This window comes from Lethenteron reissneri, chromosome 37 (genome assembly GCF_015708825.2).
Source record: "Lethenteron reissneri isolate LAM-NWPU_2019-01 chromosome 37, ASM1570882v1, whole genome shotgun sequence".
NCBI lineage: Eukaryota > Metazoa > Chordata > Hyperoartia > Petromyzontiformes > Petromyzontidae > Lethenteron > Lethenteron reissneri.
In genome coordinates this window covers 1,198,166-1,269,024 of record NC_083815.1, presented here as the reverse complement: position 1 = coordinate 1,269,024, position 70,859 = coordinate 1,198,166, and the positions used below count along the sequence as shown (strand labels likewise).

At 52.4% G+C, this 70,859-nt stretch overlaps 3 protein-coding genes and 1 long non-coding RNA gene across 12 annotated transcripts; 1 reads left to right on the top strand and 3 right to left on the bottom strand.

The window, feature by feature from the left end:
- The first annotated feature begins 27,539 nt into the window (after positions 1-27,539).
- Positions 27,540-30,083, top strand: TMEM213 (transmembrane protein 213). The gene is made up of 3 exons (XM_061566488.1): positions 27,540-27,783; positions 28,367-28,441; positions 28,889-30,083. The coding sequence occupies exons 1-3, from the start codon at positions 27,711-27,713 to the stop codon at positions 29,092-29,094; spliced, it is 354 nt and encodes a 117-aa protein (XP_061422472.1). The 5' UTR covers positions 27,540-27,710; the 3' UTR covers positions 29,095-30,083.
- Positions 30,084-33,197: 3,114 nt separating this feature from the next.
- Positions 33,198-40,705, bottom strand: LOC133351393 (protein RIC-3-like). Of its 6 annotated transcripts, none has more exons than XM_061566552.1 (7): positions 38,865-38,967; positions 38,457-38,625; positions 37,537-37,612; positions 36,724-36,817; positions 36,297-36,332; positions 35,458-35,591; positions 33,198-35,002 (listed from the first exon to the last, which is right to left on the bottom strand). In XM_061566552.1, exons 1-7 carry the CDS (start codon positions 38,954-38,956, stop codon positions 34,254-34,256), a joined length of 1,350 nt encoding a protein of 449 aa, XP_061422536.1. In that variant the 5' UTR covers positions 38,957-38,967; the 3' UTR covers positions 33,198-34,253. The 6 variants fall into 6 exon arrangements, with proteins under 6 accessions (XP_061422536.1, XP_061422540.1, XP_061422539.1 ...); XM_061566556.1 differs by lacking the exon at positions 38,865-38,967 and adding an exon at positions 39,257-39,507 and having other exon boundaries at positions 33,201-35,002; positions 38,411-38,625; XM_061566555.1 differs by having other exon boundaries at positions 33,201-35,002; positions 38,411-38,625; positions 38,936-38,958.
- A 1,513-nt stretch (positions 40,706-42,218) lies between these two features.
- Positions 42,219-62,909, bottom strand: INSC (INSC spindle orientation adaptor protein). 3 transcript variants are annotated; one of them, XM_061566550.1, is made up of 12 exons: positions 62,741-62,909; positions 60,257-60,615; positions 59,552-59,604; positions 58,867-58,981; positions 50,793-50,906; positions 50,083-50,211; positions 48,916-49,099; positions 48,153-48,472; positions 47,431-47,497; positions 46,763-46,921; positions 46,041-46,117; positions 42,219-44,963 (listed from the first exon to the last, which is right to left on the bottom strand). In XM_061566550.1, the coding sequence occupies exons 1-12, from the start codon at positions 62,907-62,909 to the stop codon at positions 44,835-44,837; spliced, it is 1,875 nt and encodes a 624-aa protein (XP_061422534.1). In that variant the 3' UTR covers positions 42,219-44,834. The 3 variants fall into 3 exon arrangements, with proteins under 3 accessions (XP_061422534.1, XP_061422532.1, XP_061422533.1); XM_061566548.1 differs by lacking the exon at positions 62,741-62,909 and adding an exon at positions 53,350-53,379 and having other exon boundaries at positions 60,257-60,942; XM_061566549.1 differs by lacking the exon at positions 62,741-62,909 and having other exon boundaries at positions 58,921-58,981; positions 60,257-60,942.
- Positions 62,910-65,743: 2,834 nt separating this feature from the next.
- Positions 65,744-70,532, bottom strand: LOC133351512 (uncharacterized). 2 transcript variants are annotated; one of them, XR_009756188.1, is made up of 4 exons: positions 70,442-70,532; positions 67,013-67,190; positions 66,714-66,772; positions 65,744-65,830 (listed from the first exon to the last, which is right to left on the bottom strand). It is a non-coding gene; the product is annotated as an uncharacterized LOC133351512 (long non-coding RNA). The 2 variants fall into 2 exon arrangements; XR_009756187.1 differs by having other exon boundaries at positions 67,013-67,777; positions 70,442-70,504.
- Positions 70,533-70,859: the final 327 nt, after the last annotated feature.

The window sequence follows — 70,859 nt, the reverse complement described above, 5'->3', positions numbered from 1 at the left end:
GTGGGTGAGTAGGTAAGAGAGGGGCTGGGTAGGTGAGTGGGTGAGTAGGTAAGAGAGGGGGTGGGTAGGTGAGCGCGTGAGTAGGTAAGAGAGGGGGTGGGTAGGTGAGCGGGTGAGTAGGTTAGAGAGGGGGTGGGTAGGTGAGTGGGTGAGTAGGTAAGAGAGGGGGTGGGTAGGTGAGTGGGTGAGTAGGTAAAAGGGGGGTGGGTAGGTGAGTGGGTGAGTAGGTAAGAGAGGGGGTGGGTAGGTGAGTGGGTGAGTAGGTAAGAGAGGGGATGGGTAGGTGAGCGGGTGAGTAGGTAAGAGAGGGGGTGGGTAGGTGAGTGGGTGAGTAGGTAAGAGAGGGGGTGGGTAGATGAGTGGATAAGTGAGAGGGGGTTGGTAGGTGAGTGGCTGAGTGGGTAGGCGAGTGGATGAGAGGGGGGTGGGTAGGTGAGTGGGCGCGCGGCTGAGTGGGTAGGTGAGGGGGTGGGTAGGTGAGTGGATGAGAGGGGGTGGGTAGGTGAGAGGGTGAGTGGATGAGAGGGGGGTGGGTAGGTGAGTGGGTGAGTGGATGAGAGAAGGGGTGGGTGGATAGGTGAGTGGGTGAGTGGATGAGAGGGGAGGGTGGGTAGGTGAGTGGGTGAGTGTGTTGTTGTTGTGACCCGCAGTATGGTGCAAGTTGAACGCATCGTGGTTGAGACAAATCGGTCAGTCTGCTAGACCGTGTCCTCAACGCGCGCTGAGCCACATGGCATACTAACGGTATTTTAATTGTTCAAGCTACGATTCAAAACGATTAAGTGCAGAAGCAATTTTAACTTGACGCGTGTGGTGTTTGTTTTCATTTCGTGTGCAGTCATTGGTGAGCGAGCTGAGACCACGAACGCAGGCCACTCCACCGCCTGGCTCGGCCACGCCGGGGACGACTGAAACTTGGAATCGAACCCAGGGCCCTCCGGCGGTGCAGGCTCGGAACGCCTCTAACCTCTGATCCATTCGACGAGATCCCCTCCCCCTCCCCTCCTCCTCCTCTTAATTCCGCACGTGTGCTCGGATGTGTTTATATAATGAAATAAAACCCCAAGCGGAAGGCGTGGGAGCAATTACGATTCGAATTCCTCCGCTCCACTCGTTGTTTCCAGCCGCCGCCGCCGCTGCGAGAACGCGCGCCGGGAGAGCGAATATTGATGCGACGTGTGACCAGGCGAAGTTCGGCCTGCGGCTGTCGCGATATTAAACAGATAAATCCTCTCCGCCTCAGCCCCTGGCTCGCTCCGTCTCCACGCAGCCTGCGCGCGTGCTCCTGCATCAACCGTGTGTCCACAAAGGCAAAGATCCCCCGTGTAGCCTGAACAGACGTTTTCGGGCAAGTGCTATTAGCGAGTAAGCACCAATGAAGGCCGGCACGGCACACGAGGGGGCCGGTGGGTGGCTGGCACCACGCCCGGCCACCTTTGTCTCCCCATTGATGATGTTTACACATCGCACCAGGTACTCATTTGACGTTGAGTCGACATAGAGGAGTGCCAGGATCGGTTCCGATAATATCATTGTCACTGGTGTTGGCCGCGAGAGGGAATCCAACTCGCTTAGCCGAGTTCAAAGCACAATGACCTACCAAAGACAAATATCCCCCTATAGCTTCTAACATACTGTTTGGGGCAAGCGCCGTCATCAATTAGAACGCCAACGCTGCCCGGAAGGGTGTAGTTGTCACTGATGTTGGCCCTGAGCCCGAATCGATCTGGGGTAACTGGGTTCGTAGCGCAGTGCGCTAACCACAGCCCCACCGCTCCCCCACACAAGTACGAAATCAGTTACGTACGCACTCACTTTCACATACACACATTTACATGCACACTCAAATTAAACATTAAATAAACCCGAGCACACTATATATGGACTGTTGGGGAAAGTGCCGTCACCTATTGCGCCCCGAACAGACGTTTACACACCGCGCCAGGTACTCACTTAAGGCAGAGTGGACCAGTTCGATATTCGCCGTTGACGTGAATCGATCTCAAGTCGCCGGATTCGTCGAGCAGTGCGCTAACTACTGCGCCACCACTCCCATCAATGCTGCATATAAGACGAATAAATACCCCTCTGTGTCGCCTTCACAGACTGTTGGGGCCAAGTGGTGTTAGCGAGCACCTATTAAGGCCGGCAACGGACACAAGGGGGTGGCGATGTTTACACACCGCACCAGGTGCTCATTTGAGGCTGCGTCGACCTAGGGGAGGGACCAGGATCGGTTCAGATAATCGTCACCGGTGTTGGCGGCCGTGAGCGGGCATCGAACTCGAGTCGCCGGGTTCGTAGCGCCGCGCGTTCACGCGCCGACACACGCTGCACACAAGGATTAATTCTTTTTACTCGAAACATGTCATCCAAGTCAAGTTTAAATAACAACCGGTGTGCATGGTGGAAGAGGGCCGGTGACCGAGATGGACATCGGAGTGGCACTCAGAGGAGCCGGTGACCACGGGGAAGATCTGAAGCGACGTGGTGGTGGTGGGGGTGTCAATACTACAAGAGCTGTTATCGAATTACATGTGGTTTGCCAATCATCTGGCACGTGGAGCGTGTGCCATCCGTCACTGTCGACACGCGGGAAGTGAAGCCAGGACATCGTGGCCCCGGGCGTGATTTGCTCGCCCCTCTCGTGGGATTATTCCACGATCCCGCGCCTCTGCCTTGCCAACCAATCACGGCGCTGACGTCTAAAGTCTGCGTCTCAACCACCCTCACCTCTCCCTCCACCTCCCTCCACCTCGTTCCTTATTCCTCCCCCCACCAACCTCCTCCTCCTCCCTCCATCGCCCTCCTCCTCCATTTCCCTCATTCCACCCCCCTCCTCCTCCCTCCACACCCCAACCCCTCACTTCCACCCCTCAACCTCCTCCTCCCTCAACCTCCCTCCCCTCCTGCCCACGGAGTGGCCGTCTGCCTCTCTTCTGGAGCCCCCCAGTGGCCCCGCGTGGTCGCCAAGGGCCCGCGTGGCGCAGTGAACGGAATGGGGCGCCCGGCCGCGTCATGCGCCCTGCGGGCGGCGCAGTTGCACCGCCTGCGCACTTGATAGCTACGCCACAGACTCCCCCACCACCAGGGCCCGAGGAAGATAGGTTGGCGCCCCGGACAAGGTGCCACCCTTCGCTGGTGCAGCGGTGACAACAACAACAACAACAATGGTCTGGGTTCGATTCCCGACTATAAAGCCACTCTCTGCGGACGTTGTAGTGTGAGTGTACTCCTGAGTGTGAATGTGAGTCTGAGTGTGAGTGTGTGTCTGAGTGCGAGTGTGTTCCTGAGTGTGAGTCTGAGTGTCTGTCTGAGTGCGAGTGTGTACCTGAGTGTGAGTATGAGTGGGTTACTGAGTGTGTTCCTGAGTGTGAGTGTGTGTCTGAGTGTGAGTGTGTTCCTGAGTGTGAGTGTGTGTCTGAGTGTGAGTGTGTTCCTGAGTGTGTGTCTGAGTGTGTTCCTGAGTGTGTGTGTCTGAGTGTGAGTGTGTACCTGAGTGTGCTCCTGAGTGTGAGTGTGTGCCTGAGTGTGAGTGTGTTCCTGAGTGTGAGTGTGTTCCTGAGTGTGTGTGTGTGTGTCTGAGTGTGAGTGTGTTCCTGAGTGTGAGTGTGTTCCTGAGTGTGTGTCTGAGTGTGAGTGTGTTCCTGAGTGTGAGTGTGTGTCTGAGTGTGAGTGTGTTCCTGAGTGTGTGTGTGTGTCTGAGTGTGTTCCTGAGTGTGTGTGTCTGAGTCTGAGTGTGTACCTGAGTGTGCTCCTGAGTGTGAGTGTGTGCCTGAGTGTGAGTGTGTTCCTGAGTGTGTGTGTGTGTCTGAGTGTGAGTGTGTTCCTGAGTGTGAGTGTGTTCCTGAGTGTGAGTGTGTTCCTGAGTGTGAGTGTGTTCCTGAGTGTGAGTGTGTGTCTGAGTGTGAGTGTGTTCCTGAGTGTGTGTGTGTGTGTGTCTGAGTGTGTTCCTGAGTGTGTGTGTCTGAGTGTGAGTGTGTACCTGAGTGTGCTCCTGAGTGTGAGTGTGTGTCTGAGTGTGAGTGTGTGTCTGAGTGTGAGTGTGTTCCTGAGTGTGAGTGTGAGTCTGAGTGTGAGTGTGTACCTGAGTGTCAGTATGAGTGGGTTACTGAGTGTGAGTGTGTTCCTGAGTGTGTGTGTCTGAGTGTGAGTGTGTACCTGAGTGTGAGTGTGTACCTGAGTGTGCTCCTGAGTGTGAGTGTGTACCTGAGTGTGAGTATGAGTGGGTTACTGAGTGTGAGTGTGTTCCTGAGTGTGTGTGTCTGAGTGTGAGTGTGTACCTGAGTGTGCTCCTGAGTGTGAGTGTGTGCCTGAGTGTGAGTGTGTGTCTGAGTGTGAGTGTGAGTCTGAGTGTGAGTGTGTACCTGAGTGTGAGTATGAGTGGGTTACTGAGTGTGAGTGTGTTCCTGAGTGTGTGTGTCTGAGTGTGAGTGTGTACCTGAGTGTGAGTGTGTACCTGAGTGTGCTCCTGAGTGTGAGTGTGTGTCTGAGTGTGAGTGTGTGTCTGAGTGTGAGTGTGTACCTGAGTGTGCTCCTGAGTGTGAGTGTGCTCCTGAGTGTGAGTGTGTTCCTGAGTGTGAGTGTGTGTCTGAGTGTGAGTGTGTACCTGAGTGTACTCCTGAGTGTGAGTGTGTTCCTGAGTGTGAGTGTGTTCCTGAGTGTGAGTGTGCTCCTGAGTGTGAGTGTGTGCTTGAGTGTGAGTGTGCTCCTGAGTGTGAGTGTGTGTTTGAGTGTGAGTGTGTTCCTGAGTGTGAGTGTGAGTCTGAGTGTGAGTGTGTGCCTGAGTGTGAGTGTGTTCCTGAGTGTGAGTGTGAGTCTGAGTGTGAGTGTGTGCCTGAGTGTGAGTGTGTGTCTGAGTGTGAGTGTGAGTCTGAGTGTGAGTGTGTGCCTGAGTGTGAGTGTGTTCCTGAGTGTGAGTGTGAGTCTGAGTGTGAGTGTGCTCCTGAGTGTGGGTGTGTTCCTGAGTGTGAGTGTGTGCCTGAGTGTGAGTGTGCTCCTGAGTGTGAGTGTGTTCCTGAGTGTGAGTGTGTGTCTGAGTGTCAGTGTGTGCCTGAGTGTGAGTGTGCTCCTGAGTGTGAGTGTGTGTCTGAGTGTGAGTGTGTTCCTGAGTGTGAGTGTGTGCCTGAGTGTGAGTGTGAGTCTGAGTGTGAGTGTGTGCCTGAGTGTGAGTGTGTGTCTGAGTGCGAGTGTGTTCCTGAGTGTGAGTGTGAGTCTGAGTGTGAGTGTGCTCCTGAGTGTGAGTGTGCAGACATTTGTATGTTCTCCCCATGTTATGGAATTGGTTTCCTCCGGATTCCCTGGTTTTACCTCACATACCTGACACACACACAAAATGTCCCTAGTATTGGCCAAACATCCCAAAGTTAAAAATAAATTACTGTGGCTGAAAGTTACTGAACTGGAAATGCACACTGTATTAACCTCGCCCCAACTGCAACACATTTCCAGCACGCTTCTTGTGTGTTGAACTTCCTCTGCACCGTACATAGCCAACTGTGCTAATCAGTCGAGGGTTATCTAGGCATATATGTGTAATAATAGTAAAAGGTTAAAGTTTTGGGTTGCTTTTAGGATTCAGGACTTTAGGTCCAGGGGTTAGAGAAATTATAGAATGTCGGGTTATGGTTCATGGGTTATGGTATGGGATTGAGGTGAGGATGTAGAAGTCGGCGTTCAGGATTGAGTTTAGTTTTAGGAGTTCGGGAGAGGTCAGGGGTTGGGGTCAGGGGTTGGGGTCAGGGGTTGGGGTTCATGATTTAGGGTTAGAGTTCAGAATTACGGTGTTGAGGTTAGTGCAGAGTTCCCACACTTCAGTTATCATGGCCCCACCACCAACACGCTCCGTCTTTCCCAGTTACTCATCCCTCTTCTACCAAACACATCCACTCGTTCCACGCTGCACGCGCCCGATGGTTGATACACACGTTCCACGTGTCGCGCTAAGCAATGAACGCAGTCTGTGTCACGTGTTCCAAGTGTACACACTCGTGCGCGCAAGTGTTCCACCTGTACACACTGGTGTGCACGTGGAAAACGTGTATGCACACGCACACTGAGATCACAAGCTTAATTTCAATCCGCTCTAATCATTGCTTAGCGCGTCATATAGAGATTCATAAACTCACACCGGGACCCATGTGCTCCCAAAGGCCCTAATTGAGGCCCATAGACTCATGAAAAAGATCCATAGACCCACACCGAGGCCCACAGAATCACACCGAGGCCCACAGACCCACACCGAGACCTATAGACTCAAACAGAGATCTATAGACTCACACAGAGACCCATAGACTCACACCGAGGCCCACAGACTCACACCGAGGCCCACAGACCCACACCGAGACCTATAGACTCACACAGAGACCCACAGACTCACGCCGAGACCTATAGACTCACGCAGAGGGCCATGGGCTCAGGAAGCTCCCAGCACGTGGAGCGAAACATCGGACAACACACAACGGGCTAAACACCGTGGGGAGTGCCGCCCAAATCCCGTGCTCTTCAGACCGTGCGTGTCTTCTGTCGAGAACGCCCATACGGTGGCGGTGGCTGTTTTAAGAGGGTTTTTTTTTAACCCATGGGAGTAAATAAATAAATAAATACGTAAGTAGAATGCATCACGAGAGACGTGTGTGTGTGTGTTTTATGTGGACCCTTGGCAACGGGTTCCAAGCGTTCGGGTTGCCACGGTAACACGTTCCTGCTGAGGTGTGTGCGGCTGCAAAACCCCCTGGTCTCATCCATCCCAGATCAGAGAGTAACGATGTACGGTGGGGGGCAGGGGGGGCAGGGGTTGGGTTTGTAATGGCCATGTCAGAGACTCAGAGTCGTCCGTCACCGCTGAGATGCTGGGCTCAAAATGCGTGTTATCAGCCCCCGCGCCGCCTGAGATTGAACTCGATTCTCAAGTGTCGAGAGCTGATGGTCTCTGCTTGTTGAGCAATGCTTTATCGTAGAGACCAATAGAGCTGCTACATAGAGGCGGGCCCATCAACTTACGTAGGGACCCCATGCACTTACAGAGACTCACTTCTAGATCAATAGATTTCCATAGAAACCCACGGACACGTGCATAGACCCGTAGTTGAACGGGGTTGTCTGGCCCTCGGGGTAATGCCACGGCCATCCCGTGTCGGTGTCGTAATGTGGTAATGCAGCCCAAATCACGCACTCCTTGTCAGCTTGTGCCCAACATCGGTTGTACTCGCAGAACGGTTTGTCGGAGAGAGCTGGGAAAGAGGGTTCTGGTGCAAAGCCAGATTGGAGGGTTGGTCATGAAACCTTCCTTGCCCGAATCCTAATTCGACGCGGCATCTCTATGTTACCCAACACGGAACACTAACACGCGTGGCCGTGGGTAGTTTAAGTACACACGAAACGCCATGTACATAATACAACGTTGATGCATTTGCAACATTCCTCCGGTATTGCTGATACACCGAGTGAATAGGGGCGTATTTGAGCACGTGACAACTGTATTTGATTGGCTCTGTCGGGTGGTGGAGGGTTATGGCGAAACCATTGATATTATACCGAGACGATCTAAGAATACACTAATCCATAAAGAAGGTTTTTGGGTTAGATCGCGTAAATATATAAATGTGTCGTTAAAACCCGCCACCACCCGACACAGCCAATTAGTGAGGTTCGTCTGCGGGTAAAGTTGTTGTCGTCACTGGCGTTCCTCAACAGATGCAGAGATTCAAGGCTGCGTGGTCACCACATCGACGCCTCTAGATAAGCAACGAACCAGGTGGACTTCTCTACAAATCTGGCTGTTGCCTGATGAAGCTAGTTGTAATTTCTGGCGAAACGTCGTACTCAGATTGTAAATGTTGTGGCTTGGCTCTCCAACACACCGGCGTGCTGTACTAGTGACGAATTGGCACGTTCTGTTCACGTGACAACCCTTACTCGTTGGCTGTGTCGGGTGGTGGCGGGTTTTAACGACACACTTATATATTTACGCGATCTAACTCAAAAAACCTTTATGATGAATTATATTGTTAGCGAAAGCCTACGTGTTAAATAGACGAATCGTTAATCATAATATTGGTCGCGAAAGCCTGCGTATGAAGAAACACACATCAAGTGTTTTTTTTTTTTACATCCCATCAACTCGATTGTCGAAACCGGTCCCAAGGTTGTGCTTGTGTTGAACCCAACGTTGTCGCTTGCGACAGTCCCCACCACGACGCTCACGATGGTGTTGCGGCAGTGGTGGTGATGGTGGTGATGATGGTGCCGAGCGCGATGAGCCACTCGCCATCTGCTGGCCGGGACGCGGCACCGCGCCCCTTCATGCTGCCTCTTCTCCCCCCGAATGAAGCCACCCCCACCCCCTCGCCAGACACGAGAGGCATTACATTTCTCGCTCCATATTGCAGAATCAGAATCTTTATTTAGACTGGATGGACACCATGAGCTATTAAGATCTTTCTCACTAATACGCAGTGCTGAACTATGAACCTTACCAGCTCAGGCACGCCGAGCTCGGTAGATCTTTATCGGAAGCGACGTTGCCACAAATGATGGCTCAACGGAGCGGCTTATCACGTGAACAATTATAGCAGCCGAATACTCAGGACGTTTCGCACATGTCCAGTAATATATTTCGCCGATATTCTCCGGAACGCTGCCGAGGCTGGCTTGAAGCAGGGAATATCGGCGTAAGGCACTACCACTAATTAATTTCAGGTAAGACCCAGTGATCTTAGAAGCTCTGTATTAATCCAGCCAAACGGCTGATATTGTAGCATTATACAAGTCTAAGGGTATGTTCGTATTTTGGTGCATCTCTCTATAAACCGATTGGTCCGTATGCAGGTCTGATAGCCTTGTAAGTCTACTGGTCTGCTATGCTAGTCTCTGGATCGCCGTGTAATTCTGAGTCGGTCAACATTTCCGCGCGTGCGTTCCAGTCTCGACGCGGTCTAATTGACGAACAACGCGGAGGCTCCCTTAACAGACTGCCTTTAGCAGCTTGCTGTTTGTTCATATCAATAGCTAATTAAAGTTGTAATCGCCGATATAGAAGCCAGCTAATTGGGGGGAGACGGTTCCCGTGGGCACCGCTGACATCGCGTCTTTGCCCCGACGCTCCTAATTACAGATTAACGCGTGATTGTGTAATCATTATTTAATTAACGATTTAGTATCCGCGCGTGTCCAAAACGTTACTCACAGCCAGGTGGCGAGGCGAGGTGGGTCGAGCGCTCGGTCAGCAAATGACCGCATTCTGCTGATCATATATTTACTTAAAACCCCTCTCTCTTATTCCTCAATGACACCGTGACCTTAACAATGGCTATAATCGGCGACATTTCGGGCAATGATCCTTCTTCACGGCACTTAGAGACCTTTCCGTGCCTCCGAGTGCTCCCTAAAAGTTCAGCGGTGAGCCGAGCTGATCCAATTTGAATGATATAGCGCGTTGGTCGTGAAAGACTAGGTCCATAAACACAAGTATTTGTGTCACACGTCTCATCAACTTGGATGTCGAAACCGGTGTGCAGTGTTGCTTTGTGTTGAGCCGATGCGGTTGAAATTGTGCACTCCCAGAAGACCTTGTGGCTGATGGGATGTGTCAAAAAATACTTTTAAAATTACTTGGACGGTCAGACATGGCAAGGAGCCATATCGTACAACGTGATTGACACCGGGCATACCTTTGGGGTGAGTCTTAATTTTCAGTGCGTCTTTTAATCCGGATAATCTCTGATTGTGATTATTTATGCAGCGGTTTCTATCTCGAGTGTCGCGTCCTGGAGCAGCAGTGAAAGGGCCTGAATTCACCCCCCCCCCTCTTCCGCCCTCCGCCCCCGGCATTTCACCCCCCATGGACTCGCTACGACACGCGGGGACCCACGTGTCAAGAGTGTTGATGGCGAGGGCTCGAGGTGACGTTTCCCGCAGGCCACGTTTGACGTCTGTCAAAGTCACAGTTCGACTGCAGAGACCGGTGAACGTGCATGGGGGGGGGGGGGGGGAGGGTTACAATGCTCTGTGATTGTTTACCGCAGCCTCTAAACGAGTCGTTGGTATGTTTCTCCGCGAGTCTGAGTCTCTATGAGTCTATGGATTCGTGTGCGAGTATAGTGTATTGTTCTTTATGTCAGTCTATGGGTCTCGATGTAAGTATTTAGTTCGCTATGTAAGTCTGCGGGTATCTGTGAGCGTCTGCGTGTCTCTGTGAGAGTCTCTGGATCTCTGTATGTACAAGGTGTATGGCCAAACACAGCCCATTGACTGACAATACGTGGAGTTGATTATAACACAAACATATGCAGCAGGTAACATATACATCAATGCAGATAGACTTAAACATCCATAGCTGTAATCCTCTGGCCATATTCCTGCCCGATCCTACAACAACCGCTCTTCCCAGACAGTCAAATTTCTCATCCATGTGCAGTGGGTTTACTGGGAGACACACACTAACTCATGAGGGCAACACGTTTATTCTATGGACCACAACGGGATAACGACACAAACTGGGCCAGGACAGTCAGCACACTGCCTGGCCCACTATGCCGAGCATAGGGGAAGGCGCAGCACGGAGGACTCCATTCCAGCAGACAGCCCCGACCCAGCCTCGGGTCCTACCTTTTATGCCCCCAGCGTGGCCTGGCTCCGCCCTCGGCCACGCCCCCTTCTGGAACCTACCAGAAGGTTCTGGGCCATACCCTACGTGTCGCTTATGTCACCGTTGGCCCACATCCTTACCCTGGCCTACCACGTGCCCTTGCCAGCCAACCAGGCTGCTACGTCCTCAGATGCCCCCTCTCTGCCAGCCACCAGAACTACGCCCCCTAGGGACCCGCTCCGTGACATTCCATGCCCTGCTGGCAGAGAGGGCTACTTAAACACCCAGTGCCCCTCTCATCAGTAGCTGGCGCGAGGCGCCGTCGTGACCCATTCTATGTCACTACACATGTATCAACCAACCAGGTTCAACCTCTGCTTAGCGTGCGCGATATGACCAGGTCGGGCGCATTATGTGTGATAGGTAAAAGGTACAGCCCTGCAATGCCTGCTCACGCTACTGCTGGCGGAACAAAGGCGTTGGTCCACACTCCCCACGCTGGCCGCTCCGTCTTCCACGAGGTAAGGAGTACCCACACTTTACCCCACCACGTGTCGCGAACTTCTGTGAGCCCGTTACGAGACTGCTGCTTGGACACCACCGAGCCGGCGAGGGGTGCGGGGCTGGGATGTGGAAGGAAATTTCGCATTGTATAATAAAGCGCCGCACCCGGAGACTGAATCGTCACCGGTGACCTCGACAATGCAAGTCCAGTGTTGCCGACTGACCATTACCGCACGGCAGGGGTTCGCATGGAAATGAGGCTCACAAGACGCGTCACTCTGCTCTACGGGTACGACAAAGAGAATGATTTAACACCGTGGGGGATTGTGTGTGGAGGGGGTTAGGGGTAGCAGGCGAGAAGGGAATTGGGTGTGGGGGGGGGTGAAGAGGTGGTGGGGTGAAGAGGTGGGGGTGGAAGGGGGGGACGAGGTCTGGATTGACCGGGGGGGGCAGTGGGGGAGGGGAGTTGATGAATCCACTGAGCCGAATCGATGTCCGCTTTTTTATTTCATTTCCGGCCTGACAAATTGAAAGCGGCGAATGCATTCAGAATTTAACGAAGCCGAGGAAGAAAAACCGCGCGCACGCACGGACCCTCCCTCCCTCCCCGTCAGGCGCTCCAGCTGCTGCACGCGTCCTCGGCGCTATGGAAGCCGATGGGGCCACCCGCCAGAACGATTCGCACGGATGCCGACGCACGGCGCGAAATAAGTTCGACACGTGCACACACCCGTACGGACAACAAAAACGCGTTTGCAAATTCTCAGCACCTCCGTCATCGGGATGTACCTTCCACGGTTTTGGGCGGCCCTTTGATGAACGTGACCGGTTTTGAATCGGGTAAAATTCCTCAAACTCCGAGTCAACTTTGGTTCGTACTGAAATCAGATGCACACGAGTCACTGTGCCCGGACAGAAGCCGGTAACTTAAACACCTTCAACCTAATTCGGATGGCGTCTCGTCGAGTTGAATGCATTGTCTCTGGTGAGCGACTCGCCACACTCGTCATGAACATCGCATTACAATTACGGAAACATATATTGCAGACCGACGTTTCGGGCAATGATCCTTCAGAGAAAAGCGAGCACTGCTCCGCAATGGTCGAGGGTGATGGATGTCTAGATGCTGTGTGTAAATATCGGCACTGGGAAGACAAAGGTGGACGGGTACGGTGCTGGCGGCCACCCACCCATTCATGTGGCGTGCCGCACTACGTAGGTGCTCGACAACAGCACTTGCCACGCGTCTGATAGAGCTATACGGGGGCTCTTTGTCTTTGAAGAAATGAATGCTTGGAATTGTACATACGAAGTGAAACGCATGGAACGGAGAACTGACGTAACTTAGAGACGAAAAATGTACTTTTAATTGAATACAAAAATATAATTGGCCTTTGGGCAGAACACACCACGGCTAGAAGGCGTGGGATGATCGGCGGTCGAGACGAAGGAGGGAGTGGGGGGAGCCAATGGGAGCGAGCAAGTCCTGGAGCACGCCCTGCGCGGAGAGAGATGGAGCGATGGATTCAGCTCGTGTGTGGCAGCTGCGGGTCGGATCGCATCTCGCAGCTGTTGCATCATCGCAATACGGCTGGGAGATGGCTTTATGCAGCATGGCTGGCGGTGGTGATGCTGGTTTTGATGTTGATCATGGCTGGCGGTGATGATGATGATGATGATCATGGCTGGCGGTGATGATGATGATGATCATGGCTGGCGGTGATGATGATGATGATCATGGCTGGCGGTGATGATGATGATGATGATCATGGCTGGCGGTGATGATGATGATCATGGCTGGCGGTGATGATGATGATGATCATGGCTGGCGGTGATGATGATGATGATCATGGCTGGCGGTGATGATGATGATGATCATGGCTGGCGGTGATGATGATGATCATGCCTGGCGGTGATGATGATTTTGATGAGGGGTGAAGTGCACATGCACTGCGTGTCCATGAGTACGCGTGCGCGGCAACGAGCAATCAAGGCGCATGGATAATTCACGACTCTATTACGACCACAATCTGCTGCTCCGAGCTAATTGTCAGGTCCGGTCCATTCCGTGTCAATGTGTAAATCCTGACGGCGTGGGGACTGGGGGGCGGTGGTGTTGTGGGGGGAGAGAGGGGGAGTAGGGGTGGGTAGGGCTGTCAGGGGATGATGTAAATTCATAAAAAATAATCTGGCAGCTCTTTCTGTTGGACATCAAAGGATTCATGTTCGTACCGATTGCCAATTAAGATAATCTTACAAGTAGAATATATATACACTTACACTGCATCTCATTGCCGGTAGGAGCAAAGGCTGAATGTATGAATACCCGTGTTTAATGTGAGATGAATGATGGAGATAACGCGCCCGAGAGGCCATCCACCGGGGAGATGGAACGATGAAATCGGCTCGTGTGCTACAGCTGCTGCTAGGGGTGGATTTGATGATTTTCATCGCCGGACCGCAAGACACGTCGATGTCTCGGGGAGGCCTTTATCCAGCAGTGGATTGAGACCAAGGGCAGGGACGTGAACTCTTGGATGAGTATTACAGCCCCATCACCCCCTAGGAAGTCTGCTAAGTTGAGGGCGAGGGTTGTGCAGTGCTGATGAAGATGATGCTCCCGTTTAGATGATGATCATGATGATGGTCCTGTGTTGATGTTGATGGTCCCGTTTAAATGTTGATGTTGGTCCCGTTTTGATGATGTTGATGATGATGATGTTGATGATGATGTTGATGTTGATGCCGGTGTCGTGTCGCTCGATGTAAATGCGCGTTTGAGGTCAGCGGCGTTCTCTTGAAAGCCGCGTTGTCATGGACACCCCCCCCCCCAGAGCCCCCACCCCCTACCCCCCCCCGCCCCTCCCTCCTCTTACATCCGCGTCCATCCCAGGTGGGGGGCGGGGGGAGGAGTGGAATGAGCGCAGGGAGGGGGGGTGAAGGGTAGGGGGGTGAAGGGTGGGGGCTGGGGGGAGGTAATTGGGGGTGGGGGGGGTGAGCGGCTGTACAGAAGACCAGATTTAGAATCTGTTTTTATTACTGGGTGAATCCGATGAGCTATGAAGCGCTTTTTCACAAATGTCCCCCGTAGGGCCAGGTGAGAATGTTACGAGAAACAATACAAAAACACAACAGGAGTGCAAAGTATAGGCAAGGTAAACACATCACTGAATAAAATATACAAATAAAAACTAAACTTTAAAAAAATATATTTAATTGCCAAAACAATACGTTTTTGGCACCCACATTCACCGTGCGTTTGGTTAGAGCTCCCTCTCCTCGCTCTGACAAATGGAGGGAACGACGCGCCCGAGAGACGAGAGGACGTCTAGCGCAGAGATGGAGCGACAGAGACAGCGCGCGCGTGCAGGCGCTGCAATGCTCGATGGATCGTTGCGCCGACGACCGTGCGAGGTGACGATGACTCGAGGGAGGGTGAAGGCTTGCGTCCAGCTGTAGATAGATCATAGCTGCCGCCGCCGCTGCTGATGATGATGATTTTGAACTCAGGCCACCTCCTCCAGCATCCTCGACTCGTGGCTCCAAGAGCGCAATGCGGGACCGTAACGAGTCTTAGGAGACCCCCCTCCCCTCCATCTCTCTCACCTCTCTCTCGTCACTCTCCCTGGCCTCACTTCAGTCTCCATCTCCCACGAGCCCATCCGACTTCTCCTGCGGACAGATGCAGTCTGTGGCTCAACCATTGGGGAGCACCGAGCCGAAATCGCCATTTTTCTTTTCTTTTTTTAACAAATATCGACCAGAAAGAGACATTGTCTATGAAGTTGCAACTCAGCTGGGATTGTACATGATGATGATGATGATGATTTGCCTTCTGTTACTGAAACCCTTAGCAGGATCCTCCTGAAAAGAAGCCACGAGACTCGGTGAGGCTCTCCGGGGTTAACACGCGTAATAATACATTAACAAATGTGAATACATGTCTCGAAGGTGACAAGCATTGCTTCAAGTAAACGTGACTGCTGAGGAGACACTGCATGTCGAAACCGGCCTAGAGTGTTTGCTCGTGTTGAACTATCGTGGTTGAAATTATGCATTCCCAGAAGTGCGTCTAGCGGACTTGATGTGTAAATCATAATCACGTGGATGTACAGACATGTGAAAGTGACGTATTGTCTGCTTATTTAGTTTGTTCCACAAATGGTGCAAGCTTCATAAATCCCCCCGCGTGACCCTGTCTACCCAGCAGTGATAAAAAGGGCACACCACAGGCAGAGACTCCTTGGCAGGGAGCATGTGGTGGGGTAAAGTGTGGGAAATCTTCCAAGACGTCTCTGGCCATTGCGGAAGCGCAGCCCATAATACATTACAGCAGAGGTTCTTCTCTTGAATGTATCGCCATCGCTGGCTCTTCTCCCAGCAATGGTAATTGCAGGGCTAAGCTTCTAATTGTTTTTTTAATATGTTACTCGTGAGCAAGACCGAGCTGCTCCACACACATTCCCGCACTCTGAGCCTGAATCCACGTCCTAACCGCCTCGCGAAAAAACAAATTGCAATGCACTATAATGACACGTTGAGAAGAGGCGTAGGGGGGAAGAGGGGGGGGTAGGAGGGAGGTGCGTTTTTTGACATCTCTATAATCACTGACCATCATCCCGAGATGCGGCAGCAGCAGTTGCAGCAGTCTGCACCGCGGAGTTATCGTCTCAATTATCCGAGCAGAGAAATTACTGTGCAGGTTAAAAAGTCGAAGAGCCATTGAGCGCAAAACGTTCGTTGCGAATAAGTGGCCTGGCGGCTCCGAGGTCACGAAGGTCACCGCCCAGAGTTCGGGGAGTGACTCCAGGTGTCAGCCGTCGATGACACAACCGGATTTCATTCTTCTTGAATTTTTCTCTAAAAAAAATCCCCCCCGATGTTACCCCGATTGTGCTACCGGCGCCACGTCGCACCACCAGACGAAACCTTGAATCGGATCTCTCGCAGAGGACTGCAACCAACAACTCCTTCGTGTTGGAGAACGGCCCACGGAAGCAGATGCCACAGAGCCACATCTCAGATCCCTTCACGTGACACTTTGGTGCATACACAGGAGGGGGCAGCGTCTCTCCCACCCGCTCTGCGTGAGAGCAACGTCCCTGCCGTGACGGTCACGCCGACGCGGGTGCATTGTCTGAGTGCTGCCATTACGAGATCATCAAGGTGGCTCGGAGGTCAGAGTGCAGAGTCAGCATCGCTGAGATGCTGGGTTCGTATCCAGACACGCATAGAGACCCATAGACCCACATAGACTGAGTTTTGATTTAACAGCGTTCTCAAGTGTAGCAAATTGGTGGTCTACACTCGGACACCAATGACTACGCGATAAAACCCATCACATTAACTTAAGTTATACATTCATTTAATTGAATTCCAGGTCTGAGATTTGTTTCAATCGGTTTGGCTGTTCTGCGACGAGCATTACTCTCTTATGACAGAGCGGATGTTGAGAAAGTGCTGCCCGCTGCTCTGCGTGTGGCCCAGAGGTATCACTTGAAGAAGAAGGGATCTCAGTGCGCTATGGTAGCGAGATGTTAAATACCGCGGCTGGTACGCAGAAGGTCGTGGGTTCGATCCAGACCCTGACGCCTGTATATTTGGAGCTTGCATGTTCTCCCCGTGATCGCGTGGATTAATGCCCGGGTCCCCTACTCGTTTGGCTGCAATACATTTCCACATGATAAGCCACTTTATTGAGCTATTATGTGTGGTCAGGTCGCTTATATATATATATAAAAGCTGCATAGCTCAGTGGGGCTTACCTGATAAAATACAAATAATGTTGAGTTTAGTCTAGCTCTGTCATGTCTGCTTCCGCGGGCCGTTCTCTGACACGAAGGGGGTCGCACTTCACCGTCAACCGCCGAGTAAGACCGCGCGTGTCGCCGGCCATAAGGTTCACGCGGGGCGCATTAACTCGGCTCCGCGGGTGACCGCACGGAGCGAGCGATCATCGCCTCTGGGCCCACGAATGTCAGAGACAGCTCGGAGCTGTTAAGGAAGAAATTCCCGCCGCCGCCTCCTCATCAGCATTCCTGCGGCGCTCGCGTGAATTCATTACGGACCGCCACGCGCAGAGGAAAGGGGAAGTGCCAATTTTGTGATTTATTTTTGGTCGGTCTGTGGAATTTTTTGTTTTTTACGGAAAACAACTTTGTTTTCCCAATCACCTGATTGCTTCTGCTGCTGGTAGTGGTCGTTGTCCTAATATGTGCGGGGCAGGGGGAGCGTGGTATTTGTATTGGGTAGAGCGGTGGCACAATGGTTGGCGCACTGAACCCTGAACGCGGATACCCACGTGCGGTCACCGGTATTTGACCAAAACCAGTGGACTGCATCCACTTCACCAAACACGGCGGTGCGCCCACTCACCACCACACTGCAGCTCACGACAACAACAACCGCCATTCGCTACTAAGTGGCGGTGGCGTCAGCACGACGCTTGTGCCAGGCCATGTGCACCTTGAGGCCACGTGAAGTGTCGAACGCCCGCTGGCAGGAGGTCACGGGGCAGACCCAGGTAGCCACGGGTCGACTGACTGAGATGACCGAGATGACTGGCTGATGCACCACCTGTGCCTCCTACTGTGCCAACACTCACCCACTCACCACCACACTGCAGCTCACATCAACACACTCACCCACTCACCACCACACTGCAGCTCACATCAACACACTCACCCACTCACCACCACACTGCAGCTCACATCAACACACTCACCCACTCACCACCACACTGCAGCTCACATCAACACACTCACCCACTCACCACCACACTGCAGCTCCACTATGGAATTCCTTCCTCCTCATCATCATCTCGTTCTCCCAATATTTCACAATAACAACCTTAATTGTTCAATTCTACAAACGCGTTACACCCTCATCTAGTCACACCTGTAACAGTGCCGTTTGTTCCTGGCCGCTAGGAGTTTGAGGGCCTTCGAGACCCTGTGCCCAGCAACCCCGATACAAAATATATAATATCAAATCCCCCCCCAAGCCCCGCCACGTGGCATTTGAGACAAATATAAAGACAAAGTCGCCCTTCGCGTCAAGCGGACCCATCCCGCTTCATAAACGATCCGTCGATCAGCGCATCTCACTGATGATGACCCTTCACGCGGGCATCAAAGCCGGTAAAGGTCAGCGCTAAAAGGACACTCTGCCCCGGGGGGGGCTCCACTGGTTGGCGTCGTTTTGTTTCTGTGAGGTTATTTAGACGTGACCTATATATTAAAACACACACATTAGGCCGCAATCACTTGCAGGCCTTCTGTCAATCCACCGCTGAGTGAAGGGCCTCCCAAACCTCCCGAGCCCGCCGCCACCTGTCACGATCCCGCGATGTGATACAAAGAACAATTTTCATAACACGCAACCATTTGTTTTTTACAATCCACTGGGCTCCTGGGCGCGAGCCGGTTTCGCCGCTCCATCTCCCGCCGTTAGGGCGTTCTGCTCTCGGACAGCATTCCATTCATTGGCTGCCGCTCCGTTATTAGTCTTGTATGCTATGTTGAACCTCTTTCGCACCGTACGTAACTAACCGTGCTCATCGGAGATTCCCGACCAGAGGCCATCACCACAGGACCTGCTGGCCGTGACGCGTCCTGCCCAAGCCCCCCACTCCCCACTCGCCCCCCGCCCCCCACTCGCCCCCCACGTCTTTATTTACCTCGACAGTTTGGCTCTGTAATCCACGCGTCCCTCCTGGCTCTCAATGTAATTCCAAGCGTGCACCTTTCCCTATGACCTACGCGTCACATTGATAATTCTCACTCGCCGTCCTTCTACATTCCACTGCTGGATGGATGAAGGCCTCCCTCCCCACACCCTGTTGGTCACGTGATTGTTGAAGTGGGGGGGGAGGGGTGCAACATTGGATAAGTTCGTCACTGATGTTAGCCTTTGCCGAGAATCTAACCATGAGTGTGTACGAGCCGCTGTATGTGCGCGCATGTCTCTGTCTATGTGTGTATGTGTATGTCGATCTACGTGTAGTGGGGAGCGGTGGTGTAGTGGCTAGCGCACTGCGCTAAGAACCCGGCGACTCCGGTTCGATTTCCGCTCACTGGTAAACACCAGCGACAATTATCTGAACCGGTCCCGGACCTCCCCTAGATCGACTCAGCCTCAAATGAGTACTTGATGCCATTGGGGAGACAAAGGCGGTCGCGCGTGATGCTGGCCACCCACCCCCTCGTGTACCGTGCCGGCCTTCATAGGTGCTCGCTAACAGCACTTGCCCCAACAGTCTGTTCAGGCTGCACGGAGGATCTTTGTGCGTGCGATGATGTGTGCACGTTCGTCTATCTCTCTCTGTGCCCGTGTGAGCGAAATTGCCATCGCTCTGTTTGTGAAATCACATCACCAGCCCGCGCTCGAATTAATGGTAAAGGGTAAAACAAGGGAAAGCGCAATAACACGGGGGGCTGCACGGCCAAGATGGCAACAGGCTGCAGGGACGAGGAGGGGCGTCGCTCTGGCGAGGTGGCGAGTATCACTCACCATGTCACTCACCATGTCACTCACCATGTCACTCACCATGTCACTCACCATGTCACTCACCATGTCACTCACCCACACTCACCCTGTCACTCACCCACACTCACCCACCATATTACTCACCATATCACTCACATGTCACTCACCATATCACTCGCCATGTCACTCACCATGTCACTCACCATAGCACTCACCATGTCACTCACCATAGCACTCACCATAGCACTCACCATGTCACTCACCATAGCACTCACCATGTCACTCACCATGTCACTCACCATAGCACTCTCTCTCTCCACGCAAAACGTTAAAAGGCTCACACGGCCTTCTAGGATCGCATCTTTGTTGCGATTTTTTGGTTGTATTACGTTAATGAAATATGACCAGGAATAATAATAATCATGGCTTGGCTTCGCGAACGAAGATCTAGGAAGGACATCCACGTCTTCTGCAGGCACGCTGGTGGCTGACGAGGCCTATGAGGGACAGGCAGGTCCTGCCACAACAGCTGCAAGTATAGGTCTGATCTGGGATGGGTGCTGAGGGATCATGGTTCTTCCTCCTCCTTTTGTCCTCCATACGGGCCCTGCGGGTATCTTTGAAGGAGGTGGCCTGGTGGACTGTGTGCCGCCAGGAGTTGCGATCAGCTGTTTGTGTTGCCCACTGACGGTGATCGATGCAGCAAGCAGTGAGGGACTTCTTCAGGGAGTCTTTGTATCGCTTCCGTGGTGCCCCTATGTCGCGATGGCCTGAGGACAGTTCCCCATACAGCACAATCTTAGGTAGGCGGTGGTTCTCCATCCTGGCGATGTGCCCTGCCCAACGAAGCTGTATCCTCACCATGATCGTCCAGCTTCATGAAGACCAGCTTGGACAAGTCAGACATAGCAACGATCTCTCGCAGCCCTTCCCTATTGCAAACGGCGTGAAACAAGGCTGTGTTCTTGCTCCCACGCTGTTCACCATTTTGTTCAGCACGATGCTCCAGCAGGCCACAGAGGACCTCGACGACGCTGATGGCGTATACATCCGTTTTCGTCTCGACGGGAGCGTGTTCAACCTGAGGCGTTTGCAGGCCCACACAAATACCATGGAGCAACTGATCAGGGAGCTGCTGTTTGCTGACGGTGCCGCCCTCCTTGCTCACACAGAGGCAGCTATGCAGCGAATTACGTCCTGTTTCGCAAACACAGCTCCGATCTTCGGTCTTGAAGTCAGCCTGAGGAAGACTGAAGTTCTTCATCAGCCCGCACCCCATGAGGAGAGCACCATCCACCAAGCATCTTCATTGAACAAACATAACTGAAAGCTGTCCACCAGTTCAGCTACTTGGGATGCGTGATTTCGTCTGACGCCAAGATCAACAACGAAGTCGACAACAGGCTGGCCAAGGCAAACAGTGCATTCGGTAGACTATACAAACGTGTCTGGAACAACAGCAACCTTAAAAGAGACGCGAAGGTCAACGTCTACAAAGCTGTTGTGCTGACCACTCTCCTGTATGGCGCCGAGTCCTGGGTCACGTACCGTCGTCACCCTCCTCGAGCGTTTCCATCAGCGCTGCCTCCGCACAATCTTCAATCTTCACTGGAGTGACTTCGTCGCCAACACTGAAGTCATCGAGTCAGCGGAGGTCATCAGCATCGAGGCCATGGTCCTCAAGATACAGCTTCCTCAAGAATAATATTAATATTGATAACGGATGGGCAGATACGTGTGTGTGTGTGTGTCTTTACGCCACGTGATACAGGCCGCGAATATCAAGTCGGCTGATACTCACGACCCCTCCGAGCCCCTCCCCTCATCCCCTTATTACCTCAACCCCCCTTAGCCCCCCCCCCCTCATCCCCACGCCCCTCCCTCCCCTGGGTGAATTACCGCTCGGAGCCGTCACAAGTCAGTAATTATGGTGGCGTCGGGAGATCGCCTCTGGGAGAGGAGTAATTAGCGGCTGGTAATTAGACAAGATTTGGGTGACTCCGGCAGAGACAGCGATACGCGTGTGTGTGTGTACACAGGCGAAGGCGCACACCAACTACAAAGGTCCCCTGTATAGCCTACGCAGGCGGGTGGGGAAAGTGCTGTTAGCGAGCACCTGTGGAACCAGCCGCGGTGGCACGAGCAGATTGGGTTTGGTCAGAACCACTCCCGACCGCCTTTGTCTCCCCCCATTGCTGGTGTTTGCACACCGCGACAGGTGCTGATTAAAGGCCGAGTAGACCTAGGGGAGCCCCGGGGCCTGTTCGGATATTCGTTTGCTGTGCCACGGATGTTGGCTGTGATCGCAGCTCGCTGACCGCTGCACTACCAAAAACAAAGATTCCCCGTATAGCCTCAGCAGACTGCTGGGGCAAGTGTTGTTAGCGAGCACCTACGAAGGTCGGCACAGCACACGAGGGGATTGGGTGACCATCACCGCGCCCGGCCGCATTTGTCTCCCTCGTCGCGATGTTCACACATTCACACGTGCATTCACTGCTTCTGATGGAGGCTGTTACTCCTGCTGCCGCTGCGCTAAACAAACCGCGTATACGCAGAAGCCACCACAGCAAACCTGTTCTTACAGGGGAGGGGAGGGAGGGGAGGGAGACGCAGTCGGGCACATTTTTGGGGGGCTCGGTGGGTGCAGAGCGCTTTGAGGGAGGGAGATAGCGGGGGGAGGTAGGGGGAGGGGTGAGAGGTTGTAAAGAGGGAGAGAAAGAGAGGAGAGGAAGGTTGGTAACAAGCGAAGCGAGCGAATGCGGAGCCAGTGATGACAATTCCACTCGCGCTCAATGCACGTGTGAGTTACGGAACGAATGAAATTGAAGGAGTTAATGAAGGAGTGAACGAATACACGAGTGAATGAGCCAACGATTGTGCTTGCGTGTCGGTATGTGCACGTGCTGATGTTGTGCCTGGGTGTGCGTGGTGGGGGTGGGAGCGGTGGAGCAGCGATTAGGGCGCTGCGCTCCAAAGTCGGCGATCCGGGTTCGATTCCCACTCACGGCCAATATCAGTGTTGATGATCTACACCGGACCTGAGCCTCGCGTAGGTCGACTCAGCCTTAAAGCGAGTACCTGGGGCAGTGTGCGTGGAGCTGGCCACCCAATCCCCCCCCCCTCGTGAGCCGTGCCAGCCTTCATCGGTGCCACTTGCTAACAGCACTTGCCCCAACACGCAGTGAAGGTTATACGGGGGTCTTTGTTTGCGAACGTATATTATAATTAGGAGAGTGAAGTGATGATGATGGTGGCGATGATGATGATGAAGCATAACTAGTTATTACTATTCCCATGAATATTCATGAATCGAAAATTTACTGTCAGGGTAGTTTTCATTATTAATATACCACCAGAGTGTTAATTATTTACGCACACACAATAGAAAGATTCCCCATATAGCCTTCGCCTTGATTGGGGGAAAGTGCTGCTAGCGAGCACCCATGATGACCGGAACGATACACGAGAGGCTGGGTGGCCAGCGCCATGCCCGACCGCCTTTGTCTCTCTAGTGGCTATGTTTACACACAAAACCAGGTACTCATTTGAGGCTGAGTCGACCTAGGATGACTCAGCACCGGTTTATATATTCGTCCCTCGTGTTGGCAATGAGCGGGAATCGAACTCGGGACGCCGGGTTCGTAGCGAAGCGTGCCGGCCGCTACACTACCGCTCCCCCTACACACGCGCGCGCACACACACACGCGCGCGCACACACACACACGCGCGCGCACACACACACACACACACGCGCGCACACACACACACACACGCGCGCACACACACACACACACGCGCGCACACACGCACACGCGCACGCACGCACGCACAACAGTAGCGAGGAGGAGAGCAGCTCCGACGGGCACACCTTACACAGTTTCGTTCCAGGCTGAACCCTGAATTAAAATAAATGCGTGTTTATTAGGCGATAATTGACCGCGAAAAACGGCATCGCGGGAGCGGTGGCGCAGTGGTTGTCGCACGCTGCTGCTGCTGCTTCGCCCGCGGACCGCCGCGTTTGATTAAAGGAACCCGGCGAACCTGAGTTCGATTACGGACGCCGACCAGCGGTTGGGTAATGGAACCAGTTGCGGCATGACTCCACGCTCGCCCCCTCGCCCAAGCCGCTCACATTCACCAACCCGCATCATTGACCAGCGCGTGGGTGATGTATGGCGCAGACGACCGCCCCCCCCCCTCGACCACAACCGACGAAAACGGCGTTGGGGGGGGGGCTTCACGGCACCGACGATGTTCGGCCGTCCACCCCTTCCGAATCTTCAAGAAGCCCACCACCTGGCCTTGAACTCCCCGGCATTCAATAGCAGCATGGACCCCGCGTCTCTCCTCCGCGCCGTTCAGTGGCCGATCCAGCCATTCGTCGTCATCATCATCATCGTCGATTCATCCTTAAAACGAGCACCCCTGGAAGACAAAGGCCGTCGGGCGTGGTGCTGGCCACAATCACCGCCTCTCGTGTGTGTCGTCCCGGCCTTCATCGGGGCTACTCGCTAACAGTACTTGCCCCAACAGTCGATGTTGTTTCTCCGATGCATCTCTTTAGCTACACAATGCGTGCGCACACCGATGGCATGCCCTGCAAAGAGTGTTCATCGCACGTCCATCGTACTTACGAATCACTATTGGCGTGATGTTGTTCTTCTTTGTGTGTATTTACGGAATGTGCGCTTGTTTGATGCACATTAGACAAGCCATGTCTATTATTAGAAGTAGTAGTAGTATTATAACAGGCAGAGCTATCAATTATTTAACGCACAGCCAGTACGCTCTGGGATTACGCACAGTAATAGTAATTAGTGTTATTAATCATACATGTGTGATGCAAAACAACATTTGTTGGCCGCAGTCGATAACGCGACCGACTCCCTGAAGCTTTGCGAACAACAACTTACATGGGTCTCACTCACATCGAGGGTTCGTTACACCTCCCCACTCCCATCACGGACGCGTTGTATCCAATTCCGGATTTCACAAATCTCAAGTCCTCGCGATCCCTGCACCACGACGATCTGCCTTTCCTCGTTAAAATGTCTCTGTTGTGCGCACGCTACACGTGCCCGATTGTTGCTATACTCCACAACGACGCTCAACATTAGTTCGTGCCGTTTGCGATAGAGTTTATCGTCGAACTTGGGATCCGTTTGTAATAGACGGCGTTTGCCTCAAAGCACCTGCAAGCTCACCAGCATCACATGGTTCAAACAAGGATCCCTCTGCTGATGAGACACTGAGTTTTTGTTGCGTTGAACCAATGCTGCTGAATTTCTACCCTCCCCAGAAATCCGTGTGCGGCTGATGGGGTGTTCAGGAAACACTTGCATATTTGACGAACTATTGCGTTGTGGTTCCATCGTAGGCGCTCTCACGAAGCGTCACGAAGTGTCACGATGTGCACGCCTAGGGAGCGGTGGTGCAGTGGTTAGCGCAATGCGCTGCGAAACTGACAACCCGAGTTCCACTCCTGCTCAGGACCAATACGAAATAGCGAAGATCTGAACTGGTCCCGGGCCTCTCCTAGATGGGGAGGTCTTAAGCGGTACCTGGTGCGGTTTCGAAACATCAACACTGGGGAGACAAAGGCGGACGGGCGTGGTGTTGGTCTCCCATCGCCTCTTGTGCCGTGCCGGCCTTAATTAGGTGTTCGCTAACAGCACTTGCTCCAAACGTGTGTGAAGGCTATACGGGCGATATTTGTCTTTTTTGTCTCTGTTCGTGACTGCACTCAAAAAAACCCATCACGCTCAATTTGATTTTGCACTTTGGTTGAATTCCAGCTCTGAGACTTCAAAACGCACGTTTACTCAAGACAATGAAAGGAAATAAATGTAGTTCCTTAAGGATCTTCCCGTACGTGGAGCGAAACGTCGGACATCGTGCCAAACAACGCGCGGCACATCACAAAAGCACGTGGGAGATTTGCAGCAGAGCATCAGCATCCACCTAGTGGGGGGAATCCAGGGTGTAGCTGATATACGAGATGCATCCCTGCCTGTGATCCAGCACCGTGGAGAGTTGGTAGATCACACACAAATGGGCTGTGGAACTCCCTTATCGTCGGTGGTCATCGAGGAGGAAGAACCGTACCCTGGCTCCGCCGGGAGAAGGCGGTACGGCGAAGATGTGGACTCCACCTGTTCAGTCTGCACGGGATCGAGCGTTGCGCCCTGGCACGCGTGGGTTTTCTCCGGGTGCTCCAGTTTACTCCCACTCGTATGAACACTCATTGATTGGCCGATAACAATACCTGCATATAGAGGATCGTAGAGCTTGGGGAAAGGGGCGTGAGGGGGGGGGATTTAATGCCAGATCACTGCCTGAGAGGGAGTGTTTGATTTATTTGTTATGTATTTATGCTGACAATAAGTCAGTGATATCCTTCTCAAGATCAGCATTGAGGCCATTAATGCTCATCTCCTGAACCAGTGGTGTAAATTCCACATTTCAATGGCGGGGGCGAGTCTTTCCACAGGACAACTACTGTTGACATCTCCATAAAGTGGTTCTCATGTTATCCACCCCGGAGAGATGATGATGATGATGATGATGGGCTGAGTCGACCCCAAACCAGGAGTGGAACTTGCAACCTTCCAATCGCCAGCCACTCGCCCTGCCCGAGCCACCTGGCCGATCAGCTTATACAATTCCGCTCTGAAGTTTCGCAAATCCGGACGTGATCCACCAACCCCTTTCCTCCACGTCGTGAACTTCCTGCACCAAACACAAAGACTCCGCATATAACCTTTAGCAGACTGTTGGAGCCAAGTGCTGTTAGAGAGCACCTATTAAGGTCGGCAGGGCACAAAGGGGGCGGTGTGACCGGCACCACGGGTGGCAGCATTTTTCTCCCCCGTGCTGATGTATACACACCACATCGGGTACTCGTTTAAGTCCGAGTCGACCTAGGCGATGCCCAGCACCGGTTCAGATATTCGTCACCGTGAGCGGGAATCGAACTCGGAACACCACCAAATCTTGCCTTTCGAGGTCAATGGGTCAATGGAGTGACCATGGCTCGTGGGTGAGGGTGGCGATGGTTGGAGGCCGTGTTGTTGTTGTTGGTGATGCCAGTTTGCTCTGGCCGTGTGCGTACGCACACACACACGTGTACAGAGGTAAAGGCGCAGCCCTGCAAGTGCTCGCTCGCACCACTGCCGACGGAAGAGCCCTCCACACTACAGATAGTCCCACGTAGAGCGGCATTTGGCCTCCACGTCCACGTTGGCACAGAGGTCTTGAAAGCGCTGGGAGCACCCACACTTTACCCCACCGCTCGCCATCCGCCAATCGACGTCACTGTGATGCACACACAAACCCTGCTGGCGCTGGAGACGCGGAGGTGGATTTAAGAACCAAATTTTTCAACTTCCGCGCTGGGAGGTCGAATCGAAGTTCTCGACCTTCACACCACTGCAGCATCACACACATATACAAAGATCCCCCATATAGCATTAACAGACTGCTGGGGCAAGTGCTGTTATCGAGAAGCTATGATGGCCGGAACTGCAGGCGAGGGGGTGGGTGGCCAGCACCACGCTCGGTCGCCTTTGCCTCTCCAGTGGTGATGTTTACACACAGCACCAGATATTAATTAGACGCCAAGTCGAGCTTGGTGAGGCCCAAAACCGGTTCAGATATCCGTCACTGGTGTTGGCCACGAGCGGGAATTCGCCACTAAGCGGCGGTGACGTCCCCAATGCACTTTTGCCAGGCTAGGTGCACCTTGAGGCCGTCGTTAAAGTGTGGAAGGCTGTCTGTAAGAAGGTGACGGTACAGAGCCAGGGGTTATGGGTTCACCGAGACTACTGGCAGCTGCACCACTGCGCCAGTTGTATCTGGCCTTGTGTGTGTGTGTATACACAAACACAAATATTCCCCATATAGCCATCAACAGCCTGTTGGGACACAAACACACATATATATACTGTGCACACACACACACGCGGGTCTGTCTCTCTCCAACTGCTGCGATTCCTTCAACCGCTGAACTTCCTCCAACTGCGCATCCTCTCTCGTCTGCCACACCACCTTCAACCGCTAGACAGCCTTCATCTGTTACACCTCTTTCACCTGCTGCACAACCCTTCAACTGCTGCACTTGCTGCGCGTGATGGCTCCAAGGACACCACTGATTGTCGTCGCTTCTGCGCTTCTATGCTTCGCATCCTTCGTCCCTGGACCCGGTAGGACTTGCCACTGCAGCGCTGTACTCACATTTGACGATACATCGTTCCTCCACGATAACAGTCCCGTCCGTTATGCACAACACCGTTATAGCGGGATGGTTATCGTAGCGTAATTTATCTTAAATATTTGGGTAGCTGACAATTAATATTCACGATGTCAATCTGATCTCTCAACAAACTTAAAGTTGTATATTTATGTGTGTATGTATACGTGTCATTGGGGGGAGCGGTCAACGCGAACCCGGCGACCCGCGTTCGATTCCCGCTCACGGCTAACACCAGTGACGAACATCTGAACCGTTCCTGATCGTCCTCTAAGTCAACTCAACCTCAAATGTGTACCTGGTGCGGTGTGTAAAGACCGCCACTGGGGAGACAAAGACGGTCGGGCGTGGTGCTGGCCACCCACCCCCGTCTTGTACCCGGCCGATCATAGGTGCTCGCTAACAGCACTTGCCCCAAAAGTATGTCGTTGTGTATTAATTGACACCCTGCGCATCCTATGCAAAAGAGATGCTTCATCTGAATGGACCATCCGGGTGAAAGACATTCAACGAAAGTCCTTCCCCGGCGCGTGCAGGTGGCGTGTGCGGCTCGACTGAGATGAACGGCACCCAGACACCACAGGGGGATTCCCTGCTGCAGCAATGCATAAGTAAGGAAATGTTTGTCGCCTCCATCCCGTTCGTCAGTCCGTCCATCCGCTCCGTCACGGGCAGAACCTCGACACGACGCCGTCGCCAACGATGAAACAAACGTAGCGAGTTTAACACATCATTTACCCTGCTGATACTGCCGATCTCCTGAACCAGTGGTGCACAAACGCAACACGTTCCATGTCAATAACTCTGTGATATAATGCAGGGAGTGAGGTGAAAAGAGATGGTGGTCGCAATGATGGTGGTGGTGATGGCGATGATGGTGGTGGTGATGGTCGCGATGATGGTGGTGGTGATGGTCGCGATGATGGTGGTGGTGATGGTCGCGATGATGGTGGTGGTCATTGTAATTTCCCACGACCTATGCCAATACCACTACACCTCTGCAAGTAATGAGACGATGCTGATAACCTCTCCACCCAAATCCTGCTCCCTCCCCCTAGACATGACAACCATAAACGCGCAGTTCTGCAGCGTGTCCGAGGCGTGCTGCATTCTCGGCGTGGACCAGACCGGCTGGATCGCCGCCGCCGTGGGCTGGTCGCTGGCCTTCCTCGTGCTCATCGTGTCGTGCGCCTGCCAACTCCACTCCATACACCCCGAGGCCTCAAAGCGAATTCGCCTGCGGGAAGGGGGCGCTACGAGCTAAGGAGAGAAAGGCCAGTCCCGCACCCCGCAATTCCACCTTTCCCTCTGACAGTGCCGGATTATCCTCGTAGCAAAAGTGGCCACAAATGCTACGGGCCCCGCACTTTCAAGGGCCTGGCGTTAAATGCTTTCAAGCTATCAATTTCGGTTCCGTGATTCTGCAATTGCTGTATTACTACAGTACTATACCGCCTTCAACTTTTATGAACGACTGGATGTTTAAGGTTAGCGATTTGTCGTATTATCTAGCTGTATAGCAAATTAGGAAATGCAATTACTTTACTATGCAAGTTACAAATTAGTGCTTTAATATTTGTGATTTTGTTATATTTAGGGCCCCTTTATAACATCATGCTACAGGCCACGCACTAGCTAAATCCGGCACTGACCTCTAACAGCCCCCCCCCCCCCCACAAGCCCGCCGTGTTTGTGTCCACGTGTGTCTACATGTCAACAGACGCTGTTTTGACAATACGGTGGCTACACATCAGGCGAAGGCCTGCAACTGCTCGCTCACGTAAACGTTGGCAGAAGCGCTTCCACTAGAGGCCGCTCTAGAGGGCTCCCTCTAGCAGGAGGATACTGGCCACACGTCTTAGAAGTGGCAGGAGGATTTACAATGTATCCCACCACGCGCGCAGCCTGCCGATCTGCATATACCTGTGATTACGCTATCAATTACAATTATACATGATGATGATGAATTATAGCAGCATCATTCGCTGAATTTACAATGGCACTGTGATTGAGACGCATGATGAGTGGCACCATCACAATTCTAATCGACTCCACCAGGTCCTCTCTTGTAGTTATTTACCCAGGAAAACCTCGCAGAGTCTCAAGACTCCTTTTCAAGAGGGTCCTGCCATACGTTGGTCGTTCGACATGTGGCGTGTGGTGGTCGGCTACAATCAAAAGCAATATGATGATGATAATTGATGACGATGTAAGTGTAACCACACACCCATGGCAATAAATCTACATCAGTGTGATGTGTCCATGAGTAGTAGAGTGATAATAATATTCATGTGTTGTTTTATATACCGTGTCGTCATTCGTGCAAATTGCATCCATCACAATCGCTGATAATCCACAAGATTAGAAGGCAGCAGTAACTACGCTACAAAAAATTATCCAAGCTCTGCGATTCTCGAAATATCAATGAGTGTTTTACACGTGGGAGAAAACCGGAGCACCTGAAAAAAAAAAAACCTCTATGCCATACAGAAGGGGACAGATGGAGATTATGGCCACACTTTGCTGCACCGCCTTCTCCTGGCTCGCCAGAGTACGGCTCCTCCTCGACTCCCACCCACGGGGAAGGGAGTTTCGCGACGTTTGTAAGCGGTGATCCACCAACCTTCGCTGCTGCCTTCACAGCGCTGGGCGAGAGGCCGTCACGCGCGGCGTCAGGCCGCCACCACCACCACCGCCCAGGGTCGTATTCGTGCACAACTGCAAACCAAGCGACCGCTCGATTTCACTCAATGACAACACTTGCATTTTGATCTGGGGGCTCTATCGCTTCTCGTTGTCGTAACACTCACGCGTTTGGTTCTCAAGTTTGAACGCGCGATAACAATACATGTAAAAAAAATCAGTACCCGTACGGTGATGTTTTATACGCCAATATCAGTTCACGCGTGCCTGTGTTGTACTATGTAACAGACATCGGCGGCCGGGCGTGGTGTTGGCCACCCACCCCCTTGTGTGCCGTGTGTTACTCGCTAACAGCATCTGCCCCTAAAGTCTGGTGTGGCTTTCAGGGGGATCTTTGTATTTTGTGTGAGTGTGAGTGGGAGGTAAGGAGACCAGTTCATGTACAGGAATGAGCTGGATAGAGAACATACCCCACCATCATGGTGGTGGTAATGTTGGCGGTGTGAGGCCTTCATCCAGCAGTTGAAAGTCTATGTCTGACAATGATTATTGTGATCATGGTGATGATGCTGTTACCATGGCTCACAAATATTAAATAAGGATCAGGACACGATGATTGTGGCATTGGTAAGAATCAATTCATCAGCGGATAGACCATGGCCCATAATAATTATGAAGATGACGATAATGAGAGGATAAGTATGCGATGACAAAATGGGATCATGAAAATAATGGTGGTGGTGGTTATTATTAAGTTAATAAGAACCAAAGAGTATGGATTCCTGCAGTCACGAAAACTTCAAATCAAGATGATTATTAAGTTGTTGAGGCGGCTGGCGATGATTGCGCATTGCTACGCCCCCACTTTTCACCCAGGCAACCCGAGTGCAGCAGAGACTAACAATTTAATATTTAAGGATCACAGTTAAGCGACAACACACTGCATATACTATTAAAACGAAGAGTAATGCCGGCATGAGGAGGCCTTCATATAACCATAATTACTAACAATAATTTCCACCTCTTCGCAATAACATCAATCTTAATTGTAATAGTTTTACACAACACACACACGCAGGCACACCACGCATGCCCGCGTGTGTGTGTTGTGGGCTGCCCGCGTGTTTGGGTGTTTGATGTTTGCTGTACCTGGGGATCGTTGCTCTTGTAGCCAAAACGGCGTGTGCCAGATGTTCCCCGGTACCTTCCGACCTCAACCGGTCCTCCTCCCGCTCTCCCGACTTCGCCCCATGACGTCTCAATCGAGGCGAACGGGTTTTTTTTTGTAATGTTGTTCTTCTCGACAGACCTGTTTCTTCACCTGAGGACGGCTGCTTGCGTTGTGGCCGAAACGTCGTGAGCATTATTTTATTGTTTTATTTTTATTATATTATTACTTCCCTTCTACGTGACTTTACCGAAAGAACCAAGAAGTTGTTGTTCCTGTTGTTGGGCGATTCTGCAACACCGAATACGAAACTCGCAACCACCAAATCAACACGCGGGCATGCGCCGACCGATATCACGCGATTCATAATCGAGCCGTGGGTGAAATGCGTGTCGTTGGCACCTCCTCCACCCAACACAGCCAACGAATAAAGTTGTCGAGTGAACGAATGTGTTTCCGCTTCACCAGCAGCGCGAGCGGTGAGTTGGTGAGCAATCCACAAGGTTGATCATTGCTGATGATGATGATGCCAGGTGGTCGATGATTGCATCGCGGGATCGTGGGGCGGCTTTAGAAGTCGGGTGGGAGGGGCAGGAAGAGGGGAGAAGGCTTCATACAGCAGTGGATTGATCATGGCTCACCATGTGGCCATGGCTTACGAGAGGCACGTGGGGTGGAGCCGCCGTCATCGATTGCAGATGAGTAATGCGTCCACTGCACACGTGGTATTAAAACTCAATTACGAGGCACGGACACCACCTTTGCATTATGATGCATTCCTAATTGGGCATTGATTTAGTTGAATATGAAATTATCGCATTACGTTGTGTTATCATGTTGCGTCTCCACTTATTCCAAAATGTTAAAACTCTGCACCCACGTGACATTGTACGGTACTCTCCTGCCCCCTATTTGACAATGTTGTGCACTGCATGTCGGTAAACAAATACCACCGTCAAAGAAATATGGAATTTCCAAAACTGGGCCGTCTGCTATCATTCCCTTCGAACGACGAGTCCTGCGTTTTTGATAATTATTGTTTTCAATTCCCATCGTGTCCAGCTTTCGTAGACTATGACAACGTATTTGAAAAGTGCGATAATCTCCATATATATAAAAGGCAAAGTTGTGAGTATGTGTCTGTTCAAAATGTTTAGCGTACTTCCCGACATGCAACAAACTGTAAATTTGCCATGTGGGTACTTCCCAGACTGTACACCATGCAAAAATTATAAAAATACACTTTTTTGGGGGGGGGAGCTCAAGAATGCATATATTTGTTGCACGTTGATTATTTTAACCGGTCCTGGGCCTCCCCTACGTCGACTCAGCCTCAAATAATTAACTGGTGTGGTGTGAACATCGCCACTGGGGGGACAAAGGCGGCCGGGCGTGGTGAAGCCGGGGTAGTAATTCTAGATTTGAAGCTTTCGTGACTGCAAGGATTCATACTCTTTGGTTTTTTCGGTAAAGTCACGTAGGTAAAAATAAATAATAATAGAAATAAAATAATGTTATTTCTATTATTATTTATTTTTACCTACGTGACTTTACCTGGGGTAGTAAAGCGAGTTATAAATAAAGGAAAAGGCACAACGCAGGTGTTTTACATCGTTACTTATAAAGTATATTTTACTTTAAACCTGTAAAACAACACACACACACTATTGCGAGCATCACGCGGGCGTGTTACACAGGCCAGGCCACAGTAAATATTGAGCTCAAGTGTACTGAGAGTGGAGCAGAATGCGATTCACACAGCCAGAGTAGACCCGCCTCTAGCCAGCATCATGATTGTTGTAGCCTATTTGCCACGGAGGTACTACCAGCAGGCACCACGGGCAGCCTGCACCGCGGGCAGCAACAAATGTTATAGCGATCGTCGTCATCCACATCATAGCCGTCATCTCATATATAATAAAGTGACTTTCATTAGAGCTTCACAGTGCTTAACACAACCACCGCTTCCATGCTGTGATATTAACAGTCGTAATAAAAAAACATTCAGGCAAAGCGCTCACTCATCCCCACAGATTGAAAGAGCGAAACTAACGAGCCAGCATCACGCGATGGCTTTCTCCCCGGCTCGAGGCCAAGATGCCGGCGATCACCGAATTTCACCAAAATTTTTTCCAGTTTCGCTGCGAGACAGACCGGAGGAGGAGGTGGCGTGACTATCAGTGACAGCCGCCATGGCCAGAGGTACCCTGGACGTGATGTGCCGGTGGCAGGAACACTTTCCTGGTGTTCCCACCGACTAGACCATGACGCAACAAATGATTTTATTGAACATTCTGCAATAACTTACGTCTTCGAGCTAATAAAAGCGACGTCATGCGACACCGTTTATATATTACACGCTAACGTGACATGTGGGGTCAGTTCCCGCTACGTTGGATTTTCAAATCGATCCGAACCAGACAATAAAGTTCGTATCCTAAATGTCGTTTCTAAGTCCAATTTGTCAGATTCTTCGGATTAATACAAAACTCGGGAACACAACCCTACAATGTGGTGCTTTCCCGATTAAACACGTCTATTGCTCAACAACCGCACACGATGGATACGTAGACGGGCGACAGCGGTGGCCGTGTGGTGTAGCGTACGCAAGTTCACTGCTCCGAGCCCGTGACCGGGTCGGCGTGTGACCCGAGCATCACGCGGCGTCTCAGCTCAGTCCTCACGGCGTGTGCGTCACCGGCATTCGCGCGTTCAGGACTCGAACTGCCGCGCTTGCGATCGCCGTCATTGTCGCAGCTATCATCAAGGACACCATGGTCACTAACACTATTGTCATCGCAATTGCGATCGTGATTGTGGTCATCACCGCGGGAGTTTCCGCCACCAACGTCACCACCGTCACCACCGTCACCACCGTCACCACCACTGTCACCACCATCGTCGAGGTCACAGCAAAGGTCGCTCCGATTAAATCCAAAATTCTCGGCAGCCACCAGTGGGTCGCTGTCCCAATCCACCGGCTCGTCGATGAGAGACGACGGAAAATCGGCCGCAGAAGAGAAGCCACAAGCGCTGCGTGGCCAAGTCCCTCTGAGACGCGACGCCTTGCCGGTCAGCAGGCATTCACCGACGTCCTCACCGCCGCTGCGACGGTCACCAACATCCCCTTGAGTCGTAATGAAGCGGCGATGGCTCCCGGGGATCGGCCCATCCGCCTCGCTCGGCTCACCCGCCTCGCTCGGCCCACCTGCGTCGTCCGGCCAGTCGGGTGCCCAGTTCTCGGGCACGCGTTGCGCCGGCCGGCGAGAACTCGGGTGGCCGGTGGGATGGCCGTCGGGAGTTGGTGCAAAGCGGGAGGACGGAAGCACAAATGTAGGCATTTCTTCGGCATCATCGGCATCTACGAAAGAAAAATGACGTAAATGATCACGCTTGTTTTATTTTTTCGCTAGTTTTACCCAGGGTAGCCTCACCCCTCTTTCTGGAGAATCCTGATAAGTCTTCACAAGACGGGGCAACGATTGCTATGTTTCCAGATTAACCGATTTAATAATGATGAGGTTATTTATTTAGTCAGTGAAGCCTCGGTGAGACTCGAGACTTCTGGACAGGAGAGTCCCGCTACACCGAGATGTTTGGCCAAGTCTATTATTGAGTGCTTATACGTGTGGGAGGAAACCAGAGTGCCCGGAGAGAACCCACGTATGTGAGGGGTTGGGCGGTGTGGTGAGTGGGGGGGGGGTGGTAACACTCAATCTCCAACAATTGCCCAATGCTCTGTGTCTGCTATATCGGGCTGGTTGTCAAACTCCACGAGTGTTGATGACTCAAGCGAGGGAGAGGAGTGGTCCTTGCCGAGTGAGAAGGGGGAGTCCTCGGCCTCCTGCTCGGCGCTCGTGGGCCCCGAGCCCTTGGCGGCGCGGGAGGTGAGAGTCATCTCCTGCAAGCGCCGCACCACCTGCTCCTGCCGCTCGGCCGTTGCGCCGATCCTGACCGGGGAATCGCACACGAGACGAGAGATAAAGAATCAGAATCTTTATTTATACTGGATGATTCCAATGAGCTAGAATTATCTTTACGTCCAGTAAAAGATCAAAGATCCCCCATACAGCCTGAACAGACTCTTGGGGCAAGTGCCGTTAGCCAACGCCTGAGTCAACTGAGGGGAGGCCTAAGACCCGCTCAGATGTATGTCACTGATGCTGGCCGTGAGCAGAAATCAAACTCGGGTCGCTGCAATTCATAGCGCAGTGCACTAACTGCTGCACTACCGTTCCACCGGTTTTAAATAAGTTCAACATACAAAGACAAAGATCCCCCAAATAGCCTTAACAGACTCTAGGGGCAAGTGCCGTTAGCGAATACCTATGAAGACCAGTACGGCACACGAGGGGGTGATGTGGTCAGCACCATACCCGGCCGCCGTTGTCTCCCTAGTGGCAATGTTTACGCACCACACAAGGTACTAATTTGAGGCTGAGTCGTCCTAGAGGAACCCAGGAATGGTTAAGATAATGGTCACTGGGGTGTTGGTGATTGTGAGCGGGAATTGAACTCGGGACGCTGGGCTCGTAGCGCAGCGCACTAATCACTGCGTCACCAGTTCCCCAAGTCAGAAACATACAGACACACACAAACCACATGGGCTAGAAAGACGACAACAATATCAGTCCCCTCGGGTGCCACAGACTCACCAGTCGTTCTCAAACAGGCTGCTGGTCCTCTGCACGCTGAACGCAGGCAGCAGGAGCAGCAAAGTCCCGCAAGGAAATGCGAGGAGAGAAGAACACACCGAGGAGTTAGGCAGGCACACATTAGGCTTTGATCAAAGAGAATGAGTAAGGTACTGTGACTGTGTATTTCTACGTGCAGTGTGATGTGGCAAACAAAACCCGGTCATATGTTTGCCAGCAGTGTTGGCTGTGGGCAGGAATCAAGCCCGGTCCGCCGGGTTCGTAGCACGATGAGTTACCCACTGCGCTACCTTACGCGGGAGGTAGGAATACTCTACACCAAGTAGCTCCCAATGGCATGGGGTGGATAGCCAAACTTAACACACTGCTAAACCGTCACTTGATTTTAAAATTTCATATGAAGGAGAGACAGGAGAATGGAGCTCACGCATTGCCAAGCGGCTCTAAGTGGGAGGCCAGAGTCTTCAACGCCACCTCGGTCTCCGCCAAACGTCGCTCCAGCTCCTCCAGCTGCCGGTCAGCTGCTCACCAACACACTCAGAGATATTAATATGTATATAGAAATACACGCACACACATCACACAGATTGTTCGGGAAAGTGCTGTTAGTGAGCACCTATGAAGGCTGGCAAGGGACACGAGGGGGTGATGTGGTCAGCACCATGCACATTCAGAATATCGTGTCAACAAAAATACTTACATCACTAAAAAGTATTTTCATTCGTCAAATGCTGATATATGACAGAACATGTAATCAGATTCAAAATTAAATATAGCATCATCAGAGCCAAATTACAAAATTGAACAAGCATTATTCAAAATCAGGACCTACTCAGATCGGTATTTACATAATGGTTTGAATTTGGAAAACAGTTGTGCAGTCACAGAAATTATTGTGATGAAATGGATCTCAGGGATCACAAAACTGGATTGGGTCAGAAATTAAGGCACAAATAAAAGGGCAAGAGTGGTATGCATCTCAGATAATCTGAACATCGAGTCCTGTATGGCTAGGAGGTGTCGTAAGAAGGGAAGAATCCCACATGAGAAGAAAGATGAACATTGGAAGTACCAGTGCAGAGACCGAGAGGTCAGTCCCAGAAAGAGATGGTTTGAAGTAGTGAAACAGCATATGAAGGACTGTGGAGTGGATGTGGAGATGATGGCCCAGGATTGGAATTGAGTGAAGAGAGAGGACCAGGGAGAGCAACATTCCAGAATGAAGAAAAGTGGGACTCACTTATTTTTCGCTGCGAATTTCCCTCCTTGTTCAGCACGGGTTTGATAATGCCCCGAGGCTCATTTTTTGAAGCGACCTGTGAATTCAATTTACACATGAAATCTCATATCGCATTGGCTATATACCACTGCTATAGGATTTACCAAAAGTCATCATTCTTAACACTGCTTTATAACAGCAATATATTTAGTAGGCTTATGTTAGGAAATTACAATGTTAGAGTAAGGACTTTTTAAGGAAGGGCAATTTGCAAAAAATGTTTACCTCCTACATATTCTGTAATAAAGGGGAGCTTTTTTTGGTATGTGTTTACACATAGCTTCCATTGCTTTGCCTTGTTTAAATCGAATGTGTAATGGTTAATCGAGCTCCTGCAATATGAAAGTGTAATGCAACAAGTATTTTATACATAGGCTGATTTTTTTCAATTGCATTACTTGCAGACACATACACACAGTGCATTTAATATGTGCAAGTGCCTCTACATTTTTAGGGGCATGCAACATTATCCGTTCGTATACAAGCATGTCTGTGTCTCTGTCTGTGTATTTATGTCAGTCTGTATTTTTCTCTCTCCGTGTCTATCAATTTGTGTTCCGCCTCTCTCAGTCTATGCATGTCTCTGTCGCTGTGTTTGTGTCTCAGTATCTCCATGTCTCGATCCGTGTGTCGTCTCCCTCAGTGTAACTTTCCACGTCTGCTGCCACTGTGCCTCCGTGTCTCCGTGTCTCTCTGTGTTTCTCTCTCCCAGTGTTTCTCTTCTCCGCATCTCAACTCTCCCACGATTCTCTCTGTGCTCGTGTCTCGTGACCTCCTCTCCCACCTACACCGGTCGGCCCCACGTAGTTGTCACGACATCTCCGCTCACACCCACCTTGAACAGAATGTAAACGATGTAGATGAGAATGCCAAACCCGTACACAGGCAGCACTTGCTTGATGAAACTGGTGCTCGGCCCAGAGTTGGTCCCTCGACTCTCCTTGGACCGCGAAGACCCCTTCGTGTTTTGGGGGGCCTTCGGGGTTTGGGGGGCTTGACGGGGAGAGGGGCCTTGAGTAGGGGGCATCCCCTGCGGCTGAAGGGACGCATCTGAAGAACGGGGATATGAGTGACGCAAACACAAACGTCGTCACCATCAACAACAGCTGTGTTCCAACTGTTAGAGACCGGCTTCTACCTCCATGGTCCAGACCAGGAATTGATATCACCTGACATTTAAAAAATATGTCCTTACATGGCCAATAAAAGCTAATAAAATATTAAAATATTTTAAACCGTTAACATTAATATTATTTCTGGTTTTAAAGCCTGTTCAAAAAGAGTTCTACCTACTTATGTCGTACTCAATGGATTTGGGGTCACATGACCACAAGTGGGCAACTTCACAGTTCAAATTCACCTTAACGATGCAACGTGGCATTCGTAATATTGGCTGCGAAACCCTACGCGTTAATTACGTGCATAGTTTTTGAAAATGTCGCTTATGCATGGAGTTAGTCAACGGTTTGATAGTCAACGGTTTGACAGACACTGAATATGCACCATCAAATCAAGTGTCAGCTCGTCCAAGAACCTCCGTCACCACCGCGGTATTCTGAGTATGTCTCCTTTATCAAGCGAGTTGGGCACATTGTTACAGGCGTAATCGGTTCACACACATTGCTAAAGTAAACATATTAAAAAAAAAATTTTAAACACGCTTTAATGAAATGGACGGTACTCGTAATGGCAGAACTCCACGACTCCACGAAGTGGCCCCGCAGCTTGCCATAGCGTAAGGGACCGTGGTGATTTACAGGCAACGTGATTTGAGCGTGGACATTTAGAACCGAAAAAAGATAGTTTAAAAATATTTATTTTTAATTTTAATGATAGAATATAATATTGTCATCAGTATGACATACCTATACCAAGTTTGCAGTCGATACGACATTGGGAAGACAGTTGAAATAGAGTTACACGATTTGAGAATACAGCAGACAGAGTGAATTAAATAAAAGCGTGTAAAATGTTTAAAAATATATATTTTTTATTTTGTATGATAGAATATGGTCTTGTCATCAGTATGACACAAGTATACCAAGTTTGCAGTCGATATCACATTGTGAAGTGTGTAAAAATTGAGTTACACTATTTTTTTAAGGATACAACAGACGGAGTGAGTTAAAAAAGCGTGTAAAATAATAAAAAAGGCCTCAGCATGACGATACTAATGACAGCCCACATTCTTCCTAAAGTCTCTGTGGAGTGTGTACGTTCGATGCTGTGGAAATGACCGGGGTGGATTAAGGCTCTCAGTTGATTTATCGTCACAATATGAACAGTAAACAAAATAAAGTCATACCAATATTTCATATCTGCACTGATGGTAAAGAGGAGCCCCCATTTAAGTGAATAATTAAACCTACGAATTCAACTTACGAAGCCTTTTGTATTTACGAGATAATTAAGGAATAACCTTTGGGCAATGTGCGTGTGTGCGCACTGGCGGCGTTTACTGCGTCTACTGAGATCGTCTTGACATTTAAATAAAATTAGCATTTTATCTGCCTTGACACAAACCTGATTTTGCAAAATCAAACTCGCGAATACCACTGAAATAAACTAATAACAACGTTAGTAACAGTGTCCAACACCAATCACTCACTCGCAGTGATTATTACAGTGGGAGACTAAAATTTAAAGCACTGCAATTTCGTTTACAATTTACAGGACAAACACACAGCTTAGGATACAATTCCCTTTAGTTTGCATTATTCATCAATGCAAACCCGAAACAAATCTCACGCGAAGTGTTTGAATCGAACGACTGGAGGAGGATTTAGATGCCTCTTAACAACGAGGCCTACTCCGCAAATCCCCTCACGTGACGCCTCGCCCTCGCCTGAGCGGTCGCCCGAGCCGAGCGCTCAAACCCCGGGGGAGGGGGATAGCGCGCGGGGGGCGGTCGACCGCCACACTAACAACCCCGTAGACTCCCCCCCCCCCACACACACGATACCACGCACCAGCTCCTTCCCGCTGTCGGAGTCCCGGCAGGAACGTTCGCGCGACGATAACGTAGACAACGCAGCCCAGGAAGGAGGCTACCAGCACCGCGGGTCGACCCATGTCCACGCTCAGCACGCCGGCCAACCTCGGCTCCGGGCCGTGACGTCTTCGAGGCAAATCGCGGGTGGGACCCCCCATCACCCCCCCCCCCTCACCTCACCCCCCCTCACCTCACCCCCCCTCACCTCACCCCCCCTCACCTCACCCCCCCTCACCTCACCCCCCTCCCTCACCCCCCCTCATCCCCCCTACCTCACCCCCCTCACCTCACCCTCACCCCCCCTCATCCCCCCTACCTCACCCCCCTCACCTCACCCCCCTCACCTCACCCCCCTCACCTCACCCTCACCCCCCCTCATCCCCCCTACCTCACCCCCCTCACCTCACCCCCCTCACCTCACCCCCCCTCACCTCACCCCCACCCTCACCTCACCCCCCCTCACCTCACCCACCCCCTCACCTCACCCCCCCCCCTCACCTCACCCCCTCACCCCCTCACCTCAACCCCCCTCTCACCTCACCCCCCCTCACCTCACCCCCTCCCTCACCCCCCCTCACCTCACCCCCTCACCCCTCCTTGGGAATGGGCGAATTTTATTAACTCACTCTGTCTGTTGTCGTTGTATCCTCAAATCGTGTAACTCAATTGTAACCCACTTCCTAATATAGTATCGACTGCAAACTTGGTATACGTATGTCATACTGATGACAATACTATATTCTATCATAAATATATATTTTTTAAACATAATTTTTTATATGTTATGTTTCGGCTTGGGTGTAATTGTCCACGCACAACTGACGTTGGCTATAATTGACCACGGTCTCTTACGTTATGGCAAGCTTCGGGGCCACTTGATGGAGTCATGGAGTTCTTCCATTACTAGCACGGTACATTTCAGTAAAGCGTGGTTTTTTAAAGTTTTTAAAAAAAGTTTTAATTTTTTTTAAGTTTTTTTATATTAATAATTTTGTTATTTTAGTCGTCAAGTCTCCGTCTAATTGACGAGGGCGGAAAGCCTGATGGGGTTTTCTCCCAAGTGTCCCGTCATCTGCGAGGCTCTCTCTGATGAGCGTCGGCGATGAGCACTGAGCCCGATGGGAGCCCGAGGCTGGCGTTCGACGTTTTTTATTTAAAGTTTAGTCGAAGCAACAATCTGCGGGATTTTAGTCACGTCCTACCTAGTCTGTGGATTGTATTCTGTTATTCTCTTTGTCTAGTCGACAAAAGTCACTCATTTATCTGCTCTTGGTTATTAAAAATACGCAGAACTCCATTCCGACTACCACAATCTGAAACGTTCGCATATTTATTTTTACGTACAGAAATCGTCGCTGGACTTGACAAGGGTCAAGGAGCCGACAGCACCGGCGGCTGGGGAAAGTGCCCAGTAAACATGCAACGTCGGGCCAACGTTGACCCAACGTGTCGACCAACATTGTTCGAGAGTTCCATATTTACTGAGGGTCGTCCCAGAATGTGGAGGGGCAGCAGAGGGGGGTGAGCGACCTGCCACGGATGGGAACATCACGATACAAATATACTAAATGAGAGGATACACACACAGAGCGGCGTTTTAAATTGACGATTCGTATCACCGCCAATGTATCATCTAACACAGCAAGCAATGCACAGTTTCAACATTTATTTCCAAACGGGCAGAGGAGGAACCAGGAGTAAAAACATCTTAATCTAGAAGTAAACACAATATCTACCACAGACACCAGATAACACGGGTTGACGGCTCACTAAACCTCATCTGGAAACACTGACGGTGATAACACTGATTATTATTATTAATATCATAAGGAACATACGCACGCTCGTCACATCATTCAAATTGTTCAGAAAGGCGAGCGGGCTTGGACAGCAGCAAGCGGCGCGGCCAACAGGAACGGTGCCCGCTGGTTGAAAATAACTACTGAGTGGCAGACAAGGGATGGAGCGTGTCCGGATAGGAAGGCACATCCCCCGGGGAGACGGAGCGATGAAATATATCCGTGTGCAGGTGCTCGGTGGGTTAGTATGTCTGCAGGATCTTGAGAGTGGTGGTGGTGGTCGTGGCTGGGCGAGGTATTCATCCAGCAGTGGATTAACCATGGCTGCAAACGACGATGCTGACGGATGACGATGATGTAGAGTCATCAAAAAAGAATTGTAACTGTTCTTATTTGAGTTAACTTTCATAATACTGTCCACTAAATTAACTCAGTTCACCCTGATCATAATGAACGTGTCCTACATCCAGTGCGTGAGTAGTGCCACCTTCCGCACCACTTCACAGACACAGCGACTGCAGTACATGATACTGGAAGGAACCTCCTGGTTACACCAGCCCACAGGGGATTATTGTGTCCGTCCGTCGTGCAGGGAGGGGCTGAGTGGAAAGGGAGGGGCTGGGTGGGGAGGGGAGGGTGGGGAGGGGCTGGGTGGGGAGGGTGGGGCTGGGTGGGAGGTGGGAGGAGTGGGGCTGGGTGGAGAGGGGCTGGTCACCCCGTGGTGCCTTTATAAAAAACTCAACGTTTAACCTACTCACGCCGGCCTTTGCCCGCCCTCACAGTCGGGCATATTTGCGGAATACACCACGCCGCCGTTGACCCTGGCCATTGACCGAGCAACCCAACGTTCCTACCAGCTCCCTCCGCAGGAATGTGTTTTGGCGATGCAGTAGTGCACAAACAATATATTTTGTATGCGCTATGAAGGTCGCTTGCTCAAAACGTCGCCTCTTAAATTGCCATAGATAATCACTGCGTACATATATGGCACACGACCATCGAGAAGAGTAGCGGGCGGCGCTGTGAGCGGAACCATTGGAGACTTCACGTCTCGTCTGGGCTGTAGACGCAGAGCAGCAACGAGACTCTCACATTCAGGTGGGTCGAGCAAGAAGACAACCGCGTCAGGAGCAGAGGAGTGAGTCGCCGTTATGTCTCCTTCGTATTTGTGGATGGGGCATTGCCATGGTTATACGTTGTACCGTCTGTTCTGGATGACCACAGTCGCACCACTACTGGAGAGTTTTTAATGTTTCCATTTGTGCATCGTCAGGGCATCCGCATCTGCCACGGTCTGTGCAGTGGGTGCGATTTACGGTGAACCACCGGGGATTTTCCTCTTCGTTGGCTCTTCCACGATGCTGTTGTGCTGTGGGCTGTCGGGGTGAACTGTGCCCGGTGGCGGGTGTCGTCGTTACGAGGAGCCACGAGACGGCGCTGTCGGCCTGGGTTCGCGGTCAGTGGGAGCTCTGGGAACTGCCAAATCGGCTGATGGATTATGAAAACACGTAGAGGGTTTGAAGAAACAAAGTAAGTTAACTTACGTGCCCGTGCTGAATTTGTGTTTCGATGATTTACCTTCTAAAACAAATCTGGCCATGTCTCAACGCCCCTAAAAATGGCATCTCGCAACCCCACGGGTGCGTGCACCCTTCAGGTTAAGAATAACCACGGATTTAAAGGAATAACAATATGATAGACGACGTTTCGGGCAATTGCGCTCCTTCACAGCACGTGCCGAATGTGTTGATTTTGTTTTGGTTATTTGTGCTTGTGTTCCACTGTCAGCGCAGCATCAATAACATGTAATACTGCTCTGCCGAGTGATTGGCTCTGACACGTGCTTTTGGGTTATACCGCGTGCTGTTCGGCATGATGACCGACGTTTCACTCCGCGTGCTGGGGAGCTTCTTCAGGATCCGAATGCAGTTCATCCCTTGAGTGCCATCTGAATGTAGTTCGGTTCTTGAAGAAGCTCCCAGCACGTGGGGTGAAACGTCGGACATCGTGACGAACAACAAAACACGTGGTACAACTTCCAAAACACGTGGGAGGAACGTCATAGCAGCACAACCGAAGATGTATTCCAAATTAATGTTGTGATAATCGTTGTGGTCATCACTTTAGACAGCATAATCAGAGTGGTGGTCATTAAAATGATCATAATCAACATCGTTGTGATCATCATCACCATCATCGTGATACAAATCGTAATCTCATAGTCATCGTAAATATTGCAAAACGAACATTCTAATCGATTTCATCAATACACAGTTAATTGTATAAGAGTTACAATAATGCAGATGATCATCATAGGTGATGCTGCTAATGCCACTGATGATGATACATTCCATGAGTTTGGACTTCTCTTCAACACATGATGAGTATCCCTTAAAGCGATACAAGCAACGTGTTCGCGCGGAGATGGAACCACTGAAGCGTCAAGGAGGGATCTCGAGTTCTGGGCATCACACGAAGCTTTCTCTGGTCTCGCTGCATAGCAGGAACGCGTCCCTCAGGCGCGGGGTCACGAGCTGCAGGGAGTCGAGAGGGCCCAGCGACCCAGGGCACGCGACGCCCAGCCGACGGACAGCTGCCTGCACACAGCGGCAGCATCATCGTCGTCATCATCATGGTCATCATCATCGTCATCATCATCAACATCGTCATCATCATCATCATGGTCATCATCATCAACATCGTCATCATCATCGTCATCATCATCATAATCATCATCGTCATTATCGTCATCATCATTATGGTCATCATCATCATCATGGTCATAATCATCATCGTCATCATCATGGTCATCATCACCGTCATCATCATGGTCATCATCATCGTCGTCATCATCATCGTCATCATCATGGTCATCATCGTCGTCATCGTCATCATCATTATGGTCATCATCATCGTCATGGTCATCATCAGCGAGCTGCGGTGGCGAGATGTTGACTACCTCGCCTGGTATGCTGGAGGTCGTGGGTTCGATACCGACCCTAACGCCTGCTGTGTATTTGGACTTTGCCTGTCTCCACGTAGTTGCGTGGATTGTTCTCCATTTTAATCTCCACATTTAGAAACATACATTCAGAGTATTTGGCTGCAATACATTTCTACATAATAAGCTACTTCGTCGAGGTATAATTTGTGGCCAAGTCGCTTCTAAAAATAGCTATATAGCTCAGTGGGCCTTACCTGGTAAAATAAAAAATTGTTAATGTAATAGCTTATCATCATCACGGTTGTAATCATGCACGTCACCGTGGTCATCATTTTCTTCATGATCATCGTCGACATCAGTTGTTTTCAGCATGGTAATAATCATGATCATTATCATCATCATCTCAATCATAACCGTAAGCATAGGTAGCAGCAGCATCACAACTATCATCATCAGCAGCACCAGAATGATCATCATCATTACGTTTGTCATCGTCATCAAAGTCGGCATTGTAAACATCATCATCAGCAGCAGCACTCATCACCTTCGGCATAATTTAGTAGTAGTAGCAGCATCACTTAAGCATCATCGTTATCGTTCGATGGTAGGAGGTTGGTTCGGTCAAAATCACGACTCTATTGTACTTTTCCCCTGAGTCTTGGGTCCCTGCGTGAAGGGGGTCTACAAAGGGGACCCCGTGTCCACGACTCGGCACCCCGGCTGGTCTCACCAGGCAGGCTAAGAGGACCCCGTCGCTGTGGCTCCTTTCTTCTGGCACCCGGCACATGACGGCGAGTCGCGACACACCTTGGCCAGCACACAGCCACGCACAGGCAGTGGGGTCAACAACAACAACAAACAACACCGCCTACAGCAAACAACAACAACACAGCCATGCACAGGCAACAAGAGCAGCAACAACAAGCAGCAGAAACAGCAGCAACAATAACAGAATCTGAATCTTGATTTAAAGCTTTCGTGACTGCAGGGATTCATTTTCTTGGTTCTTTCGGTAAAGTCACGTAGAAGGGAAAAACAATAAAATAATAAAAATAAAACAATTACATTCTCACGACGTTTCGACTGCAACACAAGCAATCATCAGGTGTGAAAAACAATTATATTGCTGTGTTTTCACACCTGATGATGATTGCTTGTGTTGCAGTCGAAACGTCGTGAGAATTGTATTGTTTAATATTTTTATTATTTTATTGTTTCCCTTCTACGTGACTTACCAAAAGAACCAACAATAAGAATCTGAATCTTTAGACTGCAGGAGGAATCCGATGAGCTATGGAGCTCTTTCTCACAGATGCCAAGTAGGGGCGTGTCAGCAAGCTACAACAACCAACCCCGCCCCACCCACCCACCCTCATTCACACGGTTCGCACGGCCACCGCTCATCCAGCAGTGGATCATACTAATGAATGATTATTGTTGACCATCGATTACATCCGAGATGAACGGCGGTGCGGCAGGCGCTGGGGCTGCGAGCGAGGCGCGCCAGTGCCACGGCTGCCCTCTGCTGCCCCCGCTCGCACGCCGCCGCCTCGCCCGGGCTCGCACTCGCAGCCGGCTTCGCCTCCAGGCAGCTCATCAGCAGCACCAAGCCTGTGCTCACACACATAAGCACGTGTGTTAATACGTACCGTACGTGCGTGCGTGCACAAGCTGTTGGGGCAAGTGCTCTTGTTAGCCGAACAGCCCGGCTGCCTTTGTCTTCGCTGCTTACACATTGCACCAGATACTCATTTAAGTTGACCTACTGGAGGCCTTGGGGCGGTTCAGATATTCGTCGCCGATATTGGCCGTGAGCGGGAATCGAACCCTGCTTGCTGTGTTCCTAGCGCAGTGTGCTAACCACTGTGCCACAGCTCCAAAAAACCCACAGAATTACAGAGAGATCCACAGACGTACACAGAGACCCACAGACTTGCACAGACACCCATGAACTATTAATTAAATATGAACCTGGCCCAATGCATCTCCCTCCAAGTTTAAAGCGGGAGAGGTGATAACCGATCGTGGAGTAAAGATCACACAGATGAGTAGGGTGCTTAGTTTGTAAGACAAAGCGAAATGCAGGACCCTCCCGAATCGGAGTTTGGAGACTCCCTCACCTTGGCAGCTCATGACCTCCGCACGACCCCGCTCGGTCACGGCCAAGTTCGCCAGAACCGTCACTACCTGTGCAGCACAGGACGAAGGGGGCAGCACTCAAGAGGTCCGCACAGATGGATTCACGATCCAACTCGCTAAATGCCATCTCCCGTCACCACCCACCCCAACCTCTGGGAAGCGTGCACTCTGTAAAGACGACTTTGCATTGTACTTGAACGGGAGTAGATTGGTAAGGGTGGAGAGGTGGCTACCCGAGTTCGACTCCCGCTGACAGCTAACATCGGAGACTGATATCTAAACCGGTCATGGGCCTCCCTTAGGTCAACTCAGCCTTAAATAAGTGTAGTACTGTACGGTACCTCGTGCGTTGTGTAAAACATCACCACTGGGGAGACAAAGGCGGCCGGGTTTGGTATTAGTCACCCAGCCCCTTTGTGTGCCGTGCAGGTCTTAGTAGGTACTGGCTAACAGCACTTACTCCAACAGTCTGTTAAGGCTACACGGGGATCTTTGTATATGTGTGTGTGTGTGATGGGGAGTGCACGTGTGAATGTGCAGGGCTTTAGTTTTTCTGTGTGAGTGTGTGCGTGTTTTTGTGAATTTGTGCAGATTCGTGCGTGTGTGTTGGAGAGTGTCTATTCACAAACTATTTGGCTGCGTCGGGTGGCGGAGAGGGGTGGGGTACAGGACACCATTCGGCATTCGTGCGATCTCCACTCACCTGGTCCTTGGCATAAGGGGAACACGAGGAGCCGACGACGGGACCGGCCCCCTTGGCTTCGCGCGAGGAGTTGAACCCCGGATCGAGGTTGGTCTCTCCGCCTGATCCCGCGGATCCCGTAGGCGGCCCCCTCGTTCCGCCGGGCCCCCTCGCCGACGCGGGCACGAGTGGGTCACAGCGCATCGTGCGTCGGAGCAGCACGCGGGCCGTGCCGGCTTCGAGAATTGCGTCGCGGGCGGCAGGGCCCAGGAACGAGATGCTCGCCAGGGCTGCGGCGCCCAGCAGGAACACCTCCCCGCAGGAGGACTCCCCGCACAGCTCTGAGCGCGTGGGGCGGAACACGACGCGCGCTCGCCTCACTGGCACGGGGCCCTTCGCACCGCCAGGGCTCTCCAACGATGACCGGCGACATTGGAAAGCGTTCATCGGAATCGGTTACGAGTTCTCAAAGTCCGGAAACCGGGAACCAACCTTTCCAGTGGTGCGTGAGCAAAGAATGCACCGACTTATCGGGCACCGTGGCCAAACGTTCAAACCGCACGGCGGCAGGCCTGAGTCACCGCTTGGTTACATTTCTCAGTTAAAAGACAAAGGCCCAGCCCTGCAAGTGCTCGCTTGCTCACGCCACTACGTATGTACGTTGAACTGTTTTCGCACCGTACGAAGCCAAACCGTGCCTGAGGGGTATATTGGATAGTAAGAGTAGGATGCCACGCTTTAGTCCATGGGGCCCGATGCGAATGAATGAATGTTCACGTGTCACCTGTGAGCGCCCGGACCACCCGTAGCGCCTGGGCCCCGTCCAGACCGGGGCCCTTGGCCGAGGGGCCCGATGCCGCGTGCGGGGCCAGCACCTGGGCCAGCACCGCGGCCGCCTCGGCGCGCACCGCCTCCGAGTGCTGCCCGCGGCCCTCCAGGACGTGGGCGAGAGAGCCCACTCCGTCCTCCTGGGACACGTGGGTGAGACACGTGGGGGTGAGACACGCGTGGTTGAGACACGTGGGGATGAGACAGGCTGGGGTGAGACACGTGGGGGTGAGACAGGCTGGGGTGAGACACGTGTGGGTGAGACAGGTTGGGGTGAGACACGTGGGGGTGAGACGCGTGTGGGTGAGACAGGCTGGGGTGAGACACGTGTGGGTGAGACACGCGTGGTAGAGACACGTTGGGGTGAGACACGCGTGGTAGAGACACGTGGGGGTGAGACAGGTTGGGGTGAGACACGTGGGTGAGACACGTGGGGGTGAGACGCGTGTGGGTGAGACAGGCTGGGGTGAGACGCGTGTGGGTGAGACGCGTGTGGGTGAGACAGGCTGGGGTGAGACACGCGTGGTAGAGACACGTGGGGGTGAGACAGGCTGGGATGAGACGCGCGTGGGTGAGACGCGTGTGGGTGAGACACACTGCGGTGAGACCCGGGGGTGGAGCACGTTGGTGGAATCGAGACCACATTGTCCCACCTACTCCCATTGCTTCACTGGCTGCCATGACGTTGCCCTAACCATGCAACACATTTATATTTACGCCATCTAACCCCCCCAAAAAAACCTGTATTGTGGATATTGGCCGCGAAAGGCTGCTACGTGTTAGACTGAATGTAATTCCGAGCTCGCATCTCTCAGTGCTCGCTGCCCCTATAGTTTCACGTGTTTTGTCAGTCCCATACAGAACCGCGTGAGTGCCCCCCTAAGGGATTTATCTCCCCCTACAGACGCTGGGGAGTACCCCTCAGGAACCCCCACTCATATAGACCCCCCTGGAATATACCCCTAACCATGTGAACCGCCTCTCCCTTCAAGCATGCACATCCCCTTGAGCTATCCATCGCAGACCCCCCTCTCTGCGTGACCCATGACGGACCCCTCTTTCAATGTCTCGGGGGGGGAGGGGCGGGGGGTAAAACTGACGTCTCCCCCTTCTCATTACTCACCTTGATGAGTTCGTCCCGGCCCAGGGAGACGGAAGCGAGTGACGCGAGTGTGCGGAGCGACGCGGCGAGCGCGTGTGGGGGGCAGTGGCGCGCGCGCACGAGGCGGACGAGCGCGCGCACCCCTCCCTCCTGAGGGGGGCGGGGGGAGGACAATGTGGTGGAGGGGGGGGTGAGGGGGGTGGGGGGTTGGCACCAACGCGCGCGCGCGCCCACATCCCTCCTGTGCATTGATTGATGATTAGAATTGGCTCGCACTGTGGATGGTAGCGACGGCAGTTGTTGTTGTTGTAATCGCAATGATCGTTGCGATCATCGTTTATGTTATCATCATCATCATTATGCGCATATGCACGAATACACGTGCGTGTACACAAATAAATATATTAAATACAAAGATAAAGATTCCCGTCTGGTCTTCATAAGCTGTTGGGGCAAGTGTTGTAAGCGAGCAGCTATGAAGAGGTCGGCACGGCATACGATGGGGTGGGTAGCCAGCACCACGCCCGACCGCCTTTATCTCCCCAGTGCTGATGTGTGTACACACTGCACTAGGTATTCATTTAAGGCTGAGTCGACCTAGGGAATGCCCAGGAGCAATCGTCACTGGTGTTGGTCGTGAGCGGGAATCGAACTCAGTCACCCACACTGGGTCAGTCACACAGCAGTGAGCCACGCACACTGAGTGAGTCACACAGCAGTGAGCCACGCACCCGAGCCACGATGTGACACATGTGGTCGCCTCCTCTGGCCAGAGCAAGGAGATCTCCCAGGGAGGCGATGAGCGAGCGTGGCCGAGAGACGTCCCCAACCTTCCTCACCAGCTCCTGCAACACGCGCACAGCTCCCCGTCAACCCCGGCCCCCTCGCACCGCGGTCCTGGACTCGCAAACGCCCGTGAGGCTGCTGGCGCTCTCGGTTTACTACAAGTCGGGGGGCCACCACCGTCGCCCGAGCCGAGGGGACCGGACACACGAACGACGCGGGTTCCATTCCCAGCCTCAACACCGCTATCACCCCCCCCGCCCAGTGCCGGATGAAGCTCGTGCGGGGCCTGTAGCATATGGTGTTATAAATGTGCCCTAATTAAACAAAAAAAACACGTAAATATTAAAACACACATTTTTTACTTGCACAGTAAAGTAATTGTATTTTTTCATTTGCTATACAGCCAGATAATGACACATCGCTAGCCTTAAACACCCAGTCGTGCATAAAAGTCGAAGGCAGTATAGTACTATAGCAATAGAGCAAGTGCACAAGCACTGAACCGGAATTGATAGCTTGAAAGCATTTAGCGCGGGGCCCTTGAAAGTGCGGGGTCCGTAGCTACTACATATGTAGCTACTTTTGCAACTTGGATCACCCGGCACTGCCCCCACCCCCATCATGTGGGGGAGGGGAATCATGCGTCACCTAGGAGTTATGGAGGAGTTTCGGGGGGCTTTAAGAGTGACTCACGCTACCGGGAATCGAACCGTACCTGATCGACTTAGGAGACTAACGCTCAGTCGCACGCGACATTATTAGTCACGGTTGTAACTTGGATGTCGTACCTATAAATACCGCATTGCATGCATCCTGATACTATTGGCATTTGTGTCCATCCGTGAAGCAGACGGCGCCTGTTTAATCCCCCTCACCCCGCCCCCCGTGGTGTTTACCACGGCGGCCGCGGGGTAGCGAACCGCAAACCTCTGCAAAGAACGGCAAAGGCGCCACCGCTCGGCTCATGCCACCACATCCGCTATGCCCCTCGCTATGGCTGGGACCACGCGGGCGTCGAATGCTTTGATGTCGTCTGCCGGCAGAGTCGCCCTTGAAAAAAAACCCGATATTCTTTAGCTGAATCGTCTTTGCTCGGGGAATGCACTGCTGGATATTGAGTGACACGAGGGCTGGTGAGTGGAGAACTCGGAGCAAAGGAGGAGGCTGAGAGAGCAAACTCGGGGCTCATTTGGCGTGGTCACAGTGGCTCGCGGATTTCCTCCTTCCTCTGTACACAAAGAGTTATCCCGTTATCACCAAGCGCCTGCCAGATCTCGATATATTGGTATACGGCAAAGATCCCCCGTATGGTGTTAACACGCTGTTTGGGGAAGTGCCGCTGGCGAGCACCTATGAAGGCCGGCACGGCACACTAGCAGGTCGTGTGGTCAGAACCACGCCCGGCCGCCTTTGTCTCCCGAGTGGCGATCTTTACACATCGCACCAGGCACTCATTTGAGGCTTAGTTGACCTATGAGAGGCCCATGATTGTTTTCAGATAATCGCCACAGGTATTGGTGGTCGTGAGCAAGAATCTAACTCGGGTCGCCGAGCTCGGAGCGCAGTGCCAACTGCAGCACTATAAAGTTGACATTATTAGAAAGCCACTGGAGCCATGCACTTTTAAATCATCCAGACTGAACACTCATTTCTTAAGAAGTGTTTTTTGTGTTTAGTTTGTTGTCCTTCCACCACACCTCCGATTAGCACGGTTGACTACGTACGGTGCGAAAGAAGTCCAACATGCATGCATAAATACACACCACACACGGAACACATAAAACACACACACAAAACAATAGATTGTTGGTGTCTGTTTCACCGGTATAAGGTGAACAGGATGGATTTTGAAAACGAATCTGTTGTTCCAGTAAAGTAATTGATTTTCAAAGTTGATTTATACGTGTGCATTGTTTTCTGTAGCGCAGGGAGTTTTGAGCTGATTGCTATTTGCTTCACTTTGTTGTAACTTCGTGTTTTTACTTTACGTATTTTTGCCAACTTAGTGACACCAGATGACTCGTGCGAGTGACACTCTTCGTGGCCTCCAGAGTCCTCGCCCGGCCAAACTAAATAGCCCTGAACTTGAACTGCTTATAGGGACCGAGGGGAGGAGCACCACGTGGAGCGAAACGTCGGACATCGTGACGAACAGCACGCGGGCACAGCCAGAGAACGATTCAGAAAGCTACACAGCAGCACAACACAGCAGCACAATACAGCAGCACAACACAAGCAGCACAACACAACACCACAACGGGACAACACAGCAGTCCAACACAGCAGCACAACACAGCCGCACAACACAACACGCAGCAAATCAACGCGAGGGAGATCATGCAGACGAACACAGCACACAAAGCGCAGAGGAAGAACACACGAAGCGCACATGGGGAACAGCACGTACGGCACGTAGGGGAAGCGGCACACACAGTGACACGGCACAGAGGGACACAGCACACACGGTACGCAGGAGGAACAGCACACGTGGAACATGACCACCTGTATGAATGAGACCTGTTGCTTCGGGTGCTGCAGGGAATCAACGCGGGAGACACAGAGCGTAATCATCGAGCAACAGCGATACCGCGAGACACAGCCTCTGTTAACACCGGGACAGCTGAGTACACTTTGGGCCTGCTGTCCGTCTGTCTGTGTCCTTATATCTCACTCAGAGAACCAACAGACTCGCATAGAGACCCGCAGACTCGCACAGAGACTCGTACAGACTGCGTTTTGCAGCGATTCAGTCGTCTGAGCCCGGTTACGAATGACCGCAAGGAAGAAAACAGCATCGAGTTAGAGGTGGCTCGCCACTTAACTCGACTAAATTCCCATTGCTGAGCGATTCAATACAAATATCCCCCGTGTAGCCTGTAACAGACTTTTGGGGCAGGTGCTGTTAGCGAGCACCTATGAAGGTCAGCACGGCACATGAGGGGGATGGGGGTGGCCAACACCACGCCCGGCCGCCTTTGTCTCCCCAGTGGCGATGTTTACACACCTCACCAGGTACTCATTTGAAGCTGAGTCGACCGAGGCGAGACCCATGACCGGTTCAGATAATCGTCACTGGTGTTGACCGTGAGCGGGAATCGAACTCGGGTCGCCGGGTTCCTAGCGCAGCGCGCTACCGCTCCCCACACTCACCCATCCGCACTCACGCGTGGGTGGAGTCGTACAAGAGAGGTGAAGCTTGCGAGCAAAATGTTCATTATTCTTATTGTAATTTTAAAATACATATTTCATATTTGTTTCAACGAAAGCAGAATCCGGAGACATGGAACACGCGATACGGAGGGTTCGTTATCGCACGAGCCGTGCGGACGAATTAATCTCGTTGGACTCGAGCCTGGTTTTTAAATCAAAGAGAAAGAGAGGTAGAGAGGAAGGGAAGGCAGACATAAGGAAGAGGGAGATACGGACGGTGAACAGAGAGTTTTCTTTTAAGTATCCGTTGTCATTTTTACTCAAGAATTCCATCCAGATTTGGCTATCGGCGTCACGAGACAAAGAATCCGTTCGTAAATCTCACAGAGCAGCTGCCAATCCTCCGCGTAGTTAGAGAACGGCCCGCGGAAGAGGACCTCAGAGAACCACATCTGAAAACGCTTCTTATTCAAATGGCCTCTGGACACGCAGTCGGGACCACACAGTGGTGTTGACGTATTGATGGTTGTTGTTGTTGTTTTATTGTAACTCTCTGTTCACCTCCAAGGCGCGTCCACAACCCGGAGACAAATTATTAGGTCCACAACTCCCACGCTTCCACCCCCTCCCCTCCTACCCCACCCGCCTGCCCACCCCCTCCCTCACATCCCCCCCCCCGACCCCTCCCCCCACGTGCGCGCACGCGAAAGGTCATGGAGCAGTGATTGAGGGGCCCAGGAACGGAGCGTGCGCGCTCAGGTGCGGAGCCGCTGATGCATGCGGACGCACACGCGCGCACGGGGAGGAAGTGGGAGGATGGAGGGGGGGTAATGGGGGAGAGGGGTGGAAGGAGGAGATGCGGGTTTGGGTGTGTGTGTGTGGGGGGGTGTGTGGGGGTGTGTGGGGGGGTGTGTGTGGGGGGGTGTGTGTGGGGGGGTGTGTGTGGGTGTGTGTGTGGGTGTGTGTGGGGGGTGATGTAGTGTAGCGGTTAGCGCGCTGCGATAGAAACCCTGGCGACACGGGTTCGATTCCCGCTCACGGCCAACACCGGCGACGATTATCTATACCGGTCCTGGGCCTCCCCTAGGTCGACTCAGCCATAAATGAGTACCTGGTGCGGTGTGTAAACATCACCCCTAGGGATACAAAGGCGGCCGGGCGTGGTGCTGCCCACCAACCCCCTCGTGTGCTGCGCCGATTTTCATAGGTTCTCGCTAACAGCACTTGCCCCAACAGTCTGTTAAGGCTACACGGGGGATCTTTGTCTTTGTGTGCAATGCGGGTGGGGCGGTAGTGCAGCGGTCAGCGCGCCGCGCTACGCATCCGGCGACCCGAGATTCGATTCCCCGCCACGGAGAACATCCCGGGCAGATTCCTCTAAATAAAAGTTCCACTCAGCCTGAAGTGAGTACCCGCTGCTCTGACACGGGTTATCAGTACTGGAGAGAGGGAGGCAAAGGCGGTCGGGCGTGGTTGCAGGTGACCAACACCGCTCAATTCGTGCGCCAGGGCCGCTTTCGTAGGTGCTCGCTAACAGCACTTACCCCACAGGGTATGCAAGTCTATGCAGGGGATCTTTGTTTTTGCTTTGTATCGGGTGGTACTAGAAGAGCGCGCTGGGTGGAGGAGGACTCGTGCGTTGTGTGAGTGTCCGTGTGCTCGGAGAGAGAGAGATGGGGGTGAGGTCGTTGTTTGTGAATTGTGAGAGATGCGAGATTTGTATGGAGGGGGGGAATTCGTGAGGATGGGGGGAGGGGTGCGGTTGGGGGGGGGGTCACAGCCGAATAAAACACGTGGTGGTGGAGGGGCAGCCATGCTGACGTCTTTTGGCGACTCCACTCGTACAGAACGAGCACAAATAATTATCGACAAAATTAAACTGGGAAACGAGTCCGAGTCCTTCCTGGCGATGGGGCTAGCGTGAGTGCGGTCAAGAGGGAAGGCTGGGGGGGGGGAGGTGAGGGGGTTTTGTTGATGTTATTGTTGTTATTTATAAAGGTGAGATGCCCACCTGCTCGGGGTTGGCGAGTCGCGTTCCCCTGCACAGGCCGCGGAGTTCTCGTGCCCGGTGATGTTGGTGGTGATGTTGGTGGTGGTGATGTTGGTGGTGGTGGTGGTTGATGGTGATAGTGACGAGGAGGGTTCTGTTACGATGGGATGATGGTGTGCACACAGCACGGTTATCATGATGACCGTTATGATGATGTGGTGATGAGGGTGTGAAGCGCACCTTCACTTTGACCTCTCCACACCCCCCTACCACTTCCCCCCCCCCACCACCGCTCCCCCCACCGTCAGGGCGAGGGGGGGCGGAGGGGGGCGGTGAGATGGGGTCAGGGGTGAGTCGCTTGACGCCGTGAGGCTGCCGCTGTAGATCACGGCCGCGTGTGAGAGACGGCGTCTTTACGAAGCATTACCACGCAGCCGCACGCGCTGTGTATATATAGGACTCTCACACACACACAGGCGCACACGCAACGACAACGATCGCCCTATAGCCTGAAAAGACTGTTAGGGCAAGTGCTGTTTGCGAGCACCTATGAAGGCCGGCACGGCACACGAGAGGGGGTGGATGGTCAGCAGCCACCCACGATGGCCGTGATCGGGAATCGAACTCGGGTCGCCGGTTTGTAACGCAGTGCACTAACCGCTGCACCACCGTACACGCGGTCACTCACAAGACAAAGATCTCCCGTATAACCTCAACAGACTTTTGGGGCAAGTGCTGTTCGCGAGCACCTATCAAGGCCGACACGGCACACGAGGAGGTGGGTGGCCAAGCATCACAGGCGGCCTCACGCACTCACGTACTCACGCACTCACGCACTCACGCACGCCCCTGACCATAACTCATCGCACAATGCGTGCAACGCGAGCACGCGCAACTTGAGAAAAAAGCTCCACTTATGTGGCGATGCCGGGCCTACTGTCTGCTATGAAGAAGGACCATTGTCCGAAACGTCGCCAAGTGTCTACTTTGTTTGCTTGAAGGGCCACACACGCACACTGTGTGTTGTTGACGAACATGTTGAGCTGTTTGTCGCAACACCCATCCCACCCACTCCACCCCCTCCAGCCAATGCGAGAATTGTGAAGAGGGATGTTAATGGGCGCCAGATCTATATTAACAACATTACTTATTTTAATTCCTGAGTACAAAATATATAAATTGAAGAATTTATTTCATTGCAGAATATAAATAAATATGTTAAAGTTTTGACCAAACATTCAGGCCGTGGTGGTTGTGTTGGTGGCGCTGGTTAATGCGTCGTAATTACGGAGCGTTCGCCGCTGCGCCACTTAGGAATGTCATCACAGCATTGTTAAGTTGACAAAAAAAATTATTATGTATAAAACGCGACGAATTAAATAAATTAACAATTATCCGTAATAATTAAATAACCCCCCCCCCACGCCCCGGACTTCTAATTGAACGTATTACTCGGACGGATGAGGCGCGCGCGCGCTGTAGTCCGGCTGATGCTGATTGGACCCGGAGTAATTACAGCAATTAGCTTCCTCGCCCCTTCACCCACACAAAAGACAAATGCAAAGATCCCCCATACTAGCCTTAGCGGACTGTTGGGACAAGTGTTGTAAGCGAGCACCTATCAAGGCCGGCATGGCACACGAGGGGGGGGTGGAGGGCCAGCACCACGCCCGGTCGCCTTTGTCTCCCTAGTGGGGATGTTTTACACACCGCACCAGCTACTTATTTGAGGCTGAGTCGACCTAGATGAAGCCCAGGACTGATTCAGATAATCGTCACTGGTGTTGATGGCCGTGAGCAGGAATCTAACTCGGGTCGCCGGGTTTGTTGCACAGCGCGCTAATCGTCACACTATGCACACACCAAAGACAAAGATACCCTGTATAGCCTCAACAGACTGTCGGGGCAAGTGCTGTTAGAGAGCACCTATCAAGGCCACACACATATATATACACGCGTACATATACGGAGAGATGCGCGTTATATAAAAAATAAACGAAAGTGGGATTGGGCAGGACGCGTCACGGCTATGAGCGCCGATGGTGAAGATGACTCACGGAGCGGCAGCCAACGAATGGAACGGTATCCGAGAGGACGTGCGCCAGGCGAGATGGAGCGATGATGGAATCAGCTCGCGTGCAGCTGCTAAGACGCTGCAAGTTGGCACGGGAGGGAACGCAGGTGGTGCATCAGCCAGTCATCTCAATCACTGAGTGGCAGTGACATCGCCAAAGTTGTGCCAGGCTAAGTGCGCTTTGAAAACAGTACGCTAAGCATGGAAGACTCTCTGGCAGGAGGACGCCACGTGACGGACACAGGTGCTGTGCGTTGACTTACTGAGATGACTAGCAAATGCCCCACCTGGACTTCCCACTGTGCCAACTCTCTGCGTTTTACCCGTCCTCTGCTCCACTCGTTGTTCTGAGCGTCGCTCATCCGCCCTCCGTCGTTGCTGGAGGGCGACTGCCTCTAACTGCCCAGCAGCAGCGTCCTTCACGAGCCTCCTCCACAAAGGTCGATCTTGGCACCGCTCGTGCCGGTTATCAGCAAGTTCACTCACACAAGCTCACAACTACATCGCTCCCCGTTCTCATCCATCCTCTCTAACCTGTTCCGTCATTTCCACCTCCTTACATCGTCACAAACAACATCATCATTATATCCGTATGAACACCATCAGCAGCATCAACTACACACCACTATTACCACCATCATCATAATAATCCAACTCCATAATGATATCATCACGAGCATGACCATCATCATCACCGGAAGGTTAGCACGACCACCAACATCAGCTCCACACCAGCGTTAAAGTCCCAATGCGCAGGGTCACGGGGTCACGGTGACCCCGCCCCCACACCCCTCCCCGCTCTCACCTGCGCCAGGTGCGTGAGTGCCGAGGCGAGCATCCCACTGAAGTCTCTCCCCACCTGCGTGGCGACGCGACCCAACTCGGGCCCGAGGGGATCCGCACCTCCTTCTCTGGCACACCTTCAAGACAGGAAGAAGACGCGGAGGGGGGGGGAGGTTGCGATGGGTGGGACACGTGTGCGGGATGGAGGAGGAGATTGTGATGGGTGGGACACGTGCGCGGGATGGAGGGGGAGGTTGTGATGGGTGGGACACGTGCGCGGGATGGAGGAGGAGGTTGTGATGGGTGGGACACGTGCGCGGGATGGAGGGGGAGGTTGTGATGGGTGGGACACGTGCGCGGGATGGAGGAAGTTGTGATGGGTGGGACACGTGCGCAGGATGGAGGAGGAGGTTGTGATGGGTGGGACACGTGCGCGGGATGGAGGAGGAGGAGGAGGTTGTGATGGGTGGGACACGTGCGCGGGATGGAGGAGCAGGTTGTGATGGGTGGGACACGTGCGCGGGATGGAGGAGGAGGACATTGGAGTGGCACCCAGAGGCATTTAAATGGTGCGTACTGACTTTGCAACTGCTTCGGGTTCGAGCAGAAGGAAGGAAGCGATGGCGATGTGTGGTCGCATTATTAATGGCAGTGCATGTGGTGGCCTCTAAACAAGGCGCCTCGTTGGCGGCGTGAGTGGCACTCACCTCAGCCCCAGGCTCTCCAGCTTCCGACACGAGTCCAGGAGGCGAATTTCATCCTAAACATACAGCATCATCATCACCTCCAAATTAGCGACACCAACATCACAATCAACTCCATGCCATTATCATTATCACCACCATATCAGCATATGTACTATTAACACCTCCATAATGGCATCATCACCATTATCATCGCCATCATCATGACGTTCTCATCAGTATCATCATCACTCGCATCATTGCAATCATTATCTCCATACCATCATTACCGCACACATCATCCCTTAAGCACCAGCATCATTACCATCACTATCACCTCCATAACAGCATCATGACCTTAATTAACTCAATGTCAGCATCGTCATTATCATCACAATCATCATCACTTGCATCCTCACCAGCACCATCATCATCATCGTCATCCTGACCAGCACCATCATCATCATCGTCATCCTCTCCAACACCATCATCATCACTTGCATCCTCACCAGCACCATCATCATCATCATCCTCTCCAGCACCATCATCATCATCACTCGCATCCTCACCAGCACCATCACCGGCAGCTTCAGCACTAACATCATCACCGTAACCGAGGCGCTGCTTACTGCTCACCCACCTTTCCCTCCCTCCCCCCTCCCGCCATCCTCCTCTTTCACCCCCTCCCCCCTCCTTCCCACCTTGCCCCGCCCCCTCCCTCCCACTCACCTGGGCGCATTCACTCGACGCGGCTGGGGAGGTCGCGCGCATCTGCGTCACGGCGGCGCGCGCGTGACACGCGAGGCGGAGCGCGCCCGCGTGCACGCGCCTCCACGGGGCCCCTCCCCTGCTCGCCACCACGCCCCCCCCCACCACCACGGCCCCCCCCACCACCACGGCCCCCCCCACCACCACGGCCTCCACGGCGGGGGGGTGGTGACCCCCCCCCGCCCTGTGCGAGCGCGCCCCCTCGAGCCGGCGGAAGAGGCGCGCGAGCTCGGCGCTCACGTGGCGCGCGCGACGCATGAGAGCGCAGCACGCGGGGGGCGCGCCAGAGCTCCCGACGAGACCCCCTGAGGAGCAAACCCCTAGGGGGTGGGAGGGGGGGGCACGTGGTCTGTGATCTAACACTGCGTGTTGTGGTAGCAGCGAGGGTTGGTGGATCACACACAGATGGGTGTGTGTGTTTGTGTATCAATGCCACCGCAGCTGCAGCATCCCCAGAGCATTTGCTCTGAAATATTGGTTCAGGAAGGTGGACATGAACGAACAATGTGGAAGAAAAACTGAAAAATGTGCGAAGAAGCATGGAATGAGATGCGGGGTCTGCTATTTACATCGAGAGAGACAGAGAGATGAGCACGCGGATTCACAGCGCATGACCAAGCTGGAGACAATTTAGACTTCTCGTATAAAAAAACTGAAAAATGTGCGAAGAAGCATGGAATGAGATGCGGGGTCTGCTATTTACATCGAGAGAGACAGAGAGATGAGCACGCGGATTCACAGCGCATGACCAAGCTGGAGACAATTTAGACTTCTCGTATAAAAAAACCCCACTAAGTCGGCTTGGGCAGGACACGTCATGGATAGAAAGGATGAATAGTGGCCGGTGGTCGAGTCTAAAGATGGAGTGGCAGCAAGAGGAGGCAACTCGCCCGAGACGGCGCCCGCGGCGGTTGTGATCAGCTGAGATCACGTGCGGGAGTCACGTGGTTTGTGGCACCGTCACAAGGCAGCAAAGGGTGACAACGACGCGGGGAGGTCTTCGTCGAACAGTGGATAGAACATGGCAACTTATTATGAATGCAATAATCATCATAGTAACAATAATAATTCACTATAATCGCGTGTTGAAACAACAGTGATTTATAATTACAATGTATAATTATATATATAATAACATTCACAATTTTTTGTATAACTTCTATAATTATATTTCCAATTGTATATATATGGTATCAACACCTTCAGCATCACGAGATCATAGTCATCATCATTGTCCACTCTTCGTATGAATCGTCATCATTTGTTACCGCTGGTTGAGGCCGTCGAGCGGCAATGCCACTGACGACAGCCGCCTGGGTGATCGATGGCGAGAGAGATGAAGACAAACACCCAGGATGAGAATGAAGGATGATGCCATCGATACAACAACGAGGTGACGACGGTGGTGAATGTATCCAAGTGAAGACGAGATAAACGAATAGACAATTACTATGCCAATAGCGAAGGTTGATGACTATAACGAAACAATCCAGGTGATGATCTAATGTTGATGATAACGATGTTGTTACAATCGGTAGTGGTGGTGGGGTGGGGATGATAGGGAGGGGATAGATATCCCCTCTACCCCTCTCCCCTCCTCCCCCCCTCCCCCACCCGGACCCCTCCTCTCAAATCCCCGCGGGTCACAGTGGGAGAAATCGATCCCGGGTAAGTTTGGGTGAAACTCATCTTCCTCCCTCGGGGAACGGAATGTTGCGCGGTTATTGAAGAGCAGAACAATGGAGACAACTTAATATTGAGATTGGTTCTGCCCGGGGTGACGCCGCTGCCGTCACGTCGCCCCCCCCTTAACCTTGTCCCCTCCACCCCGCATCACCTCCCCCCCCTCCTCCTCCATCTCGCCCGAGCTTGGTGTGATGTGTGCTGGCAGGGAGGGGGGAGCGCTCGTGAGTTGAGCCGAGGTCACCACAACTCACGAAGGTAATTCGTGCCCCCGCGATCCCACTTTGCCAAATTGGGCCTGGCAGGTGGGGTGGGTGGGTGGGTGGGGGGGTAAACAAAAGACAATAGACCCGAGCCCCCACCCCCACCTCCTCTAATAGTTGTGGATTGACAGGGAGGAGGCAGGAGCGTTGTTTATTACCTCCACCCACTCCCCTCGGCTGCAGCGTCGCTCGAAGTCAGTGGTTCGGCACGCGTCGCGTATCGAACGTTCCGCTCCCATTCATTGTGGCCACACGTGCTCCTCTCGCGCGGCCGCTGCTGATGATCATCATGATGATGATGATAAGGATACCTTCCTGAGTATGCAATGATGATGATGATGTTAATTATACCAATAATCACGATGATGGCGAAGATGATAACCACCGTTATGATATCAACAATGATGTCGATGGCGAAGATGCTCATTATTGAGTGCTACTACTGCTGCTGATAAACATGCTACTACTGACGATGCTGCTGCTGATGATGGCCACTGACCCGCCTGGATGTCCCCATCCTCCCAGCTCCGGGTGCCGTCTCCGCCCAGCGCCTTCCCGTCCATCGTGGCCATCGCCTCCGCCTGCGTCTCCACGCGCAGCTCCGCGAGCCACTGGCGAATGGGGCTCGCCTCCGAGGGGGCCCTCTCGATCCCCTTCCCAACCCCCATCCCCCCCATGCCTGCAACGAGACGACGAGGGGGACGGGACCCAGTCTCAATCGGGGGGGATTCGGTGACCGCGGAACGCCGAGTCCATGAGCCCAGACAGGGCATCTCCCTCGCCACGGCCGCCACACACGGTCACGATGTCTTGGCGTGGCCACTAGCTGTGGATATAATCAGATCAGAACTTGACACGTGTCGGGTTTATCGAGTGCTTTCCTCTTGGTGGCCGTGTCAATAGATCGGTGCGGCTCAGGTTGTTTTGCTACCTTAGGTGGCACCCATGCTTGGACTCACCCAAGAACCGCGTTGGCGCCTCCTGAGACCTGGGTTCGAATCCAGGCAGCTGCCCGCCAATACAACGAGATTTCCATTACTGGTTGGTAATCAAGGAAAGCGCATTTAACATAATTTGTAATTTATATCTAAATTCTGGGGTGACTCTAGAGTGGGTGAGGGTTCAGAGTCCTGAGTGAGTTGAGGACTGCATAAAGTGGAAGCTGTTAGGGTGTGCTTTGTTTAAAATGCGTAACTCGTATAATAAACAACAACCAACCGCTGGTCACCACAATAGCACAACCACTTACTCACCACCAAAGACAAATATCACCGGTATAGCCTTCACAGACCGTTGTGGCAAGTGCTGATAGTGAGCACCTATGAAGGTCGGAATGACACACGAGGAGGTGGGTGGCCAGCACCACGCACAGCCGCTTTTGTCTTCCAAGTAGCGATGTTTACACATCACACCAGGTACTCATTTGAGGCTGAGTCGACCTATGGAAGTCCCAGAATCGGTTCAAATAATCGACACTGGTGTTGGTTTTTAGCGGGAATCGAACTCAAGTCTCCGGGTTCGTAGCACATCGCGCTAATCGCTGCGCCACCGCTCCCTAGCACTACCACCACTATCACCAACACCACCCAGCGCTCTCGGGTCACGTACTATCGCAATCCACCACCACCACTATTCACGGTAAACACCACGGCCACCACCTCCACTCTCAATCCACCTCCATTGACACATCACCGACCAACCTTCAACCATCTTCAACTCCTCACCACCACCATCACTCCTTGGCCGTCACCACGACTCACCAACACCTTGGCCGCCACCACCAACCACCCACCATTCACGACGACCACACTCAAATCATCCACCCTCCCAAACATCCACCACTCACCCGCACACTCACCCGCACGCTCACCCACACGCTCACCCCCACGCTCACCCACACGCTCACCCACACGCTCACCCACCCGCACGCACGACCACACTCCCCGCATCTATATTCAGCCGCGGGCCGCTCGATACTCGGGTCGCGTCCAGAGGGCCGCGGAGAAGGGGAGTCAAGAAGAGTGCGGATTAAACTCCACATTGTTTGCATAAAAATGATTAATTTACAATCAAATCACGATGTTCCCTCTCCCTCTCCCATCACCATTCCACCTCTCCCCACTCCTGCCCCCCACCCCCCCCCCCCCCATTGCCTTGTAGTTACTGACGATCGTATACTATTAATACGACTATTAATATTATAATTATTGTCTCAATTATCGTTATGAATTGTGTTTTTTTTATTTTTTCGAGCGACGCGGCGCAGGCGCCTGATTTAGGTGACGATTTGATTTCTCTTCCACGGGGGAGGTCACGGGGGTCACGCAGCCACCTCCGTGCCGCTTCCATCCCATTCAGGATCTGCCATTGTGCGCGGTGGCGCGCGCGCCGTGCGTGGGATCTTTTGTTTTACACTCGATACGTCTATTTCGCAAAGCGCCGAGTGGAGTGATCCTGTTCATTTACATATCCCTATTCATCGTGGAGATATATATACACACACACACACGTGGAACATCATCTGAACGAGATCGTTGTGGGGTGAGGAGAGGGCTTTGTCCGGTTTTATCGGGCACAGAGTGCTCGACCTCCCAAACACGAGTGGGAGAAACAGAGAGAGGGAATCGCATAAAGACGCGAGGGAGACAAATTGAGTGGGCTAATTTTTTCCGTGTAGATAAAAGGGGTTGTTGTTGTTGTTGGTGTCAGTGTCGTCCGCGTCATTGTTGTTGTTATTATTAGAATATTGTCAACAACAGCATCATTATCATCAACAACAGAATCATCAACAACAACATCATCCAACAACAGTATCATCATCAACAACAGCATCATCATCAACAACGTCATGATTGGTGGCAGCCGAAGCAGCTGCAGCAGTCAGGATTGTGGCACCTGCATGCAAGATGATGATGATGATGTCTTTCGCTTCATCGTATCTGCAGACGGAGTGGCTGTGACGTCATCGTGAGTCATGATCGATCCACTGCTGAATGAAGGCCTGCCCAAGCAGTCGACATCTCTTACGATCCTGCGATGCCAACGATCCACCTAACGCCTGCGCACACGAGCTGATTTGTCATCGCTCCATCTCCCCAGTGGACGTGCTCCCAAGCGCCTTCCATCATTTGGCAGCCACTCCGCCGCCAATCTCGACCACCCCCTCTCGCCGTGACGCGTCCCGCCCAGAGCCCACTTAATCAACTCAACTCGACGGCTTCCCTAACCCCTGCTGCATCGATTTCATTCGCAACAGACGCTCTAAACTACACCGAAAAAGTTGGATTCGTGACAGACTTAAATATATATTAACGACTCTGATCGTCTTATTAGCCGAGGCAAAGCGTTGTTCCATAGCTTGGCTGCTGCACTTGGCAACAGCCCGATCAGTCCACAGACAGAGCCTTGACCTCGGAGTCCTTAGAAGAAGGGGATTCGAAGATCTCAGGGACCTCGTTCGAGAGTCAACACGGATCTGTTCCTGTCGATATGTTGGGGCTCACCCATTATTGAGTGCCTTGTAGGTCAGCAGCAGCAGCGGGATCTTATAGTCCACTCGAAACTTCGCTGGTAGCCAATGCGCGCTTGGCTACGTACGGTGCGAAAGAAGATCAACAAACACACAGAAACACATGCACGTGTGTGATGTGCTCCGAAACGGCGTGCGTGCAAGGCAATGGTTTCAGACTCTGTCTACTTGACAGACCTGTTCTCCACCTGAAGACGGCTGCTGGCGTTGTGGCCGAAACGTCGTGAGAATTATTTTATTATGTTTTACTTTTATTATTTTATTATTTTCCTTCTACGTGACTTTACCGAAAGAACCAAGAATATGCAGTGGTTCCTCTTCTTCACCTGGGGGTGCGAGATGATCTTTCTGGGGGTGCGAGACATGGCCAGCTCTTGTTTTTAGAAGGTTAGTAATGGAAACAAAAAAATAATCACGGGCACGTAAGTGACAACGTACTTTGTTTCATCGACCCCGATGTCGTTTTTAACATTCTCAATCGCTTTAGCGATCGAGCAGTCAAGGTGATGAGCTACTTTGTTCGTCGTGTTTTCCCGCAAGGGCGCCAACAACACATGTTGTTTATTCATTATATATTTTCTCTCCAAGCTCAGAGAGGCTGAATGATGACATCCGCAGCGAGGGACGATGCCAGCATCTCCCGGCAGCTGCCTCGTGCGCCACTGGGGAGGCTCTCATCATTATCCCCCAGCTTGCCCCCCCCCCGCCCAGATAGGAGATCACTAAATAAATAAATAAGCTAACAAACAATCATCAATCAATCACTCGGCTAATCTCGCAACATCTAAAAGCCATCGAACTCGTGGCCGAGTTTTGTTAAACCATCATCGTTGTGAGCTGACACTTGGTCCACGCGATACTTTGATAGAGTGTCGAATATAGGCAAGTAGATTAATATAATATCATGATATTATCATAGATAGGTGAAACCTTGTTACCTTACCTTGTATTCTAGTGGTAGTGCCTTACGCCGACCATCCCTACTCTACGGCAGCCAGCGTTCTGGAAAACATCGAGTGGGAAATTAATCCCTGCACAGACAAAGACAAAGATCGCCCCGTATAGCCTTAACAGACTGTTGGGGCAAGCGCTATTAGAGAGCATCACCTATGAAGCACACACACACACGCAGATAACTTATGTGCACTGTATATAGGAACAAAGAGATACACACGCGAATTAAATTAACCCACGCTGGGAGTGACGCGCAAGGGTTAACGCTTTGACACAGCAGCGACTCACGTGTCACGGCTACGCGAACGGAGTGGAGTTCGCGCTGAGCAGCAGCAGTAGCAGCAGAGGCGGGCAGGCTCGTTTACTGCCACGATCTTCCAGGGCACGAAACAAAACTCGCCACGACGATCAGAGACGGAGCGGAGCCCCGAGTGGATCTTTGTCCCGTAGCGTCACGAGTTCGCCGCTGCGTAAAGCGATGGGAGCGCAGCGCAGAAGAGGGTGAGACCCCCCCACCCACGACCACCACGCGTCTCCTCTCTCTCTTTCTCGCGAGGACACGGGAGCCCCTCTCTTTGAATAATTAATTAATCTCCCCGGTAACCGGAAACCCGTCGGCCCGTGCAGCCGCTGATTCCCGAGTGGGGGTCCTCGCCCCGTGCCGCTCGCTCGCGACAAAGGCCTCGGCTCTGCTGGGAACACCGGGATGCACGCGGCACACCCCGTCACTTGCGCGCCGCAGCGTGTTGCACCACGGCGCCAGGTCTTCAAGGTCGCGATGGAGAGCCGTCAGATTTGCTTTTGCGTTGCCTTATCGCCTGGGCTGGAACGTATCCTTGGCACGCAAGGGGGTCCGACTTGCGTGTGCGGGTTGTACCGCGCGTGTCCGACGTTTCGGAGCACTGCACGACGTCTCGCATCGGCCTCCTGTTGACGATGTTTCTGATGCGGTTGACGATGTTTCTGATGCGGTTGACGATGTTTAGGATGTGGTTGACGATGTTTCTGATGCGGTTGACGATGTTTAGGATGTGGTTGACGATGGTTTCCAGCCTGGTGTCCTCGAGGAGAAGGAGGGGGAGGATGGGGGAATGTCAAAGGCAGGAGGTGTGCGAGTTTTGGGTCCACCTGATGTGTGTGTTTGTGTCTGTGTTCCGGTCTTTCCCTAGGTCGACTCAGCTTCAAATGGCTACATGGTAAACATCTACACGAGAGAGAGAGAGACAAAGGCGGCCGGGCGTGGTTCTGGCCACCCACCCCCTCGCGTGCCGCGCCGGCCGTCGTAGGTCCTCGCTAACAGCACTTGCCCCCATAAAAGTTTGTTCAGACTATATGGGCGATCTTTGCCTTTTTGTGTCTGCATGTAGGGAACGTGGCCAGAATCGTTCATTTCAAAGCAGGACAAGGACAGCAAGAGACGAGTGAATACAGACAAAGTAAACTCGTCCTCGTCATGTTTCACATCAAAACGAATGAAACAAATTCAATCGATGGGTCTTCTCGTTAATTAAATTAGCCGTGCGGGCATTCCAGCTCAGACGCATCGCGTCCAGAGCGGAGACGCAGGCGCCCCAACGCACTACCACCACCACCATCCCCTACACCACCACCACCACCATCCCCTTACACCACCACCACCACCATCCCCTACACCACAACCATCCCCTCTACCATCACCACCATCCCATCCACCACCACCATCCCCTCCACCACCACCGCATCCATCCCCTCCATCTCCACCACCATCACCTCCACCACCACCATCCCCTCCACCACCACCACCACCGCACCCATCTCCTCCACCACCACCGCACCACTCACGCTGTTGTTCCCCATCCCCCAACTGGCCCCCACCCCCACTCCCGCAACCAGGCTGCTTTTAAAAGGGTAATGAGAGAAGAGAAGACCCCATGGCGCGAGTGATGCTCATCTCCTTGTCCTCCTCCTCTTCCTTCAACAGTGGCCGCGCCTCTCTTCCTGACAACGCCACCCCCCTCGCACCCCTACTACTCACTCACCCCTACCACACACTCACCCCTACCACTCACTCACCCCTACATCTCACTCACCCCTACTACACACTCATCCCCTACTACTCACTCACCCCTACCACACACTCACCCCTACCACTCACTCACCCCTACCTACTATCACTCACCCTACTACTCACTCACCCTACTACTCACTCACCCCTACCACACACTCACCCCTACTACTCACTCACCCCTACCACACACTCACCCCTACTACTCACTCACCCCTACCACACACTCACCCCTACTACTCACTCACCCCTACCACACACTCACCCCTACTACTCACTCACCCCTACCACACACTCACCCCTACTACTCACTCACCCCTACTACACACTCACCCCTACTACTCACTCACCCCTACTACTCACTCACCCCTACTACTCACTCACCCCTACTACTCACTCACCCCTACCACACACTCACCCCTACTACTCACTCACCCCTACCACACACTCACCCCTACTACTCACTCACCCCTACTACACACTCACCCCTACTACTCACTCACCCCTACTACTCACTCACCCCTACTACTCACTCACCCCTACTACTCACTCACCCCTACTACACACTCACCCCTACTACTCACTCACCCCTACTACTCACTCACCCCTACTACTCACTCACCCCTACTACTCACTCACCCCTACTACACACTCACCCCTACTACTCACTCACCCCTACTACTCACTCACCCCTACTACACACTCACCCCTACTACTCACTCACCCCTACACACTATCCCCTACACACTATCCCCTACACACTGTCCCCTACTCTCTATCCCCTACACACTGGTGCAACAAGGGCAGTCAACAATGACGTGGCCTTACACGGAACAATATATACATAATAGGTGGAATTACGGGCAACGACTCTTCACCATGTATGTGTTATGAAGAAGGGCCGTAACCCGAAACGTTGCCTATCACATACTTTTCCTTCGAATGTGACACACGGTGATGTTGAAGAATGTGTTGTCATTTTGTTTTATTAATCATGAGCGACAAGTCGCCAAACGATTCGTTCGGTCACTCACGACTCAACCTCAAATTCATTTCATTCACTCACTAGTTACTCATTCATTCACACCGTCACTATCTCATGAATGTATTCACTCGTCATGAACTCACCACTCGGTCATTCATTCACTCATTCACTCACTAAAGCATTGTCCACGAATTCAGTCATTCAGCGATTGACTCGCCCGTAAAATATATATGTATTCGGTCATTCGCTCACATATTCCTCTGATTCACTCATATCATTCCCGTCAATCATTCACTCAAGCACTCGCTCATCCAGTGATTGACCCAGCCACTCACCCCTCACTCATTTAAGTCACGCTTTGCACTCACCGTTTCCGCAACTCGCTCACTCATTCACTCACCGATTCCGTTACTCGCTCACTCATTCACTCACCGTTTCCGTAACTCGTTCACTCATTCACTCACCGTTTCCGCGACTCGCTCACTCATTCACTCACCGTTTCCGTAACTCGCTCACTCATTCACTCACCGTTTCCGTTACTCGTTCACTCATTCACTCACCGTTTCCGTAACTCGCTCACTCATTCACTCACCGTTTCCGTGATTCGCTCACTCATTCACTCACCGTTTCCGTGACTCGCTCACTCATTCACTCACCGTTTCCGTGACTCGCTCACTCATTCACTCACCGACTCTCACTGCTTCCCAGTCCCAGGCCTCCGTGTGACCGCGACTCCCGGTGGAAAAAAAACTCTTTACAGCCAGGAGGGGGGGGTGGGGGAGACGGGGGGGGGGGGGCACGGGGGGACAGGGGGGGAGACAAAGCCTCCCTTGTTGTTGTTCCCGTGGCTGCTTTATCGACTGTCGGGCATGACGTTGTTGGTGAGCGCACATTGCGTTGGAGGGGATGGGCTGGGTGAGGAGAGGGGGGAGGGGCATGGGGGGGTGTTGAGGGGGGGTGTTGAGGGGGGGGGGTGCCACCACCTTTGTCTCACCAGATTGTGTACTTCCCCCGCGGACTGGGCAGTGGAAGTTAAACGGTGAAGGCGCAGCCCCTGCAATTGCTCGCTTCCGGCGGAAGGGACCTCCACTGGTGAGAGCTCCAGA

Bases quoted from the DNA above. Each gene is read 5' to 3' on its own strand.
- INSC (XM_061566550.1), bottom strand. From the start codon at position 62,909: ATGGGGGTTGGGAAGGGGATCGAGAGGGCCCCCTCGGAGGCGAGCCCC. The intron at 50,907-58,866 runs GTGAGAGCGGGG...CGCGTGTTGCAG, and splicing joins CACTCACGCACCTGGCGCAG to GAGCTGGTGAGGAAGGTTGG. The intron at 44,964-46,040 runs GTGAGACCAGCC...CGCTGTGTGCAG, and splicing joins GGGTCCTCTTAGCCTGCCTG to GCAGCTGTCCGTCGGCTGGG.
- TMEM213 (XM_061566488.1), top strand. From the start codon at position 27,711: ATGGCTCCAAGGACACCACTGATTGTCGTCGCTTCTGCGCTTCTATGC. The intron at 27,784-28,366 runs GTAGGACTTGCC...CGGCGCGTGCAG, and splicing joins ATCCTTCGTCCCTGGACCCG to GTGGCGTGTGCGGCTCGACT. The intron at 28,442-28,888 runs GTAAGGAAATGT...CCCTCCCCCTAG, and splicing joins CCTGCTGCAGCAATGCATAA to ACATGACAACCATAAACGCG.
- LOC133351393 (XM_061566551.1), bottom strand. From the start codon at position 40,647: ATGGGTCGACCCGCGGTGCTGGTAGCCTCCTTCCTGGGCTGCGTTGTC. The intron at 36,818-37,536 runs GTGAGTCCCACT...GTTGGTGAGCAG, and splicing joins AAATTCGCAGCGAAAAATAA to CTGACCGGCAGCTGGAGGAG. The intron at 35,592-36,296 runs GTGAGTCTGTGG...TTCCCCGGTCAG, and splicing joins AGCCTGTTTGAGAACGACTG to GATCGGCGCAACGGCCGAGC.